General features: G+C 37.8%; 3 protein-coding genes across 5 annotated transcripts; 1 reads left to right on the forward strand and 2 right to left on the reverse strand.

Annotated features, from left to right (window-relative positions):
• The first annotated feature begins 34,285 nt into the window (after nucleotides 1-34,285).
• Nucleotides 34,286-36,734, forward strand: LOC103971358 (cytochrome P450 71A1). The gene is made up of 3 exons (XM_009385357.3): nucleotides 34,286-35,479; nucleotides 35,561-35,834; nucleotides 35,971-36,734. Exons 1-3 carry the CDS (start codon nucleotides 34,565-34,567, stop codon nucleotides 36,306-36,308), a joined length of 1,527 nt encoding a protein of 508 aa, XP_009383632.1. The 5' UTR covers nucleotides 34,286-34,564; the 3' UTR covers nucleotides 36,309-36,734.
• Nucleotides 36,735-36,878: 144 nt separating this feature from the next.
• Nucleotides 36,879-51,250, reverse strand: LOC103971359 (26S proteasome non-ATPase regulatory subunit 8 homolog A). Of its 2 annotated transcripts, XR_670687.3 has the most exons (7): nucleotides 51,076-51,242; nucleotides 45,129-45,207; nucleotides 43,692-43,794; nucleotides 42,935-43,198; nucleotides 42,737-42,848; nucleotides 37,162-37,439; nucleotides 36,879-37,044 (listed from the first exon to the last, which is right to left on the reverse strand). XR_670687.3 is itself a non-coding variant. In XM_009385358.3 (6 exons), the coding sequence occupies exons 1-6, from the start codon at nucleotides 51,178-51,180 to the stop codon at nucleotides 37,299-37,301; spliced, it is 804 nt and encodes a 267-aa protein (XP_009383633.1). In that variant the 5' UTR covers nucleotides 51,181-51,250; the 3' UTR covers nucleotides 36,879-37,298. The 2 variants fall into 2 exon arrangements, 1 of the variants encoding a protein (XP_009383633.1); XM_009385358.3 differs by having other exon boundaries at nucleotides 36,879-37,439; nucleotides 51,076-51,250.
• Nucleotides 51,251-57,024: 5,774 nt separating this feature from the next.
• LOC135652684 (transcription factor NIGT1-like) lies at nucleotides 57,025-59,904 on the reverse strand. Of its 2 annotated transcripts, XR_010502169.1 has the most exons (6): nucleotides 59,215-59,481; nucleotides 58,896-59,125; nucleotides 58,541-58,808; nucleotides 58,351-58,427; nucleotides 57,267-57,739; nucleotides 57,025-57,157 (listed from the first exon to the last, which is right to left on the reverse strand). XR_010502169.1 is itself a non-coding variant. In XM_065173819.1 (5 exons), exons 1-5 carry the CDS (start codon nucleotides 59,333-59,335, stop codon nucleotides 57,350-57,352), a joined length of 1,086 nt encoding a protein of 361 aa, XP_065029891.1. In that variant the 5' UTR covers nucleotides 59,336-59,904; the 3' UTR covers nucleotides 57,215-57,349. The 2 variants fall into 2 exon arrangements, 1 of the variants encoding a protein (XP_065029891.1); XM_065173819.1 differs by lacking the exon at nucleotides 57,025-57,157 and having other exon boundaries at nucleotides 57,215-57,739; nucleotides 59,215-59,904.
• Between the last annotated feature and the right edge of the window lie 1,044 nt (nucleotides 59,905-60,948).

Genomic DNA, 60,948 nt, shown 5'->3' on the forward strand with positions numbered 1-60,948 from the left:
CTTTCGCCTTTGTATTGATTGTATTGTTGTTTTATCCTTACTTGGGCTGTAGTGAGATTATCTTTTAGTAATTTCAGCATTTTGTCTCTGTTCTGTAGTTCCATGTCTACTTATTCTACTTTAGAGGTGCACAACACATATTTTGGGATCACAAGGGGAGGTCGGTAATACATAGCCTCATAGGGAGTACATTTTATGGATGAATGATAAGTTGTATTATACCACCACTCGGCCCAGAGAAGCCACTTTGTCCACTCTTTTGGTCGGTCACTGGTGAAGCATCTGAGGTATGTCTCCAAGCACCTGTTCACCACTTCAGTCTGGCCGTCGATTTATGGGTGATATGCCATACTTATTTTCAATTTATTGTCCTGCATATAGAATAACTCTATCTAAAATCTGCTTGTGAATACCCTATCATGATCACTTATAATAGATCTTGGCATCCTATGTAATTTTATAATATTCTCCATAAATATTTGAGAAATACTAGAAGCAGTGTAGGGATTACGAACAACGCAGAAGTGAGCATACTTTGTAAGGCGATCAACCACGACAAGAATTGTACTTTTTCCTTATAATGAGGGAAGCCCTTCGATGAAGTCCACTAATATATTAGTCCACATTGAGTCCGGGACGAGTAGAGGTTGCAGCTTTCCGAGGTTTACCACTGTCTCGTCTTTGTGTCGTTAACGTACATCACATTGTGCCACAAATTTAGCAATAATATTTTTTATCCCTACCCAATAAAAATTTTGCTTAATTCTCTTATAGGTTCTAAGGAACCCGGAGTGCCTAGTTGTAGGTATGGAATGCATCTCTTGAAGGATGGTATTTATGCAAGTAGAATTTGACACAAGCACAATGCATCCCTTATAGCGCAATTCTTTTGAGTCCGAACTATAATGAGCCACGGAGCTTAGTGCTTCCTCCAATTTTTTTATGATCTTACTAGTATAAACGAGGGGGTAGCCATCTTGTATTAGTATAGCACTAATTCCGACTCTGGAGGCATCGACTTCAATAACAAAAGTCATGCCAAAGTCGGGTAGCGCTAGTATGGGCATTGTCGTCATTGAAGCTTTAAGTTCGTCGAAGGTGGTGGTGGCTTTGTCCGACCATTAGAAAGTATCTTTTTTCAACAAGGAAGTAAGGGGTGTACTGATCTTTCCATAGTTTTTCACAAACTTGTGATAGTAGCCTGTTAAACCGAGAAAGCTGCATAGCGATTTTATGTTCCTTGGGGTCGGCCATTTCTTCATTACTTCAATTTTGGAGGGGTCCACTACCACACCTTCCTCTGATATGATATTCTTAAGATATTCTACCTTCTGTTGAAAAAAGCTGCACTTCTATTTTTTGACAAAAAGAATATGTTCTCACAAAATCGTCAAAACAAGTCATAAGTGCTTAAAATGACTTTCAAGAGAAGGGTTGTAAATAAGGATATCATCGAAGAAAACCAGCACAAACTTAGAAGGTAATTCCAGAAAATATTATTCATAAGGCTCTAGAAGGTGTAGGGATCATTGGTGAGACCAAAGGGCATTACCAAAAATTCGTAGTGGTCGTTGTGTGTTCGAAAAGTGATTTTCGGTATGTCTTCTTCACACACTCGTATTTGATGATAACTGGATCGAAGGTCCAGCTTTGTGAAGACTTGTGCTTCCTTTAATTCATTAAGCAATTCATCTATTACTAGAATAGGGTATTTGTCCTTGATGGATATGCCATTGAAAGCTCGGTAATCAACGCACATTCGCCATGTTCCGTCCTTTCGTACGAGGAGTATCGGTGAAGAGTAGGGCTTGCAACTTGGCCGAATAACTCCTATTTCAAGTATTTCTTTTATAATCCTTTCTATTTCATCCTTTTGAAGATGTTGATACTGATATGGTCAAGTATTTGCTGGAGGTTTTCCCAGAAGAATCGGTATACAATGATCATTCCGACGGGTAGGAGGTAGGTTGCAAGGTTCGTCAAATACATCTAAAAATTCAGTAAGCAAAGGAAGTAGGTTTGGATCTTCAAATTCTATTGGCTCTCCCTTAGTTTGCTGCTCAAGTTGTACCAAAAAGCTGCTACATACTTTGTGCAAAACCTTCTCCATTCATTATATGCAAATTGTTCTTACGTCGCTCCCACATTTCCCATGCAGTATCACCTATTTCCCCTTACTGTAAAATTTCATAATTAGTTTCAGAAAATTTCAGAAAACATCACCTAATATCGTCTACCATTCGATACTGAGCACAGCCTCATAATAATCAAGAGGGAGGAGGAAGAAATATGCAATTATCTCTTGATCCTGCAGCAACAGTTTCACTCGCGGGCACCTATGATCACACTTCAAAATTCATCCGTCGGCGACCTTAACATCAATCCTACTGCAATTCTTGATAGGTAAGGCTATCCATATAGCAATCTTATTGTTCATAAAATTATTAGTGCTCCCGGTGTCAATAAGAACAGTGATAGGTTGTTGCTTTAGAAGTCCTCCCACTTTCATCGTTTGCGGGTTTGCATAACCGGCAAGGGCATGCATCGTAATATCAACCGACTGCTACTCTTCATCCTTGACCTCTTCCTAATGCTCCTAGACCTCCTCCTCCAAGAGGTTCAATCAGTAGGAGGCAGCCCCTTTTGCAGCGATGATCGCAATTCCATGGCTCGTCGTAATGCCAACAAAGATCCTTTGCTGATCGGTCACGTAGTTCTTCTCTTGTCAATTTTTTTGACACCGAAGGATAGTTGGAAGTAGAAATAGATTTATATGCCATGGGCCTAGGAGAGGTTCTTATCCTCTGAGCATCCTGGTTGAGCCGTTCTTCTTATATTCGGGCGAAAGAAATCGCAACTATCACGGTACGGGGCTGTCGTGCCTTAACCTCCCCTTTTATCTCTGGCTTGAGTCCTTTGATGAATATTCCTAATAATTGACGATTAGTCCAATCATGAGCAAGGTAGGATAGCTTCTTAAACCTGGTTTGGTACTCTTGAATCATAGAGGTTTGTCGAATCTTTGCATGTTGGCCATCGATATTTTCATACTCCGTAGGTCTAAAACGATTCAGCAATACGTTCTTAAATTGATTCCACGTCGAAGCCCCATGATTGTATTCCAGCCAATTATACCATTGAATAGAATCTCCTTCAAGGTGAGCGATAGCAATTTCCACCATAGCATTATTTGATGTTCGGTAGTAGTGAAAGTAATGTTCGGCGCGCGAAATCCACCCTGCCGGGTCTCCTTCTTTCCATTGCGGGAAGTCCACCCTCATGCATGGCTAAAGCATGTCTGAGGGCTGTCCCTCCTTCTCTGGAGGCCTCTTTGAACTCTCTCCTTACTGAAATTTGGTTGGACTCGGTGGTTGTCCAATTCTGAATTCTGCAAACAAAGCGCACAATTTGTCCTCCAAGCGCGATTCAAGTCACGATTCAATCCGAGATTCTCATGCTTCAAATTTGACATCAATTGGATCTTGAGAAGCCATAGTATATGCTTGTAGATTAGAGATATCCCTGTCTATTTTCTGTTGATGGGTTAATGGTATCGGGTGGTAGAAGGTTCGAAAAAATTGAGGATCACGGAAAGGTACTACCGCAGATTTTTACGTCTAAAGTGTAGCAGTTTGGATGTAAAAGGTTAGTGGTTTTTATTAAGAATTTTTTGATGAAATTAAAAGAAAATATACTATTAGTAATTTTCAAAGTTGTCGTAAATATTTCATAGAGATTTGGATAGAAAAAATGCAGTAGCAAGATCAAACAAACTGTGCTATGCGGTTGGAATTTTGCAGTGCATCTAGCAGTTTAGACATAAAAGATCAGTGATTTATATTAGAAATTTTTGGATGAAACTAGAGAAAAATCTGCTGTTATAAAGTTTCAAAGTTATCATAAAAATTTTATAGAGATTTGGATAGAAAAAATGCAGTAGCAAGATCAAACAAACTGTGCTATGTGGTTAGAATTCTGTAGTGCATCTTTCATCATAGAGATAAAAACTTTGTGACAAAAAGTTTATGCAGCAATATAGGAATGATTTTTTTAGATTTTTGAATAAAGATAACTAAATTGTAGCAGTAGTAAGGTAGGAAACCAGAACCTGTTGCAATTCACGGGGAGATCAAAAGATGATCCACGATGGTAGAGATGATGGCAGAATTCGGCAATGATCTTTTAAGCAATTATGGAAATTTCTTTGGGCGGTTGTGGAGGGCTAATGGATGGCTAGATTTTTGAATAAGGATAACTGAATTACAGTAGTATTAAGGTAAGAAATCAAAATCTATTGTAATTCATAAGGAGATTAAAGGACGATCCGCGATGGTGGAGATAATGGCAGAATTCAACGACGATCTTTTAAGCAATTGTGGGAATTACTTTGGGTGACTGTGGAGGGCTGATGGATGGCTGTGGAAGGGCAGTGAGATGCTAAGAATACTGCTCTGATACCAACTATTAGAACTATTAAGAATGAGTCAGTACTAAGAGGGGGGGTGGTGAATTAGCACAGCGATAAAATCACGGATTCAAATTGTTTCATTTAGATTAAAACTGATTCTGATAAAAACCGTTTCGTAAAGATCTTAACTCGAAACACATTCATAAATGTATTGAAAGTAGTAAGCAAGTAAAGTGGTTTACAATTAAAGTAAATTGCTTAAGATAAAATGCGAACCAGATTTTATAGTGGTTCAGTCATCGTGACCTACATCCACTCGCTGATTCCTCTTTAGTCGAGGCCACTAGCATCCACTATTGGTCTTTCTTCAATAAGCGAAGACCAACCATCTTTTATAACTCAATTCTCCTTTTTCCAGGTTTAGGAGATAACCCTTACACCCTCAGTCACTCCTCTCTCAAACTATTCTAACACTTAGAACTTTGAGAGGAGTTCACACAAGATTACAATAGTGTTTCTTTCTTTTACGGGCGGTACCACCGCTAGTGTCAGTCTGACACTAGATGATACCACCACCTGATAGGGGCGGTGCCACCGCCTGGCACCCTGCCATTGGACGGTACCACTACTTGTAGTTTCTCGGAGACTATGTCTGGGCGGTATGTTAGGACTCTAGCTAGGAGAGTCCTAATTGAGAGGGACATTCATGTAAAACCTACCTAAGCCGACCCCTATTAAAGTGGTGAAGAGGCCAACTAGGGTTAGGAGGTTGTTTCTTATAGAAGAATTATGAGTTGTAAAGGAATAGGAGTCTTGAGTAGGAGTCCTATTAGGAGTTGGTTAGAAGTAGGAGTCTTGAGTAGGAGTCCTATTAGGAGTTAGGGTTTAGAAGCCCTGTAAATAGCCATGTATTTCTCCTCTTTTGATAAGCAATAGATGAATCTTTTCTGCAGCCTTTGAGCAGCAACTTGGAGGGAGGAACCCCTATAGAGTTCCAAGGAGGCCGATCCCCTAAAGAGATCAACCCCAAGTTTAGAATCTATAAGGGTTCTAACACTTGGTATCAGAGCAGCGTTCTTGGCATCTCGTTGTCCTTCCAAAGCCATCCATCAACCCTCCACAGCCACCCAAAGCAATTCCCATAATTGATTAAAAGATCGTCACCAAATTCCGCCGGCATCTCTACCACCACGGATCATCCTTTGATCTCCCCGTGAATTGCAATAGGTTTTGGTTTCCTACCTTACTACTGCTGCAATTTAGTTATCCTTATTTAAAAATCTAAAAAAAATTATTCCTATATTGCTGCATAAACTTTTTGTCATAAAGTTTTCATCTCTACAACGAAAGATACATTGCAGAATTCCAACCGTATAGCACCGTCTGTTTGATCTTGCTACTGTATTTTTTCTATCTAAATCTCTACAAAATTTTTATTACATCTTTGACACTTCCTAATATCAGATTTCCCTTTGGTTTATCAAAAAATTCTTAATATAAACCATTGATATTTTACGTCTAATCTGCTATACTTGAAAATCTGTACTGTAAAATTTCAGTCGTATAGCACTATTTGTTTGATCTTGATACTATGTTGTTTCTATCCAAATCTCTATGAAATTTTTATAATAGCTTTGACACTTCCTAACAGTGGATTTTCCTTTGGTTTTATCAAAAAATTCTCAATATAAACTACTAATCTTTTACGTCCAATCTGCTATACTTAAAAATCTGTGCTACAGAAAATTTCAGCCGCATATTATTGCCTTAACCCATCTATTTGCAATCTTTTTTGAATGAAATTTCTTATACACTTCATACATCATCTTAGTTTCCATCTAAGATTGATCTATTAAGGAATTCATCTCTATAAACGATTTTGTGTTGCTGCAAATTTTCATCGTAAACCGCTGAAATTTTTCGACGAGAATTCTGCTATCGCAACTTGCACCAATTTCCTTGCTATTATACAGCCAAAATTTTCTTGATTAAATTATACATCCTTGCTGTCATATAAACTGTGATTTTTCTATCAATTCTCTCAAGTTTTTGGTGGAAATTACGTCGAGAAACTGTTGTTTCTTCGATGACAATTCTGCTCTTACAAGACAACATATACTTGCTGCAACTTCCACTGATTTCTATCAAACCTTTGCTGCCATCTACTACAGATCCAAAACTTTCATTACAGCCCTAAAACTCCATCAAACCACACCCTCAAACTGCACCCAAAACAGCCACAAAACGAGCCCAAACTGCAACATACATCCACCAACCCTTTCGACCATCACTTCTCTCAACCTATACATGCCTTTAACCCAACAACAAAAGAGAGATCTTAACATCATAGATTTGGAGGCATATACTATGGCATCTAAGGAGGCAATCAATGCTAAATTTAAAGCCTTGGAGGCGCGAATAGAGGATAAGATTCATACGCTCTTTACCAAACTCAAATTAGGCCGACCACTAAGCCCGACGAAATCATATCAAGGAGAGAGCTTTGCCCAATCGCACCAAGCCCGAAGAGATGACTTCCAAGGGAGGGGAAACTCTCTGACCGACCCCAACTATCCATACATGAGATTGAACTTCCCTAGATGGGAAGAAGGAGACCCGATTGGTTGGATTTCGCATACAGAGCGATATTTTCAATACCACAAAACCGCGGATGCATCTATGGTGAAAATTACAGCTATACATCTTGAAGGGGATGTCATATAGTGGTTTGACTAGTTTGAACACACTTATGGAGTTCTTTTAGGGTGACAATTCAAAGAAGGACTGCTGATCCGCTTTAGACCAACCGATTATGAGAATATTGACGGACAACTAGCAAAGTCCGACAAACCTCCACCATTCAGGAGTACTAAACTAGGTTTGAAAGGTTATCTAATCAAACTTGTGATTGGTCTCAAAAATAGCTATTTAGGACCTTCATTTAGGGCTTGAAGCCGGAGATTCGAGGAGAAGTTAAAGCGTGACAACCATACACGCTTATGGCAGCCATCTCTTTCGCACGACATCAAGAGGAGCAATTGAACCATGAAGCTCGGAGGACTAGGGTCACTCCTCAACCAGCAATATTGAAGCCCTTAGCCCCCCTTACTGTCAACCAAGTCCTTACACTCAAGAGGTTAATAAGAGAAGAGCTTCGGGAGTGATATGCAAAGGGGTTATGTTGGCATTGCGACGAGCCGTGGAGCTGTGAGCATCGCTGTAGTAAAGGGAGACTTCTTATGATTGAACCAATAGAAGAAAAGGTCATTGGACATCCAGAAGATAGCCTTGAACATGAAGAAGAAGGTGCAGAAGAAGAGTCACAACCGACCGAAGTTATGGTACATACACTAGCCGGCTACTCAAACCCGCAAACGATGAAAGTTGGAGGCCTTCTCAAACAACAACCGATCATTGTTCTCATCGACACGGGCAGTACTAATAACTTTCTAAACAGTAAGGTTGCTGTCCAAATGGCCTTACCTATCGAGAATTGTAGCAGGTTTGACGTTAAGGTCGCCAATGGATGGATTTTGAAGTATGATCATAGGTGCCCGCAAGTGAAACTATTGTTGATCATGAGGCCTTACTAAGAGATAATTGCATATTTCTTTCTTGGAATTTTATGCAACTAATTATGAAATTTTATAGTAATGAGAGACAGGTGATACTGAACAGGAAACGTGGGGGCAACGAAATGACGATTTGCACACAACAAATGGAAAAGGTTTTACATAAAGCATGCAGTGGCTTTTTGGCACAACTTGAGCAACAAACTAAGGGAGAGCCAATAGAATTTGAAGATCCAAACCTACTTCCTTTGCTTGCTGAATTTTCAGATATATTTGACGAACCGCACAACCTACCTCTTACCCATCGGTATGATCATTATATAACGATTCTTTCAGGCAAACCTCTAGCAAATACTCGGCCATATCAGTATCTACATCTCTAAAATGATGAAATAGAAAGGATTATAAAAGAGATGCTCGAAACAGGAGTTATTCGGCTAAGTTGCAACCTCTACTCTTCACCGGTGCTACTTGTACGCAAGAAGGACGGAACATGGCAAATATGCGTTGATTACCGAGCTCTCAATGGCATAACCATCAAGGATAAATACCCTATTCCAGTAGTAGATGAATTGCTAGATGAAAGGGAGCACAAATCTTTACAAAGCTAGACATTTGATCCAGGTATCATCAAATACAAGTATACGAAGAAGTCATACCAAAAATCGCCTTTCGAACACACAACGGTCACTATGAATTTTTGCTTTTTTCAACAAAAGGTGGAATATCTTGGACATATCATATCAGAGGAAGGTGTGACGGTGGACCCCTTCAAAATTGGAGCAATGCAAAACTGGCCTACCCCGAGGAACATAAAATTGCTACATGGCTTTCTGAGTTTAACATGCTACTACCGTAAGTTCATGAAAAACTATGGAAAGATCAGTGCACCACTTACTTCTCTACTAAAAAATGATACCTTCCAATGGTCGGACAAACCTCCACTGCCTTCGACAAACTTAAGGCAGCCATGATGACGATGCCGGTGCTAGCACTACCAGATTTCAACCGACCCTTCATCATTGAGGCTGATGCATCTGGAGACAGAATGGGAGACGTTCTCATGCAAGATGGTTGACCACTCACATTCATTAGCAAGGCATTGTCTCCCCCCTATTAAAACATATTAACATATGATAAGGAGATGCTCGCCATTGTGCACGCAGCAACGAGGTGGAGATCGTACTTGATCAAGCGATGCTTTCAAATCAAGACCGACCATAAAAGCCTAAAATATCTCTTGGAGCAGAAGATATCTTCTTCCGAGTAGCAAAAATGGGTAACAAAGGTTCTTGGATATGATTATGAAATAACTTATAAAAAGGGGAAAGAGAATGTTGTTGCAGATGCGCTTTTACGACTACCTAAGCAAGCTGAATTTTTGGTCATTTCACTTTCGACTAGTGACTTACTTGAGGATATTAGATGGAATGGCAAGAAGATTCAGAGATCGGTAAGATCATAAAAAAATTGGAGTAAGCACCAAGCTCCGTGGCTCATTACAATTGGGACTCAAAAGAATTACACTATAAGGGACACATTGTGCTTATGATAAATTTTACTTGCATCTTCACGAGTAGATTTTGGACAAAATTATTCTATATGCAGGGTACTAAATTGAAAAGGAGTACGGCATATCACCCACAAACCGACGGCCAGACGGAAGTTGTAAATAGGTGCTTGGAGACAGCCCAAAGCCACCCACCAAACATGACTACCTAAGGAGAACTTTAGACCCAGCTAAGTGTCATTATTGATCGACGGATCGTGACTCAATGACGATGACTCACTACTGAAGTGCTAATATAGTAGGCAAACTTACCAATAGAAGATGTCACTTGGGAGAACTATGACGACTTGAAGATCAAATTCTCAGAATTCATGAATCGTTAGCCTCAAGGACAAGACTGATTTGAAGAGAGCGGGTCTGTTAGGACTCTAGCTAGGAGAGTCCTAATTGAGAGGGACATTCATGTAAAACCTATCTAAGCCGACCTATATTAAAGAGGTGAAGAGGCCGACTAGGGTTAGGAGGTTGTTTCTTAGAGAAGAATTATGAGTTGTAAAGGAATAGGAGTCTTGAGTAGGAGTCCTATTAGGAGTTAGGGTTTAGAAGCCCTATAAATAATCATGTATTTCTCCTCTTTTGATAAGCAATAGATGAATCTTTTCTACAGCCTTTGAGCAGCAACTTGGAGGAAGGAACCCCTATAGAGTTCCAAGGAGGCCGATCCCCTAAAGAGATCAACCCCAAGTTTAGAATCTGCAAGGGTTCTAACACGGTACCACCGCTTGACATAATCTCGAAGACTGTGCCATGACGGTGTCGCCTCTTGGGTCACTATTTAGCCCTTTTCATTGGGCCCAACATAGTTCGTTCATGGGCCCAACTAGCCCCTAATCGGGTTGGCCCAATTCCAATCCCAATTATATGCTAACTATGAATTCTAAGATATTTACTAAGTTAAACAAGTCCGTAAGTCTAGTTTCTTCCGACGAGCTTCCGATGATTCTTCCAACGAACTTCCAACGATCTCCCGACAATGTTCTAGCGGACTCCCGGTAAGCTCATGGACTTCACGATGATCTTCTTGGCAAGTTCCAATGAGCTTCTTTGGCACACTCATAGACTTCTCGATCAATTCTGGCAGAACTTCCGACAAACATCCGGACTTCCGACGAACTCTCGAACTCCCAACAAAATCGCATTCTCGACTCCAGGTCTTCATTTTGCTTTATGCCTTGCTATCATAGTTAATCCTATACACGTAAAACACATTTCGATCTAGACAATTATTACTAAGCATGAATTATGCTGTCCGGCATGTCATTGGTCCATCGATGCTTCGTCTAATTCTTTGGTGCATCATCCTTTCTTGTGGCCTATTGCCCAATTGGCAAATTGACCTCTGCAACTCCAATATCCTTGGCATAATATCTGCTCTTCTTGGCCCGATGCCCGAAACTGTGGCCTGAAGCCTTCTGTTGATACATCGACTGATCATTCGATGCGACGTCCAATCTTCTAACATGTTTCTCCGGCCCAACATGATTTTTCCTACTTTAAATGTCTCTCCCTGATCGAAGCATCATGCGTCACTCAAAACGCATATCAAATCATAAACACTTATCAATTGGTTTCATCATCAAAATATGAGATTTAATAATCTCTCCCTTTTTTATGATGACAATCAATTGATGACGGAGTTAACCTTAACTCCCCCTATCAATATGTCATATTAATAGAACCTTGAATTCTAGCTGAATTCAAGTCATTGCAAATTTCATCATAAATATTTGTAACATGTCATCATGCATAACATAATCATACTTCTCCTCCTTTGTCATCAATAAAAAGGAGAAGTATAACTTTCAAGTGTTTGGACATACAAGTTCAAATCATTGCATACTAAACAAAAACTCCATTTTATTTAGTATGCAAGCTAGCAATAATTTTACAACATTTTAAAACATGCAAGCTAGCAATTTTGAGATGTTCAAGAAAGCAACTCTTGCTTCTTGAAATATACAAGTTTGTAAATTTTGCTAGATGTGCAAGTTAGCATGTTTGCTTCTTGAGATAACCAAGATTGTACTTCTTTCTCCATGTAATTTGCAAGCTAGCAAATTTTTGCTTCCTTTGCAATGTTTTAGCTAGCAATTTTGCTTCTTTTGCAAATTGTGAGTTTCTAAATTTTACAAGATGAGCTAGCAATATTTCTCCCCCTTTGTCAATGTAAAAAAAAAGGGAAGAATATAATGTTATAATTCTTTTCCCTGTACAACAATTTTCAAAGCATGACAAAGGTAAACAACAAAAATGAATGTCAAAAGATCATATATCATTTTTGACAAGTTTCTTCTTTTGTAACTAGAAAGCATGATAGGAAAATAATTTTGATTCAAAAAGAAGATTCAAGTCTAAAATTCGAGAAATCATGATTCGAAAAAGAATGTATAAGGAGAGTTTATACATTTTTTGCAATTTGCCTAAATTTAACATTCAAACTAGCAATTTTCTTTCTCCCCTTTATTGTAATCAAGGAAGAAGTAGAGTGGAAGAATACAATTTTTACATCAATGCTGTACTTATAACATGAAGTTTACAACCACAAATACAAAGGAATTTACACATCATGTCATGAAAGATAATATCAAATATCATGTGAATACTAATAGACATGATTCATTTTGATAAGTATTCTCTTTAATAAAATACAAGAAGTCATTTGAGAATAAAAGTGAGAGATCTTGATTTATATAAAGAAATTATCAAGTTTTGATTCCGAGAATTCAAGATCAATGATATAGATAAAAAATTTTCTATAGTAAATAAAGTCATGAGAGAACACAAACGATCTCGATTCATATATAATATCTCTCAATTCATTATGAATCATAAAAATTATAATTCCAAAAAATCATGATTCAATTAGAAAATCTCCTCTTAAGAAAATACCAAGTAGAATCATGGGAGAACGAATAATAAAAAAAACTTGATTCATAATAAACCTTAATTTGTAAATATCAAGGAATCAAGATCATAATTTGGATAAAAATTTATTCAAATTTAAATCATCAAAATCACTTTCATAGTTCAAGAGATTCAAAATAATATAAATAGATTTATCAATCTCTTATTCAAAACTCAATAAGATAAAAAATAAATTTCGAGAAAAATATTTTCCTCTTTATAGTTGTTTCAATTCATATGATTTATTTTATACAAGCATACCTTTATCATTTATACCAAACAAAAATATGCATCATTTTTAAAATCTAAAATGCCACTTTTATTATGGTAAAAGTCAATAATCCATAAATCATAAGAATCATCATGCATAATTTTAAAAGATAAACTAATTAAGCATGATCTCAAATCATCAATACTTTAGGCATGACATCAATTTCAAGGGATAACATGCACAATTTCATATTAAGCATGATATCAAACCTCTTAACATTTTCATTAAGACATCAAGATACATATTATTTCTTCTTAAAAACATACATAGGATTATCATTACATTTAAATCTAACATTTTAATCCTTTATCATAAAACATATAATTTTTATGATCATTATTAGAAGGATAAACATGATTCCAATTTTTTATTTTTTCATTACATTATTAAACATGTAATTTTCAAGAAAAATAAATTTTCTAACTAAATTAACAATAACTCATGAAAAGCATTATGTAATTTCAAAGTAAACTAAGGGCATTTTGATTACCTTATCATCAAAAACCATTAAGATGTAGTTTGCCACCTCGCCTTTGTTGATTTTCTCCTCGTCTTCAGAGGAGCTCGATTCATCTTTTGGTAACTTCTTCTTGCATTCATAGTAAGTAGTTCCGCTCTTTTTATGTTTACTTTTATTCTTTAATCATTATTTCGTGAACTTTTTAAATTTCATGAGGAGTTCAAGTTCACCATCACTTAAGCTTATGCTCAAAGTGGTCTTCTTTTGTTCAAAATGCTAATTCCTTTCTGTTCATTGGAAGGTTGTTCTCAAGTTCATTTTGTGTATTGTATACCATTTCATATGTCATCAATGAACCAAAAAGTTCTTCAAGTGAAAAATTATTAAGATCTTTTGCCTCTTGTATTGCGGTTACTTTCGGATCCCAACTCTTATTAAGAGAATGTAAAATTTTGTTTATAAGTACAAAATCTGAAAAACTTCTACCAAGTGCTTCTAAACCATTAACGACATCCGTAAAATGGGTGTACATGTCTCCAATGGTTTCTCTTGGTTTCATATGAAACAGTTCAAAATCGTGCATTAAAAAGTTAATTTTTGAATTTTTTAACTTTGCTAGCGCCTTCATATGTGATTTCAAGAGTATGCCAAATATCAAAAGTCATTTCATAAGTAGAAACCCAATTGAATTTAATTTTATCTAAAGGGCAAAATAAAGCATTCATAGCCTTTGCATTTAAAAAGAAAGTCTTCTTCTCCAACTCATTCCAATTATTCATTAGAAGAGAAGACCTTCGAAAACCATTTTCCACAATACTCCATAAATTTAAATCTAAAGAAAGTAAGAAAACTCTCATTCGAGTTTTCCAATATGTGTAGTCCATCCCATTAAACAAGGGAGGACGAATGAGAGAAAGTCCCACTTGAAAATTGAAAAGAGTCATTTCTCTTTGGGTGTTAAACCAAATGAGAAAAATGAAGCTCTGATACCAACTATTAGGAATAAGTCAACACTAAGAGGGGTTAAAACCGATTCTTACGAAAACCATTTCATAAAGATCTTAATTTGAAACATGTTTATAAATGTATTGAAAGCAATAAGCAAGAAAAGAAGTTTGCAGTTAAAGTAAATTGCTCAAGACAAAATGCAAACCAGTTTTTATAGTGGTTCGGTCGTCGTGACCTACATCCACTCCGCTGATTCCTCTTCTGTCGAGGCCACCGACATCCACTATCGGTCTTTCTTCAATAGGCGAAGACCAACCACCTTTTACAACTCGATTTTCCTTTTACTGGGTTTAGGAGATAACCCTTACACCCCCACTCACTCCTCTTAAACTATTCTAATACTTAAAACTTTGAGAGGAGTTCACACAAGATTACAACAGTGTTTCTTTCTTTTTTACTCTCAAGTCTTATGTGTTTTAACCAGGGATGAGAGGGGTATTTATAGGCTTCAAGTTGATTCAAACTTGGAGTCTAAAAAGGTCTCATCCCGGGTGTCCTAGGTACAGGCGGTACCACCGCCTGTGATGGGCAATACCATTGCCAATGTCAGTCTAACACTGGTCGATACCACCGCTTGACAGGGGTAGTGCCACTGCCTAGCACCCTGCCACTAGGTGACACCATGCCCAGTTTGGGTGGTACCATCGCCTGTATCCTCTCGGAGACTATGTCTGGGCGGTACCACCGCCAGACATAATCTCGGAGACTGTGCCACGACGGTGTCACCTCTTGGGTCACTATTTGGGCCTTTTCATTAGGACCAACACAGTTCATACATGGGCCCAACTGGCCCCTAATTGGGTTGGCCCAATTCCAATCTCAATTATGTGCTAACTACAAATTCTAAAACATTTACTAAGCTAAACAAGTCCGTAAGTCTAGTTTCTTCCGGCGAGCTTCTAGTGAACTTCCGATGATCTCTCGACAATGTTCTAACGGACTCCCGACTTACTCCTGGACTTCATGACGATCTTCTTAGCAAGTTCCGATAAGCTTCTTTGGCAAGCTCCTGGACTTTTCGGTCAATTCCGGCAAAACTTTCGATGAACGTCCGGACTTCCGACGAACTCTCGAACTCATAATGAAATTACGTTCTCGACTCCGGGACTTTATTTTGCTTTATGCCTTGCTATCGTAGTTAATCCTGCACATGTAAAACATACTTCAATCTAGACAATTATTACTAAGCATGAATCATGTTGTCCGGCATGTCATTGGTCCATCGATGCTTCGTCCGATTCTTCGGCGCATCGTCCTTTCTTGCGGCCTATTGCCCAATCGGCCAGTTAACCTCTATAACTCCGATATCCTTGGCATAATATCTGCTCTTCTTAGCCCAATGCCTAAAACCATGGCCCGAAGCCTTCTGTCTGTTAGGAAAAGAGTCGGTACTAAGAGAGGGGAGTGAATTAGTGCAACGGTAAAAATTACATCGGTTCAAAACTTCGTTGCGATTAAATCCGTTTCTGACAAAAAACTATTTCATAAAGGTATTAACTTTGAAAGCATACATAAGAGTGTAGTGGATGTAAATCAAGTAAAGTTGTTTGTAGTAAAGTAAATTACATAAAAGAAACGCAAATCAGATTTTTATAGTGGTTCGATCGTCATGACCTACATCCACTTAACTGATTCCTCTTCCGTTGAGGCCACCGACATCCACTATTGGTCTTCTTTTAATGGGAAAATACTAATTACCCTTTTACACCCATCTTCTCCTTTTCATAGGTTTAGGAGACAACCTTTTACAACCCTCTTTTATAAGGTATCCCTCTCACACCTCCCTTAGAACTCTCTCGGGAGGAGGGAACTCAACTTTCTAAGATTTACAAATTTAGAATCATAGGGTTTTTTTCAATCTTTCTTACTTATCCATGCAAGAATAGCTAGGGTATTTATAGGCCCCAAATGGATTTAAATTTGGAGCCCAAAATTTAAACCCTCGAAATTTTAGGGTACGGGCCGTACCACCGCATGCAGCCTAACACTGGGTAGTACCACCGCCCAGATAGTCTCGGAGATTGAGTATGGGCGGTACCACCACCCAGACTGGTGGTACCACCGCCTGACATAGTCTCGGAGACTGTGCCACGATGGTTTCACTTGTTTGGTCACTGTTTGGGCCTTTCTCTTGGCCCAACATAGCCCAAACTTGGCCCAACTGTCTTCTAATTGGGTTGGCCCAATTCTAATCTCTATTATGTGGTAACTATGAATTTTAAGATATTTACTAAGCTAAACAAAGTCCGTAAGTCTGGGTTTCTTCCGGTGAGCTTTCAGCGAACTTCCGACGATATCTCGGCAATGTTCCAGCGGACTCCCGGCAAGCTCCTGGACTTCATGATGATCTTCTTGGTGAGTTCCGATGAGCTTCTTTGGCAAGCTTAACTCTAGGATGAATGTCAATTCCAACAAAACTTCCAACGAACGTCTGGACTTCCGACGAACTCTCGAAGTCCCAACGAAATCGTGTTCTTGACTCTAGGACTTCATTTTGGTTTATGTCTTGCTATCATAGTTAATCCTACACATGTAAAAACACATTTTGATCTAGACAATTATTACTAAGTATAAATCATGTTGTTCGGCATGTCATTGGTCCATCGACGCTTCGTTCGATTCTTCGACACATCGTCCTCTCTTGCGGCCTATTGCCCAATCGGCCAGTTGACATCTGCAACTCCGATATCCTTGGCACAATATCCCCTCTTCTTGGCCCAATGCACGAATTCATGGCCCAAAGCCTTCTATCGATACGTCGACCGATCCTCCGGCCCGACATCCAATCTTCTGACATATTTTTCTCTGGCCCAACATGATTCTTCCTGCTTTAATTGTCTCTCCCTGATCGAAGCATCCTACGTCACTCAAAACATAGATCAAATCATAAATACTATCAATTTGTTTCATCATCAAAATCTGAGATTCAACAATCTCTCCCTTTTTTATGATGACAACCAATTGATGACGGAGTTAACTTTAACTCCCGGGGTTTAACCAAACTCCCCCTATCAATATGTCATATTGATAGAACTCTTAGATTCAAAAATCCAAGTAACATGTTATCATAAACTTATGCATATCATCATACTTCTCCCCCTTTGTTATCAACAAAAAGGAGAAGTACCACTATCAAGTGTTTGAGATATAATGTCTAACATTGCATTTATCATCATACAATTTGTAAGCTAGAAAATTTAGCAAGTGTTCCCATGCAAGCTAGTAAATTTTTCATCACTTTATAACATGCATAATCACCAAATCATCATTATTTTTAAAGATATACAAGATTGTAAATTATGCAAGTTTGCATTTTTGCTTCTTAAGATAGGTAATCTATCAATTTTTTTGTGATGTTCAAGATAGCAAGCTCTTTCTTCTCTTTTGAGAAGTGTCATTTTTGCTTCCTTTTCAAGCTAGCAAAATTATTTTATACAAGCTAGCAATTTGACAAATGTTACTTCTCCTTGAAGTATGAAGGCTAGCAAGTTTTTGAAAAATAATACAAGATAACGAGTTAGCAAGATATAATGTTTTACATGAAGCAAGCTACATAAAGTATGTTTGCATCTTTTCTTTAGATGTGCTAGCAAGCAAGCAAGTTTTTCTCCTTACAATTTGTGAGCCAGCAAATTTTACACATATGAAAGTTGGTAAGATTTTTTACATCTCTTGGGATGAGCAAGCTTTTTGCTTCTTCTTGAAGTATGCAAGCGAACAAAATTTCTCCCCCCTTGTCATTGTCCAAAAACAAGGGAAGAAAATAATTTTGTAATTCCTTTTCCCTTTACAATAATTTTTAAATCATGACAAAGGCAATTAACAAAGATGAAAAATCAAGTCATGAATGTCAAAACAATTTTTTTATCATGAATATTTCATCATTACATGCATCAATATCATAAGTTGAAGTATTGCATGCATAATACCAAATCAACATTCATAATTACATAAATATTCTAGTCATTATTTCAATCATCAAAAAGTTAAGTCATGAATGTCAAAATCATAGTATTTCATGCATTCATATCATCATATGAAGAATATCAAGAAGAACTTGGTGATGAGATATACTTCATGAATACAAGAAATTATACAAAGCTAAAAAATCATATCATGAAAGATGAGATCATGTGAATACCAAAAGACATGATTAATCATGTTGTCTGGCATGTCATTGGTCCCTCGACACTTTGTCCGATTCTTCGACGCATCGTCCTCTCTTACGGCTTATTGCTCAATTGGTCAGTTGACTTCGCAACTCTGATATCCTTAGCGCAATATTTGTTCTTCTTAGCCTAATGCCCGAATCCATGGCCCAAAGCTTTCTGTCGATACATCGACCAATCCACTAGCTCGACATCCAATCTTCTGACAGGTTTTCCCCCAGCCCAACATGATTCTTCCTGCTTTAATTATCTCATCCTAATCGAAGCATCCTGTGTCACTCAAAACGCAGATTAAATCATAAACACTCATCAATTGGTTTCATCATCAAAATCCGAGATTCAACAATCTCCCCCTTTTTGATGATGACAACCAACTGATGATGCAATTAACTAAACTCCCGGAGTTTAAACAAACTCCCACTATCAATATGCTATATTGATAGAGACTCTTGGATTCAAAAATCCAAGCAACATGTTATCATAAACTTATGCATAATATCATACTTCTCCCCCTTTGTCATCAACAAAAAGGAGAAGTGTAATTCTCATGTGTTTAGAAGTACAAGTTCAAATCATTTCATATTAAACATAATTTTCAATTTGATCATTATGCAAGATAGCAACAATTAAATATGTACAAATTTAGCATGTTTGCTTTTCTTGAGATAGCAACTTTTTGCTTCTCTTTAGATTACAAGCTAGCAATTTTTACGATATTCAAGAAAGCTACTCTTGCTTCTTGAAATATGTAAGTTTGTAAATTTTGCTAGGTGTGCAAGTTTAGCATGTTTTGCTTCTTGAGTTAGGCAAGATAATAATTTTTTGTGATGTTCAAGATAGCAATTTTTGCCTCTTCTTGAAATGTGTAACTTAGCACACATTGCTTCTCTTGAGATTTACAAGATAGCACTTTTGCTTCTTCTTGAAGTATATAAGCTAGCTAGCAAGCTAGCAAAATTTGCTCCCCCTATGTCATTGTCAAATAGAAGGGAATAACAATACAATAGTGTAATTCATTTCCCTTTACTATAATCTTCAAATCATGACAAGGGTAAAGTATCAACCTTATTTCAATATGTTTGTGCATAATTATAGTCTCAATTTACAACATGCACAATTTTAAAACTTTACATTTCATTTTTCATGCACGATACCTAAATATAAATCAATCATCATTATGAGCATATCATACATGATACTAAAACATTAAAATTTTTAAGCATTTATCAATATTTTGATCATGATACCAAACATTCATCATTTAGAGCATTCATAATACACATTATATGCAATACATCACATACATCATTATACAAAGCCTAAGTATTGTATGCATCATTCCAAATCATAAATATTTTAAATCATGATGGTATCAAAATGTTAAATTACGTCATACCATGCATGATCATAATTTTTCATTTGTATGCATCAAAATAATATCAAGAGTATTTCATGCATAATTTCATATCATCACATGAAAAATATCAAGAGAATTTTGAGGATGAGATACACAAATAAAGACAAATTGTAAAAATCAAGAGACATATTATGATTATTTTTTAATAACTCAATTAGCGAAAAGAAAGAATCATAGTAAACTATCTTGATTTGTAAAAAGAATTCTCAAATTATAATTCTAAGAAATCAAGAGACACCATGTTTCATTTTAACAAATCTCCTCTTAAATAAAATGATGAAAAAGAAATCTTAGGAGATCATTAAAAATCTTGATTCATAAGTTATAATCAATTCATAAATACCGAAAGAACATTCATGATTCATTTGGATAATTTTTCTCTTTCGTAAATGATAAAAGGAAGCATAGGAGATCAAAATTCAAGATCTTGATTTATTGAAAATTTTCAAGTTATAAATCTCAAAAATATCAAGATAAACTCATTCAAATTCAAATCATCAAATAAAAATGATTTTCAAAAGATTCACAAAAGCATAATATACATGGATTCATTAATCTTTTATAAAAAAAAAATCAATAGAGATGGAAAATGTATTCCCCCTTTTTTATGTATTTCATTTTAAGTGATTGATTTCATATAAACATGCACAAGTTTTTTTTTTTTTTGTGGAAACCATATATTATAGTTTAAAATCGAAAGAGCAAATATCATCATTGAAATCATCAAGATCAAATCATCATCATGCTTAATTAAATATAAAATCATCAAGCATGATACTTACATTATTTCATATAAGTAAGCCTTTTTCATTTGTATCAAATCAAAACATGCATCATTTTTAAAATAAAAAAAAAACCACTTTCATTATGGTAAAAATCGATAGTCCATAAATTGCAAGAATCATCATGTATAATTTTAGAAAGATAAACTTATTAAACATGGTTTCATTGAACATAAGACATCAAAATCAAAAAGCAATATGAAAATCAACATGATACACATTATTACTTCTTAAATTAATTTTGTTATGTGTACAAGCATTAGATTTATATCTAACATTATATTACATTATTACATCCTTAAAATATCAAGCATGATTTTATAAGATATTTTTAATCAAAATCATTTTGTTTATCATAAACATGCAGTTTTTATGATTATTTTCAAAATTACTAGAATGATAAGCATGATTCCTAATTTTTTATATTTTTTTATTATATTATTAAATATTTAATTTTCAAGAAAAATAATTAAACTAAATTAAAAATAACTCATTAAAATCATCATGTAATTTCGAAATAAATTAAGGGCATTTTGATTACCTCATCGTCGAAAACCGATAAGGCGTAGTTTGTCACCTCGTCTTTGTTGGATTGTCCTTCATCTTCGAATGAGCTCGTTTTGTTCAAGATTGCTTCCTTCTTCTTGCATTCATAGTAAGTAATTGTATTCTTTTTAAGTTTATTTTTATTCTTTAATTTTTGTTTTATGAACTTTTTAAATTTCATAGTGATGAGTTCAAGTTCACCATCACTTGAGCATAAGCTCAAGTGGTCTTCAATTGTTCTAAGTCCAAAATCCTTCCTGTTCTTTGGAAGGTGATTTTTATATTCGTCAAGTCCCACATTAGTCATTCCGTAGGTCATTAAAGACCCGATAAGTTCATCAATCAAAAAAGTATTCAAATTTTTTTATTCTTGAATAGCCGTTACTTTCAAATTCTAATTTTTAGAAAGTGATCATAAAACTTTACTAACAAGTTCAAATTTTGAAAAGTTTTACCAAGAGCTTTTAAACCATTGACGACATCCGTAAAACAAGTATATATGTCAACAACGATTTTACTTGGTTTCATTCGAAAAAGTTTAAAATCATGCATTAAAATGTTGATTTTTGAATCTTTAACTTTGCTAGTACCTTCATGTGTGATTTCAAGAGTATGCCAAATATCGTGCATAGTTTCATAAATAGAAATATGATTAAATTTATTTTTTGTCTAAGGTGTAAAACAAAGCATTCGTAGCCTTTGCATTTAGAGAAAAAGTCTCTTCTCCAAATCAATCCAATAGTTCATTGGAAGAGAAGACCTTTGAAAACCAAATTCGACTATGTGCCATAAATTGAGATTCAATGAAAGCAAGAAAACTCTCATTCGAGTTTTCCAATAAGTGTAATCCGTCTCATTGAAAAAGGGAGGACAAATGAGAGAAAGTCCCTCTTGAAAGCCGAAAAGAGTCATTTCTTTTGGGTATTAAACTAAATGAGAAATAACAAGGCTCTGATACCAATTATTAGGAACAGGGGCCGGCACTAAGAGGGGGGTGAATTAGTGCAATGGTAAAATCATGTCTTTAAAAACCTTCGTACGATTAAAACTGGTTTCATAAAGATGTTAACTTGAAATTGTATGGAAACATAATGAAGGAGGAATTCAGTTTGCAGTAAAGATAAATAGCAAGTAAATGCAAACCAAATTTTATAGTGGTTCGATCGTCGTGACCTACATCCACTTCGTCGATTCCACTTCCGTCGAGGCCACCGGCATCCACTATCAATCTTCCTTTAATAGGTGAAGATTAACTTCCTTCTTACACCTCTCTTCTCCTTTTACTAGGTTTTGAAGACAATTCTTACAAGCACACACTCCTCATAAACAAAATTCTAAACTTAGACTATAGGAGGGGATTTCTTTAGTGATTGCAATAGCGTTTTCTCACTTTTAAACACTATGTGCTTGTATATGTTAACCAAGGATAAGAGGGGTGTTTATAGGCCTCAAGTTGATTCAAACTTGGAGCTTAAAAACATCTCATCCCTAGTTTACTAGGTTCGGGCAGTACTACCGCCTGTGTTGAGTGGTACCACTGCCCATGTCAGTCTGACACTGACACTACGCTGAGCGATACCACCACCTGACACTGGGTAGTACCACCACCCAGACTGATAGTACCACCGTCTGTAGCCTCTCAAAGGCTGTGTCTGGGTAGTACCACTACCTAACACAGTCTCGAAGACTGTGCCACGATGGTGTTACATCTTGGGGCATTGTTTGGGCCTTTTCATTGGGACCAACATAGTTCTTACATGGGCCTAACTGGCCCCTAATTGGGTTAGCCCAAATCCAATCCCAATTACATGCTAACTATGAATTCTAAGACATTTCCTAAGCTAAACAAGTTCGTAAGTCTAGTTTCTTCCAGCGATCTTCCGACGATCTCTCGGCAATGTTCCAGCGGACTCCCGACAAGCTCCTGGACTTCACGATGATCTTCTTGGTTAGTTTCGACAAGCTTCTCTGGCAAGCTCCAAGACTTCTCGGTTGGTTCCTGTAAAACTTCCGACGAACGTCCGGACTTCCGATGAACTCTTAAACTCCCAACAAAATCGCGTTTTTGACTCCGGGACTTCATTTTGCTTTATTCCTTGCTATCATAGTTAATCCTGCACATATAAAAAGATGCTTCAATCTAGACAATTAATACTAAGCATTAATCATGTTGTCCAGCATGTCATTGGTCCCTCGACGCTTCGTCCGATTCTTCGGCGCATCGTTCTCTCTTGCGGTCTATTGCCCAATCGGCCAGTTGACTCTATAACTCCAATATCCTTGGCACAATATCTGCTCTTCTTGGCCCGATGCCCGAATCCATGGCCTGAAGCCTTCTGTCGATACGTCGAACGATCCACCGGCTCGACGTCCAATCTTCTGACATGTTTTCTCCCGGCCCAACATGATTCTTCCTGCTTTAATTGTCTCATCTTGATCGAAGCATCTTGCATCACTCAAAATACAGATTAAATTATAAATACTTATCGACTAGTTTTATCATCAAAATCCGAGATTCAACACAACTCATGAAAAGCATTATGTAATTTTGAAATAAATTAAAGGAGTTTCATTTGAGTTGTTTACCTCATTGTTGAATGCCGTTAAGGCATAGTTTACCACCTTGCCTTTGTTGATTTTCTTCTTGCCTTCGGATGAGCTCAATTTGTCCAAAGTCGCCTTCTTCTTCTTTTTAAGTTCATTTTTAATTTTTTATTCTTGTCTTAAGAATTTCATGAGGAGTTCAAGTTCACCATCACTTGAGCTTATGCTCGAGTGGTCTTCAATTGTTCTAAGTTCGAAATCTTTCCTATTCTTTGGAAGGTGATTCTCAAGTTTTTTACGTGCATTGCATATTATTTCATAGGTCAACAAAGACCCTATAAGTTCTTCAATTGGAAAATGGTTCAAGTTCTTTGATTCTTATATTGTCATTATTTTCAAATCCCAATTTTTAGAAAGTGATCGTACAATCTTGTTAACGAGTTCAAAATCCGAAGAACTTCTACCAAGTGCTTTTAAACCATTGACGACATCCGTAAAACGGGTGTACATATCAACAATGGTTTCACTTTGTTTCATTCAAAAAAGTTTAAAATCATGCATTAAAAAGTTAATTTTTGAATCTTTAACTTTGCTAGTACCTTCATGTGTGATTTTAAGAGTATGCCAAATATCATGCGTAGTTTCGCAAATAGAAACACGATTAAATTTATTTTTTATCTAAGGTGCAAAACAAGGCATTCATACCTTTGCATTTAGAGAAAAAGTCTTCTTCTCCAAATCATTTCAATGGTTCATCGGAAGAGAAGACCTTTGAAAACCAAATTCGACTATGTGCCATAAATTGAGATTCAATAAAAGCAAGAAAGCTCTCATTCGAGTTTTCCAATAAGTGTAGTCCGTCCCATTGAAAAAGGGAGGACGAATGAGAGAAAGTCCCTCTTAAAAGCCGAAAAAAGTCATTTCTCTTGGGTGTTAAACCAAATGAGAAATAACGAGGCTCTGATACCAATTGTTAGGAACAGGGGTTGGCACTAAGAGGGGGGGTGAATTAGTACAGTGGTAAAATCACGTCTTCAAAAACCTTCGTACGATTAAAACCGACTTCGTAAATATGTTAACTTGAAATTGTATGGAAACGCAATGAAGGAGGAATTCAGTTTGTAATAAAGATAAATAGCAAGAAGTAAATGCGAACCAGATTTTAGAGTGGTTTGGTCATCGTGACCTACATCCACTTCGCTGATTCCTCTTCCGTCGAGGCCGTCAGCATCCACTATCGATCTTCCTTTAATAGGCGAAGATCAATCTCCTTCTTACACCTCTCTTCTCCTTTTACCGGGTTTCGGAGACAACTCTTACAAGCAAACACTCCTCCTAAATAGAATTCTAAACTTAGATAATAGGAGGGTATTTCTCTAGTGATTGCAATAGAATTTTCTCACTTTTAAATACTCTATGCTAGTATATGTTAACCAAGGATAAGAAGGGTATTTATAGGCCTTAAGTTGATTCAAACTTAGAGCCTAAAAACATCTCATCCCTGGTTTCCTAGGTCCGGGCGGTACCACCACTTGTGTTAGGCGATACCATCACCAGTGTCAGTTAGTCTGACACTAACACTGCGCTGGGTGGTACCATCGCCTGACACTGGGCACTACCATCACCCAAAATGGTGGTACCACCGCCTACAGCCTCTCAAAGGCTGTGTTTGGACGGTACCACCGCCTGACACAGTCTCAGAGACTATGCCACGACGGTGTTACCTCTTGGGGCATTATTTGGGCCTTTTCATTGGGCCCAACTGGCCCCAAATTGGGTTGGCCCAAATCCAATCCCAATTACATGTTAACTACGAATTCTAAGACATTTCCTAAGCTAAACAAGTTCGTAAGTCTAGTTTCTTCCAACGAGCTTACGACGATCTTCCGATGATCTCTCGGCAATATTCCAGCGGACTCCCGACAAGCTCCTAGACTTCACAATGATCTTCTTGGTGAGTTTTGATGAGCTTCTCTCGCAAGCTCTAAGACTTCTCGGTTGGTTCCTACAGAACTTTCGATGAACGTCCGGACTTCCGACGAACTCTCGAACTCCCAACAAAATCACGTTCTTGACTCTGGGACTTCATTTTGCTTTATGCCTTGCTATCGTAGTTAATCCTGTATATGTAAAAAGATACTTCAATCTAGACAATTAATACTAAGCATTAATCATGTTGTTCGGCATGTCATTGGTCCCTCAACGCTTCGTCCGATTCTTCGGCGCATCGTCCTCTCTTGCAGCCTATTGCCCAATCGGCCAATTGACTCTACAACTCTGATATCCTTGGTGTAATATCCGCTCTTCTTGGCTCGATACCCGAATCCATGGCCCGAAGCCTTCTGTCGATACATCGACCAATTCATCGACTCGACGTCCAATCTTCTGATATGTTTTCTCCCGGCCTAACATGATTCTTCCTGCTATAATTGTCTTATCCTGATCGAAGCATCCTGCATCACTCAAAACGTAGATTAAATCATAAATACTCATCAATTGGTTTCATCATCAAAATCTGAGATTCAACATAACTCATGAAAAGCATTATGTAATTTTGAAATAAATTAAAGGAGTTTCGTTTGAGTTATTTACCTCATTGTCGAATGTCGTTAAGGTGTAGTTTGCTACCTTATCTTTGTTGATTTTCTTCTTGTCTTTGGATAAGCTCAATTTGTCCAAAGTCGCCTTCTTCTTCTTTTTAAGTTCATTTTTAATTTTTTATTCTTGTTTTAGAAATTTTATGAGGAGTTCAAGTTCATCATCACTTGAGCTTATGCTCGAGTGGTCTTCAATTGTTCTAAGTCTGAAATCTTTCTTGTTCTTTGGCAGGTGGTTCTCAAGTTATTTATATGCATTGTACGTTATTTCATAGGTCAACAAAGACCCTATAAGTTCTTCAATTGGAAAATGGTTCAAGTTTTTTTATTCTTATATTATCATTATTTTTTAATCTTAATTTTTAGAAAGTGATCGTAAAATCTTGTTAATGAGTTCAAAATCCGAAAAACTTCTACCAAGTTCTTTTAAACCATTGACGATATTCGTAAAACTGGTGTACATATCAACAATGGTTTCACTTTGTCTCATTCGAGTTTTCCAATATGTGTAGTCCATCCCATTAAAAAAGGGAGGACGAATGAGAGAAAGTCCCTCTTGAAAGCCAAAAAAAGTCATTTCTCTTGGGTGTTAAACCAAATGAGAAATAACCTTGCTTTGATACTAATTATTAGGAAAAGAGTCAGCACTAAGGGGGGGGGGGGGGGGGCGGGTGAATTAGTACAGCGGTAAAAATTACGTCGGTTCAAAACTTCATTGCGATTAAATTCATTTCCGACGAAAAACTATTTCGTATAGGTATTAACTTTAAAATCGTATGGAAGAACATAATAGATATAAAGTAAGTAAAGTGGTTTGCAGTAAAGTAAATTGCATAAGAGAAACGCAAACTAGATTTTTATAGTGGTTCGATCGTCGTGACCATCGATTCCTCTTCCGTCGAGGCCATCGGCATCCACTATTGGTTTTCTTTTAATGGGCAAAGACCAATTACCCTTTTACACCCCTCTTCTCCTTTTCACGAGTTTAGGAGACAACCTTTTACAAACCTCTTTTATAAGGTATCCCTCTCACACCTCTCTTAGAACTCTCTCTAAGCTTTGGGAGGAGGGAATTCAGCTTTCTAAGATTTACAACTTTAGAATCACTGGGTTTTTCTTAATATTTCTTGCTTATCCATGTAGGAATAGCTAGGGTATTTATAGGCCTCAAATGGATTCAAATTTGGAGCCCAAAATTCAAACCCCTGAAATTTCAGGGTACGGGCGGTACCACCACCTACACTGGATAATACCATCGCCTGGAGCCTGATACTGGGTGATACCACCACCCAGACTGGCGGTACCACCAGCTGACATAGTCTCGGAGACTGTGCCATAATGGTTTCACCTGTTTGGTCATTGTTTGGGCCTTTCTCTTAGCCCAACATAACCCAAACTTAGCCCAACTATCCCCTAATTGGGTTGGCCCAATTCTAATCTCTATTATGTGCTAACTACAAATTTTAAGACATTTACTAAGCTAAACAAAGTCTGTAAGTCTAGTTTTTTCCAACGAGCTTCCGGCGAACTTCCGACGATCTCTCCGCAATGTTCCAGCGGACTCCTGGCAAGCTCCTAGACTTTATGATGACCTTCTTGGCGAGTTCCGATGAGCTTCTTTAGCAAGCTTGACTCCTGGGTGAACGTCAAATCCGACAGAACTTTCGACGAATGTCTAGACTTCCGACGAACTCTCGAAGTCCTAACGAAATTACGTTCTTGACTCCGGGACTTCATTTTCTTTATGCTTTGCTATCATAGTTAATCCTGCACATGTAAAAATACACTTCAATCTAGACAATTATTACTAAGCATGAATCATGTTGTCCGGCATGTCATTGGTCCATTGACGCTTCCTTCGATTCTTCAACGCATTGTCCTCTCTTGTGACCTATTGCCCAATCGGCCAGTTGACCTCTGTAACTCCGATATCCTTGGCGCAATATCTCCTCTTCATGGCCCGATGTCTGAATCCATGGCCCGAAGCCTTTTGTCGATACATCAACCGATCTTCTAGCCCGACGTCCAATCTTCTAACATGTTTTCCTTCGGCTCAACATGATTTTTCTGCTTTAATTATCTCTCCCTGATCAAAGCATCTTGCGTCACTCAAAATACAGATCAAATCATAAATACTATCAATTGGTTTTATCATCAAAATTCGAGATTCAACACTATCAATACGTCGATTGATCCTTCGGCGTGACGTTCAATCTTCTAATATGTTTCTCCGGCCCAATATGATTTTTCCTACTTTAAATATCTCTCCCTTATCGAAGCATCCTGTATCACTCAAAACTTATATCAAATCATAAACACTTATCAATTGGTTTCATCATCAAAATACGAGATTCAACAAAAACCCTAGCGGATTCTAAGCTTGGGGTTGATCTCTTTAGGGGATCAGCCTCCTTGGAACTCTATAGAAGTTCCTTCCTCTAAGTTGCTACTCAAAGGCTGCTAAAATGATTCATCTATTACTTATCAAAAGAGTATGAATACATGACTGTTTATAAGGCTTCTAAATCCTAACTCCTAATAGGACTCCTACTCAAGACTCCTATTTCTAACCAACTCCTAATAATACTCATACTCTAAGAAGGAACCTCCCAACTAACCCTAACCCTAGTCGGCCTCTTCACCTATTTAATAGGGGTCGACTAGGTAGGTTTTACATGAATACCCCTTTCAATAAAATTTAATTAGGACTCTCTTAGCTAGAGTCCTAACAGCGGATTAGATCATAAACTCTATCAATTGGTTTCATCGTCAAAATCTGATATTCAATAGTACCACTGACAGTTAATGTTGCTAGGTAGTGGTACCGCCTTATTAAGCGGTGGTACCGCTAGAGTTCGATCTCCGAGGCTTTGTTAGGTGGTTGTACCGCCCAGTGTCAGTCTACAAGCGGTGGTACCACTAGTACCCTAAAAATCCAGGATGAGACACTTTTTGACTCCATTTTTGTAGCCATTGGTGCCTATAAATTGTTGAATCTCGTATTTTGATGATGAAACTATTTGATATATGTTTATGATTTAATCTGCGTTCTAAGTGACGCAGGGTGCTTCGATCAGGATGAGACAATTAAAGCAGGAACATCATGTTGTGCCGGAGGAACATGTCAGAAGATTGGACGTCGGGCCGGTGGATCGGTCGACGTATCGACAGAAGGCTTCGGGTCGTGGACTCGGGCATCGGGCCAAGAAGAGCGGGTATTGTGCCAAGGATATCGGAGTTGCGGAGTCAACTGGCCGATTGGGCAATAGGCTGCAGGAAAGGACGATGCGCCGAAGAATCGGACGAAGCGTCGAGGGACCAATGACATGCCGGACAACTTGGTTAATTGCTTAGAATTAATTGTCTCGATCGAAGTTTTTGTTTTTGTGTGTGCAGGATTAACTACGATGAAAGTTAGACAAGCAGCGGGAGTTACGCCGGAGTCAAGTTCATGATCACGTTGGGAGTTCGAGAGTTCGACGGAAGTTCGGACGGTCGTCGGAGGTTCTGCGAGAACAGATCCGAGAAGTCCAGAAGCTTGCCAAGCGAAGCTCGTCGGAACTTGCCAAGTGGATCGTCGCAAAGTCCAGGAGTTTGCCGGAAGTCCGCAGGAGCATCACCGAGGGTTCATCGGATGATCGACGGAAGTTCGCCGGAAACTCGCCGGAAGGAGCGATTGACGCACTGAAGCAAAGCTGCAGAAGTTGTCTTAGATTTAATCGTAGTTAGCACGATGATTAAGTTGGAAAATGGGAGGTGATCCCATTGGCTTAATCTTGGGGCAATTGGGCCCCTGAAAGATTGAAATTGGGTCGAATGGAATGAACCATTCGGACCCTGATTGCACCAGGAGGTGCAACCGCCCAGGCCAGGAGGTGGCACCGCCTGGGCTAAGCCTCCCAGCGAGACTGGGCGGTGCAACCTCCCCAGCCGGGAGGTGGCACCGCTTGAGCTCAGTCTTCGAGCTAGACTGGGCGGTGCAACCTCCCTGGCAGAGAGGTGGCACCGCCTGAGCTCAGTCTTCGAGCTAGACTGGGCGGTGCAACCTCCCTGGCAGAGAGGTGGCACCGCCTGAGCTCAGTCTTCGAGCAAGACTGGGCGGTGCAACCTCCCTGGCAGAGAGGCGGCACCGCCTGAGCTCGGTCTTCGAGCTCTACCAAGCGGTGCAACCTCTCCAGTCAAGAGGTGCAACCGCCTGATCCCGGAATTCCGGGATTTGATCGTTTTGAGCTCCAAATTTGAATTGGGTTGGGGCCTATAAATTCCCCACCCATTCAACACTGAAAAGATACAGACCTACACCGAAATCTTGATCTTTTCTGTGATTCTAAGAGCTCAAAAGTGATTGTAAAGCCTTTAAGTCTCCTCCTTCTATTCTTCAAGTTTTCAATTGTAAAGTGAGGAGAGAAAGGTCTGTAAAGGTTGTCTCCTGAGCCTGTCAAAAGGAGAGAAACTGTAAAAGGGCAGTTTGGCCTTCACCCATTGAAGGAAGGCCCCTAGTTGACATCGGCAACCTCGTCGGTGGAGGAAGCCAAAAGTGGAGTAGGTCAGGACTGACCGAACCACTCTAAATCTCTGGTTTGCGTTTATCTTTGAGCACTTTATCTTTACTGCAAACCTCCTCCACTACTACTGCTCTCTGCGCTTTCACGAACAAGTTCTAAGTGCTGTTCTTCCGAATCTGCATTCAGACGTAAAGTCGTGTTTTAGTACATTACAGTTTACGTTTACGTTTTGATTCTGCAGAACTGTCCTCTGTGCTTTTGCAAACGAGTTTCTTTGCAGTTTACACTTACAGTTTGATTCTATTTATAACTACAAACTGTCTTCTGCAATTTTACGAACGAGTTTCAACATTTAGAAGTAAAACTGCATTTAGACGTAAATCGGCTTTCCTCGCACAATCGTCAGATTTCAGTTTACGTTTACGTCTTGATTTCAACTGCATACTGCCCTCTGCGAATATACAAACGAGTTTCAAAGTTCAGACGTAAATCTGCGTCTAAGACGTAAATCTGCGTTTAAGACGTAAATCTGCGTTTAAGACGTAAATCTGCGTTTAGACGCAAATCTGCGTTTAGACGTAAATCTGTTTTTTACAGATTACCTTTTGAGCTGTACAACAGCAGCACATTGTCTTTATACTTCTGCTCAATCTGCGCTTAGACGCAATCTGCGTTTAGACGCAATCTGCGCTTAGACGCAATCTGCGCTTAGACGCAATCTGAGTTTAGACGCAATCTGCATTTAGACGCTAACTGTGCTTAAACGTAAACTGCACTTAATCATAAGTAATCTTAGAATTGGTTTTTTGCATCAAAATAGTCTTTGTCGAACGAACGCAGTCTTCGCTTTTTAATCGCTGAAAAATATCCGCTGCACTAATTCACCCCCCCCCCCCTCTTAGTGCTCTCGATCCTAACATAAATATCATACTCTTTCTTGTATGAAAGAGCAATGAAAGTATGAATAAAAATCTTAAGATTTTGGGTTGTAAAATTGCTAAGTGTCCTCCGCCTCCCTTTCTAGTTTTGTGATCATTTAAGAGATGTGTGAGGCTTGTAAGGGTTGTCTCCTAAACCCATGAAAAGGAGAAAGTGCTGTAAGAGGATGGTTGGTCTTCGCCCATTGAAGGAAGATCGTTAGTGGACTCCAGTAGCCTCAATAGAGGAGGAATCGGAAGTGGATGTATGTCACGACGACCAAACCAATATAAATTTAGTATGCTTTCTTTCTGTGCCATTTCTTTAATGTTTTTCATTGTTATCACTCACTGATTCACTTGCCCACTACTCTCAATCACTTACGAACATTTTTAAGTTTAAACACTTTTTTCGGATACAAGTTTTATACGTTGGGTTTATCGAAAGCACTAATTCCCACCACCACCCCTCTAAGAGATCAAATTAGATTAAAATAATAAGATTTTTATATATTGATTCTATAAATTATCTCGATACTAGGAAGTTTGATTTATATTTATATTAGTTAGAGGTATAATTTTTAATAATAGTATAATGAGAAGTTGCTTTCATGATATGTTTTGATGTATTTATTACATCAATTTTATGACTATGAAATTTTATATATGGTATGTGGTTAGACTCAATTATCAAGTCACTATGGATATTTTATGATATATTACATCAATTTTAATCTCTAAGAATGATAAATAATGTAACAGTTATATGTGTTATGGTATAAAGTACTTGCTAGTTAAAAAAAAAATTCAAAAATAACTATTATCAATTGAGAACATAAGTTATATACTATATTGATTGTTGATCTATTTACTAAGGCTTTATAGCCTAAGGTATTTAAAAATATATTTTTATAAATGGGCTCGTGAGGAATCCACAAAAGATATAGTGATACATATTTGAATGGACATCATAATTATTATTTTTTTCTTAATTAAAATTATTTATTTTTATTATTATGTTCACATTTATATATGTATATATTATGATTGAATATGATAACAATATTATTTTGATAAAATAAATTACTAGAATTATTGTGGATTGTATTAGGAAAGATTAATAGTATCGTGCTATAAAAAAGGGGTATAACATTAACAATATAAAATTATTATGACTCTTATTAGTAGTTGGACTTAATATAGTATTATTATATTTATTAAACTTATTAACTTATTTTATAAAAATTTATTATCAATTGTAAAATACTTTTCAAAATTTACAATGATTTAATATGATTTTAAATAAATATATATATCACACACACACCCTTTTTTTTCATATATTAAGGAGCTACATATATTTAGAAGAATAATTTAATCATTTAGAAATTTTTTTAAGTATGAATTTGGTTCTAATAATATTATTAGTTGGATTTGAATATTATGAACCCTAGTGATGTAATTAAATTTATTTATATATTTGTGAGATAATTGATATTGTATCATTCACTTGCATAAGTTTGGGATGATAAGTTATTTGTATAGGTCTAGGCGTTGCTTCTTGCAGGAAAACTTATGGGGATAATGGCATCGTATCGTTTAATTATAACAACTTTTTAATCAATTATATGATGTTTTTTTTTAGGAAAGCCAATATTGAAACTCCTTTAGGGAAGAGACAACAGAAAGAAAAAAAAAAAAAAGAATCATAGAAATATTTTAAAAGTAACATAATCAATAATTTTGTCAGAAAATCATGATACTCATGACTTATTTTGTCTCATGAATTATGCCCGCTTTTTTTTTTCATCATTATCTGTTCTATCTTTTATGTTTTAAATTTGGAGGGATGACCAAGTCTTATGTTAAATTAAAATTCTAACAATCTTGCTCCAACTCAAAATCATTCGAGAATCTAAATTTTGTTACTAATCCAATTGGGGTTGTCATCCAAAAATCAATATATAAATTATTTTATTATCCACGATCAAATTCTAGTAAAAATAATGATTGATGGTTTAATAATAATTTTTGTTGTTTTTTGAGAGGTGAAATTCTTCCTTTGTTCCTTCTTATCTTTGATGTCAATTATTTGCTTATCAATTTAGGATGGGAGAGTTAAACCAACTCATTCCTATATTTTCTTTCTGGGTGTTAGTTATTCGGTTATCAATTCAACACGGAAGAGCTAAATCGACTTGCTTTATTGTGCGTCAGATGTGACACAAATTTTAGTCTCGGTGAAGAATTGCTGGTCAGAGAGAATGAGTTTGGTCCTCTTCAAGGTCGAAACACTCATCCGTTCCAGAGAGCTCCTGCAAAACTAATGCCAGGAGATGGTCAAGAGATTTCCTTTTAACACCTAAATTAGCGCATGGATGGTGGTCATGCACTGGATTGGCTCGCGTGGCATCGGAGAGAGGCTTTACGAGTTTTTAGTACTGTCTCGAGCAATCACTATAAAAATAAATAAATAGGTCTGACATAGTCTTAAGGAACATTTCGATTAAAATCAAGTGGTAATCGTTGATGAAGATTCTCAAATGATACGAATGAATTTTTTATTGTCCAATTAGGTGCTTTCGTTGTTAAATAAAAGCAGAAAAATCTATTGTTTATCCTCGCATGTGTTTCTCGTGTATTTATATGATCCAATGTCCATATTCAGAGAGGTGAAGAAAGTCTTCGTAAAATATTCTAAAACAGGTGTCATGCAAAAGCTAAAGAAAGAAAGAAAAAAAAAAAACAGAGAGAGAGAGAGAGAAGTAGATCGAAGTCCCTGAAAAGGCTTTGCTCCCCCCCCCACTGTTAGGTACGATCAACATGCGATCTTAGAGACAGCCTCTTGGAAAAGAAGAAGAAGATCCACCATCGTCACTGCTACGCCATCAGTCATGTCTTCCATGCTCCACACAGTCTCTCTTTCGTGGGTGGGTGCCTCCCTTCTCGCCGCCACCCTCTCCTTGTTCTTATTCTTGCGCTGGACTGCGGCCAAGAAACCCGGCCAACTTCCGACCCCGCCAAGGCTTCCGATCATCGGCAACCTGCACCTGCTCGGCTCCCTCGCTCACCACTCACTGGCAAGGCTGTCCGAGAAGTATGGCCCTGTGATGCTCCTCCACTTCGGCCGCGTCCCTACGGTCGTCGTCTCCTCGGTGGCGGGTGCGCAGGAGGCCCTGAAGACCCGAGATCTGGCCTTCTCCGGCCGCCCACTCTCGAGCCTGAGCGACAGGCTCTTCTACGGCTCCCAGGACCTTGCCTTTGCCCAGTACGGCGGTAAGTGGCGGCAGATGAGGCGCGTTTGCGTCCTCCACTTGCTCAGCCCCAAACAGGTGCGCTCCTTTCGCTCGGTAAGGGAAGAGGAGGTGGCCCGTCTGGTTGACTGCATCCGCGCCGCTTCCGGTGCGGCGGTGAACATGAGCGCCATGATCATCGCCCTCACGTGCGACATACTTTGCAAGGTGGCGTTCGGGAGCAAGTACACCGAGGAGGGTGGAAGCCAAATCCACTCCTTGATGTCGGAGCTATCTGCAGTGATGGGGATGTTCCCACTGCGGGATCACATCCCATGGTTGGGGTGGATCGATTGGTTGAATGGAATGGATGGAAGGGTGAAAAAGATCGCCATGACAATTGATTCTTTCATCGAGAAAGTCTTAGAGCAGCATACGAGTCAGAGAGGCGGCAATAATAATGATAAAGAGGACAGCAGCATGGACGATTTGGTTGATATATTGATCTCCCTGGACGATAAAGAGGACCTTGATGTCATGTCACTCGGCAGGGACAGTATCAAGGCCATTATTTTGGTAGCTCTTTCTTCTCGTCAGCTTTGTTATCCTGAAAAGGATGCAACGCGGGCTAGTTTTGATAGTGTTTGGTGAATGCAGGATATGTTTGCCGCGGGGACGGAGACAACGTACGTGGCGATGGAGTGGGCGATGGCGGAGCTCATGAAGCACCCGGCAGAGATGAAGAGAGCGCAAGAGGAGGTCAGAAGGGTTGTCGGTCCGAGAGGAAACCTGGGAGAGGAGGCAGCGAAAGAGATGCAGTACCTAAAGGCAGTGATCAAGGAGACTCTCAGGTTGCACCCTCCGTTTCCTATACTGTTTCCGAGGCAGACGGTGGAAGACACCCAGCTGCTGGGTTATCACGTCCCACAAGGTACTTACTATGGAAATTTTCTCGACTTTAAAGAAATAAATAAAAGAAAAAGATCAGAAAATTATTTAAATTATGATTTCTATTTCAACTAAGAATATTAAATCGAATTACAGAGTTTAATTGAGAATTTCAATAGGTACCACCTTGTTCATCAATGCATGGGCACTCGGAAGGGATGTTGGGACATGGGAGAAGCCCGAGGAGTTCCGACCGGAAAGGTTCATCGACGACGTCGTCGATTTCAAAGGGCAGGACTTCCAGCTTATACCGTTCGGAGCAGGCCGCAGAGGCTGTCCTGGAATAGATTTTGCAGTCGCCACCATGGAACTCGCTCTTGCGAGTCTGCTGTACCACTTCGACTGGGAGTTGCCGGAAGGAATGAGAGTGGAGGAGATGGACATGAGCGAGTCATCCGGAATCACAGTGCGGAAGAAATCCAGCTTAATTATCGTGGGGAAGACGGTAAGCCAGTAAGTCGTTATCAACATCGTTCCTGTTCAGCTGTCCATCATTGTGCACGGGTTATGGTAATGTTGTTGTTCCATTAGTCGTAAACTATCTCCACGACAGAGACGATGAAGCCGACGGGCTCACAGGAAGCTGTCTGTGGTCTTCTGTGCGATGGTGTTTCCCATCTCCTGGGTGTCGGTCTCCATCTTCGGCAAAATACTCCGAAGAACCTACTATGTCTTATGCTATTTTATATACAGTAAAAAATGTTGAGAAGACAAACACAGCGTGAGATGGCAAGGTTTGTCCGGTATGATATGCACATCATATACATCATCCAATACACTCGGTACAGGACCTATACCAGACGTTTCTCTTTATTTTTCATATTTTAAAGATTTTTTAGAACTCAGTACATATTAATGCATTGACATTGGGCAGCGATCAGTACAATATCACTTACGACACAAAATTGTAGACCTTACGATACGGTATGCTGGCAGACAGCGGGCTGTCCCATAAAGTTCAACAAAATTGAAACAGTGCTTCAGTGTGCAGGTATTAAGTAGTGCTATATCAAGCTGCGAACAAGACTGAAAAGAGTGGATTTTGATTTGTAGGAAATCCGAGTGGAGAACTTCGCATGGACAACATGTGCCAATCAACAAATTGCACATAAACATAAACTATAGTCCAAGGCTTGCATGTGAAACTTCCTGCATACACTCCCGGATAACGCACAAATGCTGATCTCCGTTTTCTAGTTCCGATGGACACAATAAAATAATGAAAAGCTATTCAGAGATCTGCATCACATTGTTCAAAAGAAACACAATAAAAAGTGGTTTTGGAGTCAAAATCCGATCAATCTTCTTACCAATTGCCAGAGATGATGCGAAGCAACGTTGGCTCAAATGGAAGAAACAACGTAGCAAAAATGTCTGTGGTTGAAGAAGCCATGCGACTAAAGCTGGAGTGTTTTAGGACGCTATAAATTGCCACCACGGACTTCATTTAAACGATGCGCTCCAACTCTCTGGCATAACTCAATGTCTGGTTGATCAGTTGCAGCGCGGGTATTTCTTTGCAAGGTTGAGATTCTTTTGCCTTTTGAAAGAACACACAACCATTCTTGATTTCCCATTCCGGGTGTTCCTGCATATAAGTGTGATGTTAGAATCGCTTTATTTTTTAAGTTTTTGAATAATATTTTGTTGAGTTCATTTAGTTCGATAAGAGTCGAATAAAAATTTATTTAATATTTATTTATTATTAAGAGTCCAAGTCCTGATTAATTCTGGGTGGAACTCTATAAATAGATATGTAACTATTTCTTTTCGGCAAACAATGAAATATTATTCAGTCTTTTGACAAACCCTAGGAGACCGATCCCCTCGAAGTGATCAAGGAAGTTGATCCCCTCGAAGTGATCATCCCATTTTCTCCCCTTTCTTCCATGATAAAACCCTAGGGTCTTATCATTTGGTATCAGAGCAGTGATCCTCGGTGTTCTCGCTGCAGTTATCATCATCAAAAAGAAAAAATTCTACAACTACATCCTTCTCGAGCAAGAAAGAAGCTCGACCAGCGAAACAGAGTCCACTGCTCGCTGGCCAACTACCACAGCCGCCACTGCTTCCCGACCAACAGACCACCTCATCCTGCTCGAGCAAGAAAGGGTCATCGTCGCTGTTTTCCGATCAGCAGACCTCCCCCCTTGTCGACCCTTGGTGACACTGCTTCCAGCAGCGCCACCACCACTGCCTCTCGACCTTGGGCAGCAACTTCCTCGCAGCGACCGAAATAGGGCGGGCAACTCACCGATTGCCCTTATTCCCAGCCGCGCCACCACCAATTCCTCTTCTCCACTGACATTCACAACACCGTCGCCTCCCCCCTTGCTCTGCATCCTTTGCCACAGCCGCCGGTTGCCACCATCGCAGCCTCAACCCCAACCGCTTCAACGACGCCTCCCCCTTGCTCTACATCCTCTGTTGTAGAAATAGGGCAACTCACTGATTGCCCTTGTTCCCAACCGCACCACCACCGATTCCTCTTCTCCACCGGCATTCACAACACTGTCGCCTCCCCCTTTGCTCTATATCCTTTGCTGCAATCGCCAGTTGCCACCACCGCAGCCTCAACCCCGGCCACTTCAACACCGCCTCCCCCTTGCTCTGCATCCTCTGCCGCAGCCACCGATTGCCATCACCCCAGCCTCAACCCCGGTTGCTCGGCAATCACTCCCTTGGGTCGTAGTAGCTGCAGCCACACCAACATCGTCACCTTCCATCCCCCGGCGCTCTCACCCCACGCAGCGACAGAAACAAGGCAGCAACTCTTCCTCCTCGCAGCGACCGCAGCACTGCCATCGGCGTTCGCTTCCTCGGCAGCTTCGCGTCGACAGTGCTGATGCCCTTGACCAGACATCAGAAACAAGAACTAGGGCTACTGACAACTCAGTGAAAGCACAAATTGAAGCATTGGAAACCAGAATTGAGAACTAGCTACAAGAAACCCTTAACGATTTCAAAAAGAGCCTATTGGAGAACTTAAACAAGTTTCAACAAGGTGGAAGTTCAAGTTCTGCATTAAATAGATCTAGAGATACAGGAAAATGGCCCCAAGAATATGACAAAAGCTACCCATGTGTTAAAGTGGAATTTCCAGGATGGGAAGATAGGGATCCGACCAATTGGATCCCTAGGGCAAAAAAAAATTTCGTTTTCACAGAACCCCAGAAGAATCCAAGGTGGAAATAACCTCAATCCAACTAGATGGGGATGCAATCCAATGGTATGATTGGTATGAAACTTATCATGGAGTCCCCTCGTGGGAGCAATTCAAGAGAGGGCTTCTTGTTCGCTTTGGACCATCTGAATATGAGAATGTTGATGGACAGCTCGTCAAAATTCGTCAGATTTCTACAGTATTGGAATATCAGAGCAGGTTTGAACGATTGTCAAATCAAGCCAGAGATTGGTCTGAACGACAATTGGTGGGTACATTCATCGAAGGACTTAATCCATATATTAGGTGTAAAGTTAAGGCTTGTCAACCCCGCACTATGATCGCTGCAATATCATTTTCACGTTTACATGAGGAAAAAATCAGCAGAGAAAATCGTCGAAACAGAAGTGACAACAAACAGATGAACAACAAGCCACCCGCCCTCATCTATTCCCAACCGAAACCCTAACACCCGAAGGCTAACCCGAGAAGAACTCAAGGAAAGATCAGCGAAGGGTTTGTACTGACACTATAATAAAAAGTGGAGTAGGGAGCACCGATGTAAATAATGGCAACTTCTGATGATTGAACCAATTGGAGAGGACCCAGAAGCTAACAATGTGGACTCCGATCATAAACGTATGGATTCTAATGATGATGTTGGACCTATCATACATACAGTGCATGCATTAGCCGACTACTATAACCTGCAAACTATGAAAGTTGGAGGAACTTTGGAACATTAACATGTTACAGTTTTGATTGATACTGGTAGCACTAACAATTTTATGGACAGTATGGTTGTTGATCGATGATTGGCCTACCACATTAAAGACTGTAACAAATTCGAAGTAAAAGTCGCTGATGGACGAATTTTAACTTGTGATAGCAAATGTTCGAAGATAAAGTTGATTATACAGGGCCAAGAGTTGCTTGTGGACTTCCTTTTGCTACCCTTGGAAGACTTGGAAGAGGTGCTTGGAATTGAATGGCTATGGTGATGTTTCGTGAAATTTTTCTAAACTAATCATGAAGTTTTTTTATTAATGGAAAGCAGGTGATCCTAAAGGGAAGACATGGAAGTAAGGTCACAATTACCACTAGCCATCGGATGGATAGGATTTTTCAGAAGACTACAACACCAAAAGGCCAACCTATTGCTTACATTATCAAGAAGTGGAGACCGTACTTACTTGATCAACGGGTTGTGATGCGCCGCAGATACCCTGTGACTGAAGTGCTGAAATAGAAACTCCTCAAGTTTGATGCTGCTTAACCTTGAGGACAAGGCTGATTTGAAGAGGGAGGGAATTGTTAGGATCCCTTTATTTTTTGAGTTCTTGAATAATGTTTTGTTGAGTTTATTTAGTCCGATAAGAGTCGGATAGAGGTTTATTTAATATTGATTTATTATTAAGAGTCCAAGTCCTGGTAGACTTTAGGTGGAACTCTATAAATAGGGATGTAACTGTTTCTTTTCGGCAAGCAATGAAATATTATTCAGTCTTTTGACAAACCCTAGAAGGTCGATCCTCTCGAAGTGATCATCCCCTTTCTTCCATGATAAAACCCTAAGGTCTTATCATGTGAAAAGAAGACATGAAGTGTTGAGAAAAACTTTATTGATGATCCTGACATATAGGCAAAATAATTTCTAATATGCCAAAGAAATTGTAAATTATCTTATATCTGTAACCAGAAGTATCTTAGCAACTGTTGGAATAAGCAATACATCATACGTAGGGATAGGACTCGAAAAGAATCAACTACTTCTAAGAAATCAACTACATAGGGATAGGCCACCACATTAAAGACCGAGAGGCTAACTACAATTTTAACTACCCAAAAATAAGGAAATCATCAAGTTCCTGACTAAATTCACAAACCCAAATTGCAAATTTTATATGAAAGTTATAATAATCTCAATCACCTTGTCATATATATATCAGGTGGTTCATGATGGGCAAGATTGCTCTACCTAGAGAATGAAGAGAGTATAACCATAAACTTATGAAACTTGCAGGTTAAAAGATAAAAGATAATATAACTATAACATGAATTAGTTTCATGATTAGCAAAAATATCCACAGAAGTCAAAGGATCTTTAACAGATGATACAATCATGTAATTTGCCCTCTCAAGCTGAAATTGCAAACTTTAGCCTGTGTCACCTGCTGGGTGAAATGCATCAATTTATGACCTTATTCAGTTTATCTTGTTTCAAGAAATTAACAAACACTGGAGAACGTAATACAAGATCAAAAGTCTGTTGAATCTCGAATTTTGATGATGAAATCAATTGATAAATTAATGATCTAATCCATGTGTTGAGATAAGTGTTACAGGATTAACTACGATAATGGATAAGGCATAAAGTAGATATTGGGCTAGAGTTAAAGATCGGACGATATGATAAAGATTTAGACGATGTGTCGGAAGCTCACCGAGAGTTCGTCGGGAGTACGCCGAGAGTTCATCGGGAGCTTACCGAGAGTTCGTCGGGAGTTCCCCAAAAGCGTGCCGAGAGTTCACCGGAAGTTCATCGAGACTTCGCCGGAAGAACGATTGACATACCGGACAAAGATTGCTTAGTTAATGCCTTCATTGTCGTAGTTAAAACTTAGATTAAGTTAGGATTAGGAGGTAATCCCACTAACTCAGTTAAGGGCCAACTGGGCCCAAATTAAGACTGAATTGGGCCAAGAGAAAGGCTCATTCAGTGACCCAAGCCAAGGCCGACGATGGCACCGCTCGAGACTCGATCTCCCAAGTTGTTTGGACGATGGTATCGCCGGTAATTAATGCTGCCAGGCAATGGTACCGCCAGAGCCCCGTCTCCGAGGCTCTGTCAGGTGATAGTACCGTCAGACTAGGCGATGGTACCACATAATGTCAAAGTGTCAAGTAGTAGTACCACCCAGTACTGGCGGTACCACCGCCAATACCCCGAAAACCCAAGATGAGACACTTTTTGACTCCAATTCTGAAGCTATTGGGGCCTATAAATACCACATTCCTTTCTGCATGAAAGGGTATCAAACTGTGGACAAAATCTTGAAGTGTTGGGGTGTGAAAGAATTGTAAAAGTGCTAAGTGTCCTCTCTTTCTTCAGCCTTGTTATCATTAGAGAAGAGGTGTGAGGGTTGTAAGGGTTGTCTCCTAAACCCGTGAAAAGAAGAAAGCTTTGTAAGAAGGTGATTGGTCTTCGCCTATTGAAGGAAGACCATTAGTGGACGCTGGTGATCTCAACGGAGGAGGAATCAGAAGTGGATGTAGGTCACAACGACCGAATTACTATAAATCTAGTGTGTTCTTTCCTTACTGTTTTCTTTCACTACTTAGCTGCATTCTACAATTTGCATTTACTTTAAGTCATTATTTTCATTACTTTCCGATACGGGCTTTGTCGAAACGATTGTATCGAAAGAAATTTTCTGAATCAACGAAATTTTTATCGCTGCACTAGTTCACCCCTCTCTCTCTCTCTCTCTCTCTCTCTCTCTTAGTGTCGTCTCCTCTCTCTCTTAGTGTCAGTATTGATCCTAACAAAGTCACTGTTGCAAATAGTTAATATAAAAAGGAGAAACATAATGGAACCTTTTTTCTAGTTCATGCTAAAAACACTATAGTAGTCATGATCATCTTAACTAAGGAAAAGTCATACTATTGAGAAGTAAAAGATCAACAGAAGAAAAAAGTATATATCTACAAAAACTTTATACCTCTGTGATATACTCCGAAAGCTCTTGGTCCGTAGAGAACATTAAAATTTTCTTGGCATTATTAATTGACAAATAATCATAGGCTTTTTCACTGCACCCAGCAATCTCATCTCTGCAAGTAAAAGGAACCATGAATTTGCTTTCAAATAACTTGCAAATTACAATTATATAACTGACAATATGGACAGGGCACTTTACCTGACTGTCTTCGCAAGAAGATCCAAGAAATAAACATAAGTATCATGTGGCACGGTCTGTCTCGCACTTAATACACGATTATAAGCACCTTCCATGAAAGATTGTTCCAACTCCACGGCATGCTTGATGCAAGGATTCTCCAAAGCACTTTGTGGAAGGAGTTCAAGTTCAGTATGGAATTCCGCTATTCTGTTTTGTACAAGCAGCCTCAGAAGGTTAAGGCCCAAGATTGGGTACTCTTGGGGTGACGGTGGTATTATGCCACTGTTCAATAAAAGGCATAAAGAAGTAAGATATGGAAGATGCCAAGTAGCCATGCACTTTATACAAATTCACATAACATCTTTATCTCAAACAAACATATAATGAAAATGGATATAATTTTGTAACAGTATCATCACCAAAGATACAAAACAAGTAAATTAGTTAGGTCATCATTTTCCCACTGTAACTAGTCAGTAGGAGGAATTTGACCAATACATGAGCACCATACCATAATTATCATAGCATATTGCAGGTCACATCTAGTTGATATACAAAATGATCTACCATGCATGACCAATATGCTGGTGTAATCATTTTCTAGTATAATCTATATGTTCTGCCAGTCATAGTCAAAGTTCAATCTAGTATAATCTCTCTCTCTCTCTCTCTCTCTCTCTCTCTCTCTCTCTCTCTCTCTCTCTATATATATATATATATATATATATATATATAACAGCAAACTTAACAAAAGAATGAATTTCAAAGAACATACCAAGTATCAGTATAGAACGGTTTGAGTTGAAAGAAATCTCTTTCAAAAGCATCTTGATCTTCAGTCTTCACACTCAAGACAACAGCATGCTCATATATATCTCCTGAAAATTCTCCAGCAACAGCAATCATGAATTCATTTTGCAAACAATTTTATTAAATTTAGAAGTTTACAATAATTAATGCAATCCAAAAAGGAAAAGAGAAGTTTTAGCATAAATGAACCGATAAAAATGAGCTTTCAAAAATTTCTATAGATGATATACACGAGATACAAACAAAAAACAAGCATCAATGTCAAGTGAGAGTGTGGAAGTTGATATCAAATAGATATTGACTGAGGGCTGCATTTGCCAGCCGTCATTCAGCTTGACAGCACATGTGAAATTAGAAACCTTGGATAACAAAGATGAAACAGTCCATATAATGTTCTTTATTTTACTTTCAGGATCACTGGTTTGCTTTGCATAAATCTTTAACGACCTTATTATCCTTAATCTGGATATCTAGAGAATTAATTAAAAAATTATCATACAAGTATAGACAATTGAGAATTTAACTTCAAACTCCCTGACCTGTTTCTCCAGAATTTTCTGAAGGCAGAGACATGCAAAGGATTATGGGACTAAACTGAGTCAAGCAGTTCCACAAAAGATTAAATTACAAGTGCATTAGACAAATAAGAGTGTTGACAGAAACAATTTTGATTGTTACATTGTCATGTAAAAGGCCTAAGGTATTGAAAATCTTAAGACACAATTAGCCTATATTTTGGCAACAATAGTAAAACATGAAATGAACAAAGTGCCAATCTGGAGAAGAAAGAGCCCAGCTGATTACCTAAGTGGATTAATCAGTCCATATTTATAGGTCAGCATCAACATGGAAACCAACTTCAATTTCCTGTTTATCAGCTTTGAAAGACAAGGTGAAAAAAATGATGATGCATAAAGTAGCACATGTGCTTCTTTAGTGTTTCCTATGTGTCTGTAATGCTTTTACTAATGATTGTAATTTGTGGCACAAGGAAGTGCTGGTATCTTTGTGGCCTGGTACAATTGGCACAATCATGTTTCATCGTAGCCAATATATTGATGTCTTTGGCATCAATCAACATGTTGCATGCTGATAACATTTTGACATAAAGTTTCATATAGTCCTGACACATGCCAACTGCCACAACAATCCTTGGTTTTTTAGATAATAATTGCCCACAATTATAAACTAGATTCCATCAAGCAAAATGTGCAGCATTGATCGAAAACTTTTAGATATGAATTGCATATAGGAATGAAGATCCCATTAACCAGTGAAATCAAATGACCAATACTATATTGGAAGGCAACATGCTGTCACATAAGTGCTAAACTGCCATACATGCTTCATTAATAACCGAAAAACAGGAAAAGGAATAAATCCTTATGAGATAAAATTTTACTTGCAATTGTCAGTTCCTGGACAGCATTTGGTGTTTCCTCATATGATGGTGGCAAACTAGGAAATTTTGTCAGCAGAACCTGAAAAGTTAACAACAGCTTTTACATACAAGAAATCCTAGAAATATAAGAGGTTTCACTGAGTAAAATAATAACATAAATAAAAACAAAACTAATTACAAATGATTGCATTACTACTATCCTTAAAAGTGATTTATCATGGCCTTGATTATGTAACATAAATATTAAAAAATCATTTATGTAAAATATATAAAAAAAAATCCATTGTAAATCCTGAGATTCCAAATAAATTTCACAAAGACATTGTAGGCTAGTAACCATATATTTGACCTATCAATTTGACCACATTAGTAATTGATCTAATTTGCAAGCATCACACCCCCAAGATGACATCCTAGAGGCATGAACTTATCTTAAAAAGAATATAATTTTTTAACTCTCCATAATCCAAACCTAGGATCCATAACATAAAAATTTGAGGACACCAGATGCATTTAATTCTCATTCACACACACTATAAAACCTATGCAATTTATAATCATTCAACACATCGCTTAATAATCACTTATAAACTCAAAAAAATCATTAACAATCACTTATAAACTCACAAGATCAATGAAACACTATAATCACATCAACATAAAAACTTCAGATTTAACATTCTAACTTTCAAAACATGAAAGGTCTTTTAACATTTATAACACACACTAACTCATACTTTTGGATAATATTACAAGCAAGGTGTTCTTTACAATAACATCTTGTTAAACCACTAAAAACATGCCACAAACTTCTAACATTCCACTACCCACTACCCACCCAAAACTAACATGAGTGTGAGTGACAAACTAACCTGCAAAATTTATATAGCAACAATGTAGGCTACAAAGCTCAATGATTGACTAGCATATCCAATGCATAAAGATGACAAATCATGTGGCATAAGCATCAAGGTGCAAAGCATGGATTCAAAAGAATAAATATCATTTCATTAGATTCATACTTGACAAGGGAGCAAACAACAACATATGAGCCTATCAAAAACAATTGCAAGGAATGAGCTCAAGTGCGGAGTCATATTCAACATTCCATTCAATTCATTGATATCAAAGGAGCATACAACAACATATGAGCAAATCAGAATCAAAATGTAAGGTATGAGCTTAAGAGTCATGTCTGATATTTCATTAATTCATTGATAGCAAGGGAGCAAAGAATAACTTATAAGCAAGTCAAGATTCAAAAGTATGAACTCAAGTGTCATATTTGATATTTCATTTGAATAATTGATAACAAAGAAGCAAGGAGCAACATATTAGCAAATCAATATCAAATTGCAAGGCAATGAGCTCAAGAGGAGAGTCATATTTGACATTTCGTTCAGTTCATTCATATCAAAGGAATGCATAGCAACACATAAGAATGTCCTTTGGCATCATATCAAAGGAACATAGATGGTGAAATGAGATCATAGCATAGCACAATGCTACCCATTTCTAGGTGTCCACTAGTCTATAGCTCATCATGGTTCCACAACATAACAAAATCCTTTTCCATTTCTGGCAAAGGGTCCACACTATCTCACAAATACCGGAGTACAAAAATATCATTCTGATCAAGGAAGTGAAAATGTACCAAAAGCACATGTGAAACAACAAAAATATATATATATGCATGTATAAAGCAATATCAGAGATAACTTGAACATATGCACAATTCATTCAATTATAGCCAAGATCAATGACTAAGAAAAAAAAATAGTTTAATCCGCAACACGAGTCTCATTGAGGATTCTTAGCTAAAATCAAGTTCCAAAAAGTAGAAGCAAGAATTGGTAAATTTGAGAACCAATCTATTCTGGCAGAATCTATAAGGTAAATTGCACGAGATGTTCGGATAGGCAATTATGCTCCAATTTATTCAAACAAGATATTGTTCGAAAGATATACGAGTCTACTTTCAAATAAAATAGGTTTTACAAATTAGAAATGTCTACAAAAATGTACAAGCAATTTAATGCAGACAGGCCAAAACATATCCTCTTTGTTTAGCAGAATTCAAGAGATCAAAAGAATTCATCATTCGGACAGCCATTTGTCCTTCAAATCATTCAAATAGGGTATTGAATGAAAGATAATATAGTCTAGTTTTCATCCGAAGATATTTTACTTGATTTAGAGTTTTGGACAGAACACAATAATTAAAACAAGGCAACTCGAATCATTTTGCCTCTATTTCACAGAATTCGAGAGATCAATTAAAATAAATATTTTGATAGACAATTGTACTTCAAATCAGTCAAACAAGGCATTGACAGAAAGATAATCAAGTTTCTAACAAAAGAGAGTTTGCTCAATTTCAAGCTTTGTACAGAATATTATAGTTAAAATAAGACAGATAGGTCAAAATTTATAAAATTCCAACATTACAAATTTACAACTCAATTGAGGTTGATGCTATCGGAAAGAGGCAAAGCTTTATAAATTATTCATAAAAAGAAGGAATCAAAGATAACACTGTAGAATACGATAGAACACTTGCCTTAAAAAGCTAATCCCAAAGATGTTGAATTAGCCCGAATTCCTTAACCAAAGCAAGAAGACTTTGCTTCTTCTTCTCCACTTTCTTCCATTCTTCCCTTCACTAGGTAAAGGGCAACAAGCTTCTAACTTGGTAATCTTTTTTCACTTTTGTTCTCTAATTACAAGTGTATAGATAACACAAAAGGTTGTAATGTGGCAAGCATGCAACATAGAGGCATAGGTGTCAACAGTTTAGTAAGCATGGATGGCAAACTACTTTATTTAGCTAGTGACAAGTACTCCACTTCCTCTATTCTCTCTTTTCTTTTCATATTTTTTCTTCTCCACTAACCTAATATGAAAACTTCACAAATCATATCCAAATTCTAGGATTCACAATTAGGTCCCTAGCATTAATCCTCCAATATAAAATTACTTAATACAAGAAATTATTAAATAAATTCTCACATTAAAATAATAATAAAATTTTGTCATATCATAAATAATTCAAAAATGAGAGATATTACAGCAAGAACTACTAAAGATCATTGCATAGGAAAATTATAATAATGAGACTAGTTATGTGAAAGAACATCAAACGAGGTAGGGTTACTAATAGAGATAACCTTGGGGGTTGGGAAGGTGAATTTTAGATTAATTTCAGCTTCTACAGAAGGATTAAATTTAGGATTGATTGGTTCAAGGACATGGGTATATAGCTGCACAGAAATAGAAAGATAAAAAAATCTTTCTGAATCAAGGCAGAATTCGATAATCTGCGCTTCTTATAGATGAAATAAAAAGAGTTCAAACAGAAAGATCCTTGCATGTCCTCAAAGATTATAACTACATTGAGATTAATTGTGCAGATTTAACACAAAGGTAATGGTTCACAAGGGCATGAAACTCTAGGTTGATTGATTAAGATTGTCAAATAGCATCTCAAGAAAATGACTTGAACCAGCATAATGTCAAGGAGGTAGTATCTGAATCACTATAATTCATTCCCAAGAGGTAGAGAGATCCTGTATCCTACAGAACACTTATACAGTTAAAAATAGTAAGCCTACTACTAGATGGATAGATTTTTCATGGAGCATACTCAAATGGTTGCTAATGATAAGATAATTCAGTTTGCTTTCCCTCACATGACTAGTCTGGAGGCAGCTGGTGTAATAGATATATTTTTTAAAGGACCTAATTGCAAATGATAACTTAAGAAGGGTCAAATTGACCCTTTAAAAAAAGAAAAATAGAGAAAAAGAAGCAGAAGAGAAGAGAGAAACAGAGGAAGAAAGAGAGAAAAATAAATAGAAAGAGGAAGAGGGAGAGAGACAAAGAAGGAAGAAATTTACCAAGCCTTCATTTTGCCACCAAGGAGATCATATGAGAGCTCAGAAAATCAAGGAGGTAGTATTTGTAGGAAACAGTAATCGTGCTCATGACAAAAGATGACAGAGGAAAAGAAAAAAAATGTCAAGATGACAAAAAAGAGGAAATTGACAAAATTCTGGAATAAAAAGAAAATATGACTATATATATATATATATAATTTGAAAAATCTACATATGGTGCAGTTGTTTATGTTTTATGTGCGATTAGTAAATTATATTTTTGTATAATTAGGATAGGGCATCTTGATTATTGAGTGAGTTTAAGGATCCATGACCAATATAAGTATCCAATAACTATCTCTAGCTTGTTTTGAAAAGTAATACTACATTTGTTTGCATTTAATGTATAAGTTTGCAAATTGTGAAAATATATGATTTGCACCTATTAAATGAAATAGGTATTGGTTTTCAAAACTATCTGTTTTGATAATATAATTATTCAAAAATATTGAAAAATATTTTTAGATTTAAATGTTTTATGAGTCTGTTACATTTGAAGTAAAGTGTAAAATGAATATGTACAAACGTTAGTTTGCTAAATGCATTTGATACCTTATATTGCATGACATTCAGTTGTCTAGTGGGTATCACTATGATCAGCACCCTAAACCCTACAAAAGTTATATATTGGTATATGTTTTAGAAACTAAAGCATGACCCATGGATAAATATGTTACCTACAACATAGGAGGTAAACAAACTTCTAGATCCTGTCACAAAATATAACGTGGTCACAGCCATTAGTACTACTATGGCTACTATTCTATCATATACCTTCAGCTATAGTAATATTTATTTATGAATTCAGATTTGCATTCTTAGATATATTTATTTAATTTGCGAAGAGTTATCGGTAGACACTTATAAGAATGCAACATCTATTCTGATATGTAAGTTAACCGTATATGTGACTTTATTTCTGAAATGTGCTTTGAAAAGATATTCTAAGTACTTCATATGAACAAATTTATAGTTTGAGATGCATATAAAGGTTGTGTATGATTTTATCTAAATACTAAAAAAATAAAGGACTTAAGGTTCTTGTACCTTTTGTTTTGAAAGTACGATTGAATGCAAGACCTTATAAGTTTTAAACAAATTATTTATTGGTACATATTTGTGATCATTTTTGTCTAGTATGTGAATTATGATGCTTACTAAGTTGTTGCTTGCTCATATGTTTATTCTTTTTTTTTTTTTTTCAAAATCCCAAAAGTAGAATGTCATAGACATGTTTAAGGAAAAAATTTGTGATTCGGAACCCTCTTACGTTTTGGACTTGTATAATATTAAAATAATATGCTGCTTCTAGATCCGATATGGAGATCTTGTAAGTATGTATCTAAACTTGTGTTGAATGGGATACAAGGTTCTTTTGGTCGTTTATATGATTGAATATGACTTCCAGGATGTGTACATGAATTATGTCACTTGTTCAGGTTTACGCCTTATAATTTTCATAGGGTTTCTTATGGAAATTGCGGTGTTTCTAGCTAAATTGGAGAGTTAAAGATGATGTTGCAAATAGACACATTACATTTTGGTACAACACATTGCAAATGGCATGACAATAGGGCAACTAGTATCATTTTATTCTTGAGAAGAAAAGTAATTAATGTAGGTTGTAACCTTTTCAAACAGTTATCTTTGACTGTGTATAAATAAATATACATGAATATAGCAAGCAATTCATGTACTCCAAAATTTTGGTTTCGGATTATTTTTCTACAAGTCTAAATTTCAATTATTTTCCTAAGTTCCATCACATCATCACCTTGCAGGAGTAGGTTCCACGTAGATTTCTGTGCAGAACCCTAAAAAGCTCGAATCAAGCGTTCGGGGATTTTTTGATCCATTGATCCACAAAGAACAAGGTTAGAAACCGTGTTAAATCTGCAGCAATCACCCAGGGAAACCCTCCAGGCGAAGCAATTGAAAGAAGAAGGCACATCTCTCGGCACCAATCCCTTCTAATTTCTGGAAAGAAGGGGAGATGGGAGAGCGGAGCGTACCTTGAGGTGGGAGAGGAGATCGGTGCAGGCGCCGAAATCGTTCCTCACGAACGCGGCTTTGAAGCGCTCGAAGAGCTGCGTGACTTCCACCAGCTTCGGATCCATCTCTCTCGTCGCCTCCTCTCTTCCGATCAAACCCCAACCTTCGCTCCTCTCTCTCTCCTCCAATCATCATAATATAATTGGACGGCGATTTACATATCAAAAGGAAAGGTTGTAGGGCTGGGATTCCCTGTCATGCATCATGCAGGATTCACGCAGCCGGCCTACAGAGGTTTCATGGGCCTCACATCAACTTAGCCTTTAGAAGTTGGCCCTAATTGGTCCGAGATGTGACCAGTTTTAAGTCCCAATTGGATTCACATAAATGGGTCGGAGTGGGCGATGCAATCCACCCGTGAGTCTCATTAACGGGTCCAGTTCGAACCTACATCAAGTACACCCGTCATGCTGGACCTGGACTGGAATGTGAGTCGAGTTAAACAGGATCTTGGTCTAAATTAACTTCTGCTTGGGCCTACGTGGGCCCAACTAGGATCATAAACCTGGCTATAAAGTGATGCACATATAAGTTCAGCAAATCATTGTATTGTTTCCATCATTTTCTTACCAAATATGTTCAAGAAGTTTAAAAGGTGTGCAAGTCCTTCCAGAGTTAAACGTAATAAAACTTAAGAGTCCTAACTTAGAGAGCATACTTGAGAGGACATTTTATAATGTTGTTTCATGATCGTTTGTTCAAATATGTGCATTAATATTTGGAATGATTATGCACCTCTCTTCGTTTGGGTGAGATCGATATCAAGATGTTAATCAATATAGTATCAGGGCTATTGGATACATGACATCAAAGTGTTATCACATCATACCATACCAAAGTATCGATTACGTAGCATCAAGATCTCGATTATATATGATAGGAGAATGATGATATGGTTGACACCTTACCATATAGTCGACACCTTGGTACTACATAATCAACGCACTAGTGCCATATGACCACCAACACAAGGATGTTTGACAATTCGATGTCATATTAGTTAATATCTCGACATGGTACCCCTCTTCAGATATTACAAACCGTATTTATAATTTCTGCACGTTCTTCAAATTTGTGTGATATAATTTCACTATAATTAAGAGAGGTATATAATTATCCCTAATATTAATACACATTCTCGAGCATAACAATCATGAAAATACCCATAAAAGACCATCTCAAGTGTGTTTTCTAAGCTATAAGACACTCGAGTTTTCTTACGCTTAATCTTTGAAGGACTCAACACGGGTGACACCTCATAAATAAGTCTAACTTAAAAATCGAATGAGCTATATAAACATACCCTCGATATAATTTTATAGGGTTCGACATCTTAAAGAATAAAGGGGATTTGATACTTTCTCAAATCCAATCATGCATATTAAAAATTAGCACCAAAGAATAGTTCGATATTCTCCGGAATATATGTTAACACTTGCAAAATTAGCAAAATCAAGATACATACGATTTGACCTTGGTTGACTTTGAGTTGAATAACTAGAATATGTATTAACACTCGTAAAATTAGCACTAGAGAATAGTTCAATATATGTATATTAAAAATATTTTAAAGAATTTTTTCTCATGCTCGTGCTAACGTGATAGGCCTAGTTGATTGATTTTATGAGAATAGATGCTATCATTTGCATGGTTTTCCTCTGGATACAAATTCTATAAAAACAAAATCAGAAGATAGAACAGAGGCATTTGTCAACAACGTACAGTCAGTCAGATACTCCCAACTTTCATGCTTGAACAATATCAATAACTTTTGGCCCGCTTAAGCAATGGTAACACTCAGGCAAAGGCAAATGTTATAGGTTAGTCTATTCCTTTTTGTCTTTCATCTTATATTGATTTTATAATTTCAAATAAATGGATAATTGATAGTGGTGTTACAGATCATATTGCCTCATCCCCTAGTCTATTACATAAAATAAATATCTCTTCACATTCCTATGTTGGACTGTCCAATGTAAAAAAGGCACAAGTAGCTTCTATTGGTTTTACCAAACTTGATCATGAAATTATTCTTTCAGATGTTCTTTGTGTGTCTTTCTTTTATGTTAATCTATTATCAATCAGCAAGATGACTAAATGGTTGAATTATTCAATCATCTTTTTTTTTTTTAATTTTTGTCTCTTATAGGATTTGACAACGAAGAAGATGATTGGTCTGAGAAGCAACATAATGGTCTTTACTAATTTTTTTAATTTCATCACCTCTAACAAAATCGCTCATCAAAAAGCAAACAATACATCTTCACAACATGATCTATGGTATAGATGTTTTGGCCACCCATCCATACAACCTATGAGGCATTTTGTAGAATCGATATATGAAATTTCGATTTGCTCTAATAAATTTGTGATATTTATCCTTTAAGCTAAACAAGCTAAATCTCCTTTAGTCTAAATTTAATTTCTACTACTGAACCATTTGAATTAATTTACTGTAATATTTCGGGGGGGGCTTTTCAAGTTCTTTCTCATTCAAATGCTTTGATACCATGTTTTGAAGAAAAAAAAAGAAAGCATTGATTATAATTATAAGTTCTACATAACCCTATTTACAGGGTTAAAGAGAATCTAATTAATATAAATCAACTAATAAATCAAGAAATATTGAATCTCTATTTTTGGATACGAGAACTGAGTTACTGTTTAAGGAAAATAAAATGATCAAGCTCTTCTTTTCTTCTCTCTTTTTCACTGTTTTTTTCTCTTTCTCTTTCTATTGACTTAGAGGTTAGGATCGACTAGTTTTCGATGAATTAAAGGTTGTCCCTTGTTATATAGGGTGGGGTGTGGGGAGAGAGTCCTAAAGAGTTTAGGGCTCTCAAGATTGACACCCCTTGTTGTTATTTTTAATTGATCGCTAGGTTTTTTTTAAATCCAAGTCTAATTTAGATTGGATCTTGTTGTTAGTTTGAGCTAGTCAAACTAGCTATATCTAACTTTGAAATTTAAGATTAAACTCGAGTTGAGATATTGAGATTGAATCATACTAATTAGAATTTGACTTGAACTAGACTTAGAGCTTAATTTGAGTGAGATTAAAGCTGACTTAAATCTAGTCCTTAATCTCGTATTCAAACTTAAGTTTGCTTCAACTGGGTTAAAATCGATTTAGATTTACTTGATCATCCCCAATCACTAACAAGAGACTAAGAACAATGAAATAAAAGATTCAATTGGAAACTAAAAAAATGAGAGTGAAGACTTGCCATTGAAGAATCGGTGGCCAACACAAGTAAAAGCTCATCCAACTCAACTTTGGAGGCTTAATTAAAATAAAGATTTGAATAAGTAGGAAGAGGCATTGGCATTGAATTAATTAAGGGAGCCATTTGTACTACTCTATCTAACAAAGTCAATTGTACTGCTAAGAATCTAAGTGACGATTGCAAAGATATTGGTGAACAAAATCTTTAGACGTGCTCTTATACCCAATAATTGGCATAAAATACTACACATCTCCATCATCGTTTTTATAGCCACATAGAATGGGCAAAACCATTGGGTTGCCGAGAACAAAGCATCGGTAGGCCCCCTTGGAACAAAGCATGTTGTTGGTATATTCGATGAGGAAAGACAATATATTGTGGATCCAAAGTGGTTCATGACATGCACTGTAATATTATTTTGCTAATATAACATTGATCTTGTTTAGATCTTCGTTTTTACATAAATATGATGTTGGAGTTGGTATTTCTTGATTAGAATCTATTCGGGGAAACAAGTTACTTGAAAGATATAAATTCAAGTATGAAAATAAACTTTTGGATATAATGAGTTTGTTGTTTTGTGTAAATACTCTATGTATCCCAAATTGGCTAGTTAAGAGATAGCTGGCAACCAAAATATATAATCAAAATAAATATAATTAATAATGTCCATCATGTTAGAACTAAGAGAAAATTTGATGAAGGTGATATTAAAGAAAAAAAAAGAAGCATTTGATAGATCTAAAGCGAGTAAAAGAAATTTTTTCTGAGGTTAATATAAGAAAGGGTACAAGAGGCCTCCAACTCAGGTTGGTTTAACTCGAGAAAAAAAATTATTTTTACATTTATTATTCCTATGTAGTGAAAAGTTGTATTTTCTTTTTTCATGAAAATAAGAAAGAATGTTGAACTATATAATCTTGTATTCATTATTACGCATTTGTGATTTGACTAACTTCTTGAAGTAGCTCAAATCTCTAATAAAGTTTAATTAAAGAGGGATGTTTAAATATTATATTTGTTATTTTTATACATGCAATGAAGAATTAATAAATCTTATGTTATTTGTTATTTCTTCGTAAAAATTAATAGGAGCATCAATAAATCTTATGTTCACTATTTTACATTTAAAGATAAAATATACCTTCATTTGAATTATTATTGTAGCCAACTAAAATTAAGACCGTTTGGTATGAGCATAAAAATAATCATACTACTATTATATGAAATAAATTTAATATAAAAAATCAAAATCAAATAATCATATATCTAAAATTAAGATTACATATCTTTGGATATCAATTCCAAATACATTTTTCTATGATTTGAGTATGCATCGTAGGACAATCCGTATGAAGCAATACTAATTTACGAGAAAAATGCTAGACTATTCTTTTTTTTCTCTTACTATCTTTCACAAAATCACGATCAATGATGGAATAGGGATTAATAGAAAAAATAATTCCTAAAAGATTCGAGAGTAAAGTGTTTAGGATAAATAATTAGAAGAGTCACTTCTATTAAGATTATCTCCTAACGAATTATGTCATAAATGACTTACTTTCTATTGGTGATAATCCTAATCAGAATTCAATTAGAACTTTAATATATGTTAATCAATTAAATAAAATCATATTATCAAATATTTTGTGCATATGAAAGCTTGGAAAAAAACAGATCAGAAGTCAAAGCCTTATCAATGTTTATGATTGGATACTTAACAAACTAATTGTGGGAGTGTCATGCCTTTCAACCTAATATTCCTAAGCCTTCTTTTTGGATGACTAGGTCTTTGAAGGTCTTCTCAAGCCAAAGAACTCTTCAGAGGCCATTGACAACACTGTTTCTCCACACCATAGAACACTAGGATAACGCACTTACCAACTCCATGCTATATATAATATTTCAACAACGTTAAGTAGTATACAACTTCATGGATTGTCAAGAGTCACAATGTGCGTAATAATCCCTTGTTTAGTGTATTCATTTTCAAAGTATGAGAGAAATGCTAGAAATTAGGAGAAAATATCAAATTTACTACTCATAATTTAACATGACACACACATTACAAATTTGTTAACTAATCGTTTCTTTTATTAAATGATTGTTTTTTAACTTCATGGCTGTTATGACTATTTTGGTTTTTATTCCTTGTAGATTTTTAATGTTTTCGGAGTGCTTCAATCGTCAAGATCTTTACTAACTAAGCTAATTACCATCTTTCTTTCCTTGTAAACTTCACTCTTCGTTTTCATTTATATTCCTTTGGTTTTACTTGTGCTTATGTGAAACTGCTATCACTTTGTTCCTTAGAGATGAAAACTGCATCCTTCGCTTCCCTTAGCTCTGCAAGAACACGTTTGAATCATTTTTACAAACACTTGGTCTCCTTCGCTAAAGTGATGTTCTTGTGCAGAAAAGTTGCTACAGTACTCGTGAAGTTTCGGTGTCCTGCGCATAAAGGGTGAGGAGCAGAGAGGAAAGCCTGTAAAGTCTCAACCAAAGTTCTCTTTTATCCTTATCCATGAAATCTGTATGGTGGCTATCTTGTTCTGACACTTCATCCGGCCTCTCGCTGTTTTGAGTATTATTTAAGGATTCTATGAAAGCTGCGTCGGCTGGAAGCTTCTGTTGAATGATAGCAGCCATGCACCGCCGACAACATCAACCAAACAAGTAATCTAATGAAAGGATAAGAGAGCCAACGAATCATCAACAAAGCTGTCAACCAATAGAGACGCTGTTTGGCCCAGAGCGCGTTGACCACCATGCTTATCCACTCCTTTGTGATGCGGGTAAACAACAATTCACTTCCCTGAATGCTTGAAAGGTAGCAGGTTTTACTGTCTTCCTACCATAAAACTCTTGCATGTGATCTCAACTCAAGTTGATTAACGTACAAACAGATCATGTGCTTCGTGTACCTTTATCTGTTTATTTCATGGGGGACGATCGAGGGAGGTGGCGAAAGCTCTGGTCAAGAGGAGACGAGGAAATGCATGCGCAGTCAAGATCTGTGTAAACGATGCGAGGCTGTGGTGGTCTGTGAGGAAGAAGAGGCGGCAGGAGAAAGAGAGTTGAAAGCAGCAGCATTCCCGCTGCTGTTACTTTCTTCGCTGCGTCCACCTTTCTCGAGCTGTGGCCCTGTGGGCGACCTGTCCGATTGCTTGCTCTGCTGCGGCCGCACTCTCGAGTCTGACGGGAGTGATGCCGCAGGGGCAAAAACTCCAACTGCAGGAGTACAAGGAGCATCGGCCGGTGGTGCTGCAACTGTGTAATCTGGAGGTGGAACCCATATGCCGCTGACCACCACAAACTGGGGAATGGGAGGATTGGTGGTGTTGCTGCTGCTGCTGTGAACTGCAGTGCTCGGCCGCCGATTGTGCAGCCGGTATTTCTGCAACAACGAGATCACAAACATGTAAACATCTTCAAAGTTCTCTAGTGCTTTGGTTTGACCTCATTTCAGTGGAAAAGGATGAACAGGATCCATGAATAGATGTTAAATACAATGCTGAACTCTATGACAAGAAATGGAAGTAGTCATCTTCATGTTGAGTGGCCTGAACAATTATTAGGTCCACGAAAAGATGCAGCGTAACATTATATGGTCCATGCAGTTGTTTGCTCAGCCAAGCATGTGCAGAATAGAACATAAGGGAAAGAGGGAGATAAGCTTATAATAAAAACCTAGCAATTATGTCACGACTGAGATGTTTACTAGTGATTGCCATTGTCCAAATGACCAAACAACAATCTGAGGTGGGAGGGTTCTCGTTTATGTCTATCAGAATTTGTGCTGATAAGTTCCAGGGAATCTGTTCCTATGGGGCAAAAATATCCAAGGAATCTGATGCTTTGCAGACAACCTAACATCATCAAATGCAATGCATCCAACTCAGGGAGGTGCGCATTCTCTACTTTGGTTTCCATTTGCAAGATTCAATAGTGATGAACAGAAGAAACTGAGAGAAGAAGAATCGACTTTGGGTAAAGATACTCCCGAACCTGCAAATGGCTCTTGACCTCATCGTTGGTGAGGCCATCCACCTTCATCAGCTCTCTGATCTGCTTCGGCGTCGCGACTGCAAGCAATCAGCTCCAATTCCTCAGAAACAAGATACGTGATGGTAATCATACAAATCGTATGTATATGATGAGAACGGCAGGTGTTTCTTTCATGAACTCGGTGACCTACCATGGGAGCCACCGAGCTGTTTGAGGGCGTGCAGGAATCGTTGGTGGAGCTCCGGTGACCAACACCGTCTCGCCTTCCTATGAGGCTGAGACTGCCCTTCCTTCTCCTTCTCTTCTCCACCAACACCACTACCACCAACTCCTCCTTTTCCACTAGTTGTTGAACTGGAAGCTGGGATTGGTGCTGCAACATGCTTTTCTCTTTCGAAGGGGTGGAATGCTCCCCCGATCCTCCTGGCATTCACTGCTATCGGTTTCGTCGGAGGTTCCTAACACAGCAAACATCCATCAGATTCGGCTCACGAATAAGACAACATGAAACCTCGGTAGAAGGAAGCAATAGAGATCGTTCTCACCACTTTCCCAAATGCGTCCGCTTCCTGATTCCAGAGCTGGACGGATCTAAGCCAGTCCGGCTTCTCATCGGCCCTGGTCGCCGCCGACCCGCTCTTCTTGGCAGCTCCATCGACGCTTCTATCCTCCGACGAAGACGAGCTCGGCTTCAACGGAATGAACTCCTCCAGAATAGGCCCGTCTTCGCTCATCGTAGCATGGCCATTCATCTGTCGTCTTGCACTGTCGATGGCTGCAACCAGTCGTCACTACGTTTCATCAACGAAGACAAATAACCAGAAGACATAGCGACAACATGAGAGAACAATCGATTCTATATACCGTGCGTGACGATCTGCAGGCAAAGAGGCAGCTCTCTCTGAAACACCTGTATCTTCTTCCGCTCTTCCTCGAGCGCACGAACGTAGTCGCCACAGCTCGGCAGCGTCGCAGAGAAATCCATAGCTTGGTCTGATGCCAAAGATTTGAGATGGTACAGGTATAAGCAGACGACTGCGGGGGAGACCGTCAAGGAAAGAAGTTTCTGCTTTGTTTAGAGCTCAAATGATCGAGGGGCAGTGATGGGGGAAGAGAGGCGGAATCAGCTAACATGGGGATGGCATGGGAAGGAACAAAGAGGGGAGATCAGAAGAGGAGAGGCGTATAGGAGGGGAAGCCAAGTACGGGGCGTCGCGTGCATATCAGAATCTTTGCCAAGATCTTACAGAACCGTTATATTCAGTGTAACGTTTCGTTATCATCCTCCATATCGAGTCATCGATGATAACTAGACGCTAACTATCATAAATATGTATCGGGATACTGAATTGAGGACTATAACGGGCGTCATTTTGAGATGAAGCGAAGGAAAAGTAGGCGGCTGTGCGTTGAATATTCCCCGAGCGATTCCGCTGCGATGGACGCGCTGGCGCGGACGTCAACGACGAGGTGAAGAGATAAGATCGAACGACAAACGGCTGGATCTTCGACACGATGCAAGCAGACGGCCGTGATCCATTCGGTGGGGGAAGGAATCAGCTCAGAATCTTCGGCATACAAGAGGACGACACGCCACATCTGCCAGCCGCGTGAGAGAGAGAGAGAAAGAGAGAGAGAGAGAGAGGGGTGTGCTCAGTAGGTCATCTTCTTGCAGGTCATCCTCGGCTTGGGCAGAGCTTTCGATGGCTTCTTGCAGCGAAGGATTCAGATTTCTGAGGCAGGACATGGATTGGCCTTTGAGGACTGCCAAGGGGCAACAGGCAACCATTTCTTTGTGCACACGTGACGGGATTGAATCGAAGAGACTGACCCCAACTTCCGAAGAATATGCCTTGTGATATTTATATGTCATCCCTCGGGCTGTTCCTTGGAATGGAGTGTTTTAGTGGTGGTGGTTAGGTCTCGGACAAGGATGTCATGCAGCCAATGGATTTATTAGTTTCAGATATATTATGTCTGTTCCAATTAGGAAGAGAACATAAAAAAGAAAAAAAGAGAACCCTTCTCCTTCAGATGGCAGACTAAGGTTCCTGACAGATGAAATTATGGAAGGGGAACAGGTGTTTTCTTCTTGAGGTGCTTGGGATGTAGTGCCTTCGGGGTATCTCAAATGCCAAGGTCAAATGACATTTCTGCGAGGAGAAAGTCATACAGACAGCTTATTTATCCTCAAAGAAGAAAGTCAAATGATGTACGAACATAAGGGTTAGGCAGCTTAAATTGTATTTCCACGCCTACATTGAACAGCTTAAATCTTACAATTTCGGAATAGTATTTACTCTATTCAGAATCACATATTGCTATTTGCATAGGGGCAAATGATTCTCAAACATCATTCGGTCACGCATGAACACAAAGGTTTTACGGGAACCAATATGGTTTAAAAAAAAAAAAAGATTGCCATCCACTAAAAAACCAATGTGGTTTAAAAAAATAAAAACTGAGAGAAAATAAAGTAATAATTTATCTGAAAAAAATTTAGTGGATAGCAACCTTTTTCTATTTGGTTGAAAATAAGGGAGAATACATGGTATGGTTCAACAAAACCTTGTGTTATCTCTTATATTTTTTTCAAAT

The sequence above is a fragment of the Musa acuminata genome, chromosome BXJ3-11 (genome assembly GCF_036884655.1).
Source record: "Musa acuminata AAA Group cultivar baxijiao chromosome BXJ3-11, Cavendish_Baxijiao_AAA, whole genome shotgun sequence".
In the NCBI taxonomy this organism is placed as follows: Eukaryota; Viridiplantae; Streptophyta; class Magnoliopsida; order Zingiberales; family Musaceae; genus Musa; species Musa acuminata.

Excerpts from the sequence above, each read along its gene's own strand:
- LOC135652684 (XM_065173819.1), bottom strand. The coding sequence starts at position 59,335 with ATGGATTTCTCTGCGACGCTGCCGAGCTGTGGCGACTACGTTCGTGCG. Across the intron at positions 58,809-58,895 it reads CGGACGCATTTGGGAAAGTG|GAACCTCCGACGAAACCGAT; the intron begins GTGAGAACGATC and ends TTGCTGTGTTAG. Across the intron at positions 57,740-58,350 it reads AGGTCAAGAGCCATTTGCAG|AAATACCGGCTGCACAATCG; the intron begins GTTCGGGAGTAT and ends TCGTTGTTGCAG.
- LOC103971358 (XM_009385357.3), top strand. The coding sequence starts at position 34,565 with ATGTCTTCCATGCTCCACACAGTCTCTCTTTCGTGGGTGGGTGCCTCC. Across the intron at positions 35,480-35,560 it reads GTATCAAGGCCATTATTTTG|GATATGTTTGCCGCGGGGAC; the intron begins GTAGCTCTTTCT and ends TGGTGAATGCAG. Across the intron at positions 35,835-35,970 it reads GGGTTATCACGTCCCACAAG|GTACCACCTTGTTCATCAAT; the intron begins GTACTTACTATG and ends GAATTTCAATAG.
- LOC103971359 (XM_009385358.3), bottom strand. The coding sequence starts at position 51,180 with ATGGATCCGAAGCTGGTGGAAGTCACGCAGCTCTTCGAGCGCTTCAAA. Across the intron at positions 42,849-42,934 it reads CTTCTTGCGAAGACAGTCAG|AGATGAGATTGCTGGGTGCA; the intron begins GTAAAGTGCCCT and ends TTTTACTTGCAG. Across the intron at positions 37,440-42,736 it reads TTTCGGAGTATATCACAGAG|GAACACCCGGAATGGGAAAT; the intron begins GTATAAAGTTTT and ends ACTTATATGCAG.